At 38.3% G+C, this 72,089-nt stretch overlaps 2 long non-coding RNA genes and 1 pseudogene across 3 annotated transcripts; all 3 read right to left on the reverse strand.

Annotated features, from left to right (window-relative positions):
* Positions 1-21,728: 21,728 nt before the first annotated feature.
* On the reverse strand, positions 21,729-22,569 carry LOC145096864 (transcription factor MYB44 pseudogene; annotated as a pseudogene).
* A 1,664-nt stretch (positions 22,570-24,233) lies between these two features.
* Positions 24,234-25,867, reverse strand: LOC145096865 (uncharacterized). Its single transcript, XR_013704133.1, has 2 exons — positions 25,420-25,867; positions 24,234-24,448 (listed from the first exon to the last, which is right to left on the reverse strand). It is a non-coding gene; the product is annotated as an uncharacterized LOC145096865 (long non-coding RNA).
* A 220-nt stretch (positions 25,868-26,087) lies between these two features.
* LOC145096866 (uncharacterized) lies at positions 26,088-28,530 on the reverse strand. Of its 2 annotated transcripts, XR_013704135.1 has the most exons (6): positions 28,415-28,530; positions 28,093-28,219; positions 27,272-27,353; positions 27,003-27,043; positions 26,825-26,914; positions 26,088-26,225 (listed from the first exon to the last, which is right to left on the reverse strand). It is a non-coding gene; the product is annotated as an uncharacterized LOC145096866 (long non-coding RNA). The 2 variants fall into 2 exon arrangements; XR_013704134.1 differs by having other exon boundaries at positions 28,093-28,456.
* Positions 28,531-72,089: the final 43,559 nt, after the last annotated feature.

Genomic DNA, 72,089 nt, shown 5'->3' on the forward strand with positions numbered 1-72,089 from the left:
CCCCAGAGTAGAAATAAAACAGGTTTGCTATGGTTGTGGTGAGTCAGGGTATTACAAGAGGGATTGCCTGATAACGAGGAACTCAGGCGCAGATGGACGAATTTTGATGATCACCACAGGAGAAACTACCCTGGAGTCCCCAACAACCGGTGGTACGTCTTCAAAATAAGTATTACTTTAAAATTTAATTTATATTTATATAAGATTAAAACATGGGGAAATATTTAAAAGTAATTATAATAACTCACTCATCTGAACATGTCACATCATTTGTAAGAGAACTAAAGATCTGTATAGGTGAGCTATGATGGCTTAGTATGTACATCAGAGTTGTGCATAGCTAAGATTTTGTAGACATAGAGTGAGTGATTCTGCCTTAATTCATGTTCCTTGTTTGGTGTTGGATTTAGGGCAGAGCCACTCAGTCGACCGTCTTATTCATCTTAATTATACATAACTTGTATATGCCAGGCGATCATAGAGGTACCGAGGAGGATCATAATATAGAGTATCTGCGCTAGTTATCAAAACACTGGCACTGTTAGTACTCGCTCATAGAGATATGATTTGTGGCAGTGGTAATATCAAAGAGAAAACAGAAAGCACTAGAACGTTTACATAGAGTACATTGTTGAGCACACTCGGGATACACCATCGTATAACAACTGTTTCTTTCAAATCGGCCTAACTTTTGTTTCTGTAGAGAGTCCGGTGTCAGCATTCGTCATGGATTGGCGTGGTCCTCACAATACTAAATTGATATGTTTCGAAATTTCCTCGTCTTGACTCTCAAATTCACGAAACCCTCGTCATTCGTAACGACAGCCCGACCAATACCTCGGAATCGTCTACCTCGTATTCTAAAAACCCGAAGTACTAATGCGAGGAGTACCTTACCCTCTGAAACCTTGTCGCCGTATACTCAGCATACATTCCCAAACTACCACTCATCCAGCAGATCAAGTTCAAGCATAGAGGCTAAGGACGAATACAGCCCACCTATCACTATTAAGTGTATACGCGAGGGTGGTATATAATTATGATTATGCAGATTTAGTACATGTGTTTCCGCCCTATCTCCTGTTCCTTGTTTGGTTGTGGACCTGGGGCAGAGTCGCGCATCCGACCGTCTTACTAATCTTAATTATATACGACTTGTATACACGAGGTAATGATAGATGAACCAGGTATGAATCCTATCATGAGCATTAGGGCAAAGTTGCCCAGGTCTACGATTGGGTATTCTATCATTCATAGGAGCACGGCCACAGGAGTACTGCTAGGAAAGCTAATTTAGGGACGGAATTCCATCTAATAGGGGGATGATATGACAACCCGAAATTTTTTATCTGGTAAAGCCAATCAATCCAATTAAAGGCCATCCTCATTTATGTTGCCTTTTAGCCTTGTTAAGGGTCATTCTAATGAGTTCTAAGCCTAGTGCACTTAAGGATTGAGTGTTAGGAAGTATTAGCTCAAGATTAGAAGGCTGCACCCGAACAAGAGAACCCAACACTTGAGGTTCATGGCCGCAAACCTAGTTCACTGCCGTGAACTCTCTTTTGGTCGTGATCTCTTCCCCTATATATATAAGATCACTTCACTTTTCTTCATTTCTTTCCCCCTTGGTTGAAAACTCTCTCAAACTCTATCTCAAGTATCATAATTCAAGAACACCATCTTTCACTCCTAAACACCCCTTCCATTTGATAATTCATGGAAGCTTACTAGGATCTTCAAACACTCACAAAAACACCCAGATCTACAGGTGTTCTTCAGGATTTGGTGGCCATGAACTCCCAAGGGATCCCAAATCGTAATTGTTTCAACATGTATCTTGTTATACTTGAAATACTACTAGATCCTAGCCTTGATTCTTCATAATTCATCACCATCTTCATGAGCTTGAGGTGTTCACGACCGTGAACGCTTCATAAGTTCATACATGGTCGTTAACACACCATGTGTTCTATGGCCGTGAACACTTTCCTTTGGCCGTAAACTCCCTTTGATTAATCACATGTGATTTTAACACTTCATTTCAAGTGTTTCCTAGTCCCTAAGGTAGTTTCCTTGCTTGTTAGTTGTTTTAAACACTAATTACATGCCTATATATGCCTTTATATGTCATTTAGGACTCGTTTGTGTCTCGCGAATTCATTCGTGGAATTTCTTATCCTTATGTGAATCTTCATTTGAATCACCCACATAAGGTGAGTTCATACCCCTATAAAAAATGTTTTAAATGATTTTAAATGCTTTTAAAGGGGGGGGGAATACAGGTTGAACACGTTGCTAAGTGTGTAAATGTTATTTGTTATAACCATCACGTTAAAGGATTACTTATGCTTATATAAGTGATCAAAACCATTTCAAAAACTCTTTTTAAGTTATGTTACTTTATTGTTTATGAAACACCGTTTTTAAAAGCATGAGCATAACTCAGTAGATAATCGAGTCTTTTCTGCAAATCAGATACAGTTCAAAACAAACGTACTAGTAAGCTATAATAGGTATAGTTTAGGGGTTAAGAACATACTATAATAAGAAACAGAAAGAACATACTATAAAGAGAAATAGGGGAACATACAATAACAAGAACAGAAGAAACATACGATAACAAGAACAATATAACAATAATGTGAAACCACTACTTCACGGGCTAACAATATACTTGCTAGGTTGCGTTTTGTAACCAAAGTCTCCTGGAGGGAGAGCATGAGTTTGTGTATAGATCCATACGGGATTGACACCCCACACCTTGCTGCTAGCTACAGTGGGAATTGCAAGTCTACGGGTGACAAATGTCACATTAGTTTCGGCGCCATTAGGTCGTCGTGTTAAAGACTAGTCATATCAGTATGGTTACAACCATCTCACATTTTAACCTTAATAAACAAATTGGTTTTAAGGTTGTAAGTGCTTCAGTAATTACTTATACAATATTACCGAATACTTTCATTTTCCCATTACATTCATATAGTGATCTTCTCACATAAAAGGTAATGAAAACTATTTTCTAGTAAAGATAGTCTTAACCTTAGGAAAACATACAAACTTACAAAAGACAAACAATACAGTCGAGTTTTAGTACATTCATTTCGAAAGGGGCCTATAATGCTAGCTTTATGATTCCTTAGTAGATACATCTGGGATATACATTAATCGGATACGACAGATAGTAGGATGTGTGCTTTCTGCTTCATTTCCTGTTCCTTGTTTGGTTGTGGGCTTAGAGCAGATTCACTCAGGCTACTATCTATTCGATCTTACCTATGTGTGTGTGTGTGTATATATATATATATATATATATATATATATATATATATTCCGTATACACCAAGTAATCATAAGGAGTACCAGGTAAAGGTCAAGTCATAACATACAAATTCAATACACCATTTTCTAGGACAAAAACATACTTTTTAGATAGAACATTTAGTAGGCTAAACTAGAAACTTATCGGTAAAAAGGGTTTAATCCATTTTATTAAACCAATATAACTTAAAGGACCTTTAGTGGTTAATTCTATAATACCTTAGTTTACACATCAAGGTTATATATAATTAATATCTGATTGGCAGTTGGAAGTGTGCTTTCCGCCTTACTTCCTGTTCCTTGTTTGGTTGTGGGTTTAGCGTTGGGGTGAAAAGTTCTTCATTCATGACTTTGTAAATGTTTGAATTTTGTAAAACCCACTTGCATGTGGTGCTTTAGCCTTTAGACCCATTTGGTAGTTAGAGTGAGAGAGAGACATGTAAACACCTCTATATAAGGTGGGTTTGTCCACTTGTAGAGGTGTGCTTGAGAGATGTAGAAGTGAGTGTGTAAGTGTGTGTTAATTATGTAGTCTAGATCTAGATCTTTTTTGTAACACCATGTACATTCAATATATCTCTTAAACACCCAAATCACCATGTTCAATTGTGCAAGCTTTAATTCCGCATGTCAAACCATGTTCTTTGTCAATACAATTGGTATCAGAGCGGGTCTTCAAGATCAAGGTGATATTTGAAGAACGATTCTCGGTTTGGCAATTTTTGTCGCAATTTGATCAATTTTGGTGAGTCTCTCTCTATGATCTCTCGTAGTATTTGAATCGTGCGTTGCGTTCTTGATTCATGATCGTTTGACTCGTTGGATCAAATTTTCTTTGAAAAACCCATTTGTTGTGATCCAATATTTTTTTGTTGATCAAGGTTCGATCCAATCTAATATCCGTTCGTTCGATTTTATTTTTAAATTTCAATCATTCTTCTAAATCAAAATTTGATCCAAAATCAAATTAGAATCTTGTGCGTTACTGTTCATATCAGTTTTGTGCCCAAATCAAGTTTTCTAATATCGCTTCGTTAATTGGTACTTAAAAATAGATCAAATTCGAAGGCCCAATTGATTCATGAATGTTTTGAGCCCAATACTCCTAATCTGTTAGTGTTCATTTGTTTGAGCCCAATTATTCATTTAAGTAATCCAATATGTGTGAGTGTATCTGAAAGAAATACTAGTCGCTTAAAAAAATCTTGTTTGTCGGTCTAACTATACATACGCATATATCACTTGTACATTCAACTTATCTGTTGTATGATGGCTCTCGATTCTTCAACCTCGTTATCTTAATTCTTGTGAATCGGTTCATTAACTGAAAATCGTAATAGATTTATTGATGTTGAGTCCTGATCGATTTTCATCATATTATTTGGTTTGTTATTGCGATTCGATTTATGTATCGAATATGTTATCTGTTGAATAGAATCGATTTTCTTTTCATCGAATCGATTTGTTGATTTTGTGTGTTCTTGAATATTATTGTTTTTGGAAATTGATTTTCGATTTGAAGATGTTATGAAATTTACTTGATACATCGATGAAGAACATTCAAGAACAGATGAAGAACACTTGTAATTTTGGTTGAAAATTGGGTCATTTATTTGATTTTGTTGGCTGACTATATTTGGAGTGTTGATAGTCGAAACTGGAGTTGATTATGCCGGAGTTGATTATGCGATGATCGATTAAGTTGTAAAAAGTCAATGAAGGAATGGAATCGAATAGTCAATGATTTTAAAATCCAAGCGTTTGGAGTCGAGTTTCTATTTTGATCAGATGATTGATGACGAACAGGGTCTCACGCACGAAGGATTTCTTGGGTTGATAACGAATTTGTGAATGATGACGAAGGCTTGATTGAAGAAATCGGTTTGGTGTTTTGGATTTGAACGAAGGTGTTACTGGGTTAATACGTGGTCAATAATTGCTTTCGAATGGCAGTACTTGATTTTGTTTTGAACGAAGGCTATTAATGTGTTTGATAATTTTGATTTTGGGAAGAAATCTTTGATATTCGATGGGTTCTTATGATTCAGTAACGGAAATAGTTAGTCGCGATTTGGAAGAATCGATGGAAGCCTTGAGCCAATCGACGAACATATGGAAAAAATTTGGGTTATTGAATCGAAGGGTCTTAGTGTGTTAATTTCGAATGGAAAGAATGGATTTGGGGTCTAAATCGAGTTTGCTGTTGGGGTCGATTTTGGTTGCTTAAAAGCGAAGCCTTGCTGGTCGATAAAAACGAAGTCTTGGTTAGTTGATCGATTCGAAGGGTACATGCTTGGGAAGATCAATAAGAAACGAAGGATCTATTGTAAAAATTGAAGGGTAATAGATGATTAAAAAAATAAAAAACGAAGACTGGGTTTCTGTAGTTTGGGATTTTGATTTGGAGGTTGATTGTGAATGAATACGAAGGGGTGTTTGTGATTTAGATTTGAAGGGGTTTAATGTTGAATATTCGAAGGGTATATTCTGAATTTTCGAAGGGGGTATTTTGGAAATTTATACGAAGACTTTTACTGTTCATTAATGAGTCTTCGTATGCTTCGTGCTTCGAATGAATTGAGCAAATGAGAATGTTTCGAAAACAGCCCCTAAACCTTCGAATTTTTGTCACTTCGAAAATTAAAGCAAGTTTCGAATTTTCGATACTTTTCACCCAACTTTGAAAATTGTTTGAGGCTTCACATTTTTGGAACAACTCTTCTATGTTTGAGCAAAAAGGGCAGAATTTACGAAGATGGTCCCTGAAACTTCGAATTTTTGGCAGTTTGCACCCAAATTCGAAAAAGGACTATTTTTTGCTGAAAATTGAAGAAAGTTCATTTCAGGCCCCTGCAGTTTGTGCAAATTGACGCTTTTTACCCATATTTGAAAAAGGGGGAGAGTTTTGCATATTTTGTTGTTTTGGGCGCACTGGGTCACTGTAGAATTTTGAAATTGACAATTTCTACCCATTTTTGAGAAATTTTGTCAAAGACGATCTGTGAACAACAATAAAAATTGAATATTTTTTGGTTTTCTGGATTGAAGCACAAAGTTTATGCCACATGTTAAGGGGGAGTTTTGACATGAAAAATTCCGAATAGAGCATTTTCTTTTTCCTTTGGAGTTTTATAATCAAATTTCGATTATAAAAAGGGGGAGAAGTTTTATATGGAAATTCGAACTTGAATTTTTCATATTATGCGGATTTGAAGACCGAAGTGATCTTGAAGTTTTGAAGCTACGAGATGATGCAATTGGAAGTTCGGAAGTGATGTATTCGAAATGGGTTTGGTTTTATTGAAGATTTTTGGGGTGTGTTTTTATGTGCAACTTTTGGGTGATTATTTGGAGTTTGGAATACTCTTAATCATTCATTGCTGCTCGGATTGTATGGTCTCACATCCTAGAGCCCAAATTGAAGAGTCATGGAAGAATGTAAGATTGAAGTTCGTTTTGACATGTGTCACCTTTGAGGCTCGAACCGCGTAGTGTTGGATTTTGGAAGATTTGAAGTGGGTCATTCATTCCTAACTTTGAGGGGGAAAATGTTGGGGTGAAAAGTTCTTCATTAATGACGTTGTAAATGTTTGACTTTTGTGAAACCCACTTGCATGTGGTGCTTTAGCCTTTAGACCCATTTGGTAGTTAGAGTGAGAGAGAGACATGTAAACACCTCTATATAAGGTGGGTTTGTCCACTTGTAGAGGTGTGCTTGAGAGATGTAGAAGTGAGTGTGTAAGTGTGTGTTAATTATGTAGTCTAGATCTAGATCTTTTTCGTAACACCATATACATTCAATATATCTCTTAAACACCCAAATCACCATGTTCAATTGTGCAAGCTTTAATTCCGCATGCCAAACCATGTTCTTTGTCACTACATTTAGGGCAGATTCACCCATTTAACTGTCTGTTCAATATTAGATTATATAAAACTTGTATAAACTAAGTGATTATAGAAGGAACTATTGTGGTTACCATTTTTACTAAAGGAAATATATGATTTTCATAAAGAATGTTTTCATCAAATAAAGGAACTATTACAATTAACTCCATAAGTACTAAATGAATACCCCAGGGTTATATACAATGAAGATCTAACAAACAATGGGATGTGTGACTTCCACCTCATCTCCTGTCCTTATTTGGTTGTAGGCTTAGGGCAGATTCACACAACCGATTGTCTGTTTGCTATGGATTATATATAACTTGTATCTATTTAGTACTCATGTAAGGAATTGTAGAGTCATTTTTTCTTATCTTTCATTACATCAGAAGATATAGGATTTTATAAAGGAATATGCGAACTTTTCTAAAAAGAACTTTCAGCTTACTTTACATCACTAAAATACTTATGAACTCACCAGCTTAAATGCTAATCTACACTTTCAAAATAACTTGTGTTATCAGGAAACTAGTAGACAGGTACGCGCACTGGGATTCAGAAGATGAAGTATAGTAGCTTCATGTCTTGTTTTGTTATTTACTTTTGGATTCAATCTTTTGTGAATCACTACTTTGTAAACACTTTAATATTAATACAATGGTTGTTTGTTACCATGATTACTATGATACATGTGTTGTGATACTAAACATGACGCCATCTGCCCTCGAATGTTTCCACCGTTCCGGTTTGGGGGTGTGACAAGATTTGCTCTCATTTGTTCTCAAAATAATACATGTTCTCATTTGAACATACTTATATATATATATATATATATATATATATATATAACACTAAGAATGTAATTCTATGTCTAAGTAAAATGTAATTCTCTTTTTTTTGGTAAATATTAGTTTGTGGCACACATCATAATTGTGAAATTCTAATATTGAAAAAGGGTCGTGTATTCGTTGATTTGGCGGATACGAGTATGTATTTGATTATTCAAAACCCTATGGGTTATTGGAGCGGGGCAAGTTATGTTTTTAATTTTTTTTAAAGGGTTTGAATCAAGGGTGATTTGCTTCAAACCCACCCGTTGACATGCCTAGGTGGAGACGGGTTGTAGATGGTAGGTGGTGGGGTGGATGGGTGAGGATGGTGGTGGTGGGTGGTAGTGATGGGTGGTGGAGAAAGGTGGTGATGGGTGGTGGAGGTGGTGATGGGGGTGGGTCGGTGAGGATGGTGGTGGTTGTGGTAGGTAGGTGGTGGTTGTGGGCAGGTGATGGTTGTAGTGGATGGTAGGGGTGGTGGTGACAGTGGTGGGTCATGGGTGGGGGCGATGGTGTCCGGTGGTAGTGGAGGATGGTGGTAATCAGTGGTGGTAGAGGGTGGTGGGTGGTGAAGGCGGGTGGTGGAGGTAGGTGTTGATGATAGGTGGTGGTGATTGTGGAGGGTGGTGGATTTGGTGGATGGTGGGTGAGGGTGGTGGTGGCGGGTGGTGGTGATGTGTGGTGGTTGTCGATGGTGATGGGTGGTGTTGGATGGTGGCTATGAGTGGTGGTTTTTGTGGGTGGTGGTGATGGGTGGTGGAGGTGGGTGGCAGTGACGGATGGTGGTGGTGGGTGGTGTTGTTTGGGTGGTGAGTGGTGGTAGTTAGTGGGTTTTTTAATTTTTTTACTTATTTTTTTATTTATATTAATATTACTTGATGATTTTAATTTAAAAAATTTGTGTGGTCCAAATTGTTCTCGTAATAAGAAATGCTTTCAATTGAACGCTTATATATATATATATATATATATATATATATATATATATATATATATATATATATATATTAGATGGGTTATAAATGGTGCGAATCGAAATTGATCCATACCCAACCCATTTAATAAAAGGGTAAAAGGGTATGGGTCGTAAATGGGTAATCGAATCGAAAAATAAAATCTAAACCTATAAAATTCTTAAGTGTTTGGAACGAATTAGGGTCAAAACCCGCTCCATTGACATGTCTACACACGAATTTAGAATATTGAGATATTTCCATCGACGAAGTCCACATGACTTAGATTGGATTTCTAAATTATACTCGGAATGAGTTGCCAATAATAGAAACTATATCAAAAATCAATAATTTAAAGTTTTCACGTTCTATTTGGTGTAATTCTATGGTTTCCATGAAACCAGTCTCTCATTGAGATAGATTAGCATTTAAAATGAACTTGGATGCAAATCATAAGTCTTGGGTTCAAAATAGATATAATTTTCAGCAATTAGTGATAATACCACTTAAATTTGCTTACTAAACATTGGTGTATAGCACAATAGGTCTAATTACAGTAACATTTACAGTGATTAACTGACAATTGTTGATCTATTTACCAATTGTTAATTAGGTGGGTTGCACCTGATCCCACGAAATAAACATTCCTTAAGAGGAGTATGTATACCTTCCATTTCGCAACATGTTTTAAAGTCGTGAGGGCGGCAAATTCCATAAGAACTTTGCAGTTCAACGTACTCAGGCAAGAGCAATCCAGGGATAGGTGACTTTCTAGCAAGTTTTCGTGGCGAGAGCCCAAAGAGGACAATATTGTGATACATTCTAGAGGAACAATATATCAATATCTATTTAGTTGAAATCATTATTAGAATGAAGAGTGATTAAATACAAATATGAATACTGTTAGATTATTTTATCTAGAAAGTTAGTAAATGTTGCTATTTGCTTATTTATATGATTGTTTATTTGCTATTTATTTGAATGGCACTTATTCCTTTTTATATGCTTTCTTTATGATTGATTAATAAGACCATACTAATATATAAGCTCACTTTTGTTCCCTATTTGTTTGACACCCTTACTTACCTAAGTTGTGTTGTCATTGATTAGGTCTACTGCCTAATGTTATAATCAATTTTGTTTCATTGGTTTTATAAATTTAAAACTGGATTTGTATTTTTAATGTTTATTTTACAGACTATCCTTACCACATCACTACTCGATGACGCTTCGATCCAAGGTATTTAATTTGTTGGCCATGAAACAATAGTTTTTAACATACTTTTCTCCATCCTCTTCATATTTAGATCTGAAGAGCATAAGTCTTTTGGGACACAATCTTCGTCATTGTTTTCTATAAAACAACGCTTCCCCGTTTTTCTTAAAATTTCCATTTCACTTTCATCTCCAGACCATACTTCTTTTTCACTATAAGAAATCAATATTTTTTTTCATTTTCAGACACTTCCTTGGGTTGCTCCACTTAGTATGATGCATTCTTCACTTTTTAGATTTGTACTCTTAGGCGAAGTGATTCAACCTACAACTATGACACACAATCATTTCATCCCTCACACCAGATCCTGAAGCATTCTGTTTCTTAATAAATGAAATATTTTTGTTTATCGAAGTGGTTTTGGTAGGTATAGAGGGTATTTTCAGGTGGTAGTGATGGCAGTTGGTAGGGATGAGAAGGGTAGTCATTTTGTGAGAAAGATTGGTTATTTAAATGATATTATGTTGATCTAGGGATATTTTGTCTAGTGAACTGTAGGGTTATGGATTGGTGATGTTGTGGGAACTTTTGGATTTGAATAACAAAAGCATATTAATTCTAGAAAAAACAATCTTCATTTTCTTTGGTAGGCAGAAAAAATATCATATGTCTCTCAGTATTGAAAGCTTGAGTGCTTTCAGCTGCAACTACAAGAGGTCCTCTAGTCTTTTGATATTGCTAAAGAACATTAAATTATTGTGCTTGTAACTTCCCGCAGAGTTCAATGAGTTTTATTGTATTCAATTTACCATTGCCATACAAAATTATTTTAACGATAACCCAACCATCACCAAGACCATCTAGAGATTTGAGATTAATTTCATGGTTCTTTTATAGTCTTCACAATAGTGAATTCCTTAATTATGAGGATAAAGTGAGCAGTAGTATTCATCAAACTTTCACCAAGTAGAATATGAAAGGTTTTGAAATCGTTGATAGCATATGTGAGTTTTTTATCTTTAATATTTCCAGTTCCTTCAAATAATGTATGAAGAGTAATTCATACATCATTATGGACTCACAAAGTTTGATGTGATCTAACAAATCAGGTGGAATGCCACACACAAGCTCAGTGAAAACAACATCTTCATTATCAAGTCTCGTAAGATCTTCTAATATTGTGTGCAACTGGCAAATTTAGGACAAACAAGTTATAAAATGTATCCATGTATAAGAAAGACCACATCATAACTTTGTTGCAATAAATCCTTGAAAGCCAAAAGACCTCATTTGTATAAGTAAAAATATATACATCCTTTAAAAGCCATGATTGTAATGAGCCCTTGAAAACCAAAAAGTTAAAGCAAAAATCAAAAATTAAACCTTGCTTTAGAGTTTTCGGTTTTAGGAATCAGAAACCATGGGGTTTCGGTTGTGGTGGACCAAAATCTCCTGCCATGGCCGAGAACCCCACTATACCGAGATCCCTCTAAGATTGAAGACCTTAGTGTTCTCGGTTCGTCTTGGACTGAAATCATGGTGATCTCGATTGGAATTAGGCCGAAATCACATGTGATTTCGGTGGTTTCTAAGGGGATTTCGGATGGAAAGAAAAATGAAAGGGGTTTGACTTTAAGACGTGATAGGTACATCAGTTCCCCATAAGACTTATTACCCAACATGTATCCAAGCATTTATCCACTAGATAACATAGTAAATATCCCATCACCCTTTCGCTCTTTATTAGGGACGAGATCTTCCACAAACCCCCACCATTTCCATATTCACTTCTGTTTACTTCATTTTCTCTCAAAGAACCAAGACCAAATCCTCCAAGTTCAAATTCTCCAAGCTTGTTCTTAGAATTTTGGTAAGCCTTTCTTGATAATCTAGTGTTTTTATACACTTTTATGTTAGTTTCGTCTTATTTACACACATTATTATGTGTTAAAACTATTAGGATAATATCATTTGCAAGGAAGGTCATCAACCCCATTCAAGAGTTTAGGCTTGGAAATTTTTACATCATCTCTTCAAACAACCCACAACCACTCTCAGTGTGAGTTCATACCTTTCGAGTTTTTCATGTTTTTTTTGGGGGGGATACAAGTAAAGTTTAATTTTTACACAAATACTTGCATATTTCATCTCTATGATAAATATAAAACATCATTTGCATGGAATATTGTTACCACTAGTTTGTAGACAATATTTGTGATCTATTAGTAATGAAATGCAAAAACTAACAAAACAAACATAAAATTTTGTTATCTAATCATAAGGAAAGTTATGATTTCGAAACTACAAAGATTTTTGGGACTTTTTACCAACATATATCTTTTCTAACAAAAAGGGTTACAATCTAGATATTTCACCATTTTGTGGGTTACAACCCAAAACATGATGTTTTGACATACATTTTGAAACCAGGCAAGATAACTACTATGTATTTATGTAAATGATTATATAAATAGCTTTAACAAACAAACACGATAAACTATAATTGATATAGTTTGAGAGTCAGAAACACTACACTATCATTTCAGAAAAAACATATAATTATTTAAAGGTATAATTATTTCATTTACAAGAAAAATGGGTTTTCAGTTCACGTAAACCGGTTGATACTCGTTGTGAGACATTTGGCTTCACCGTACCTACCATAGTACACACTAAAGTCATGAATTATAATCAGAGTCTCTTTTAGGGAGAGTGTGACACTTGTGTATAGATCTATACGGGATTAACGAACCCGCACCTCAGTTGTTAGCTACAGTTAGACCGGCCAGTCTAGGGTGACAAATGCCATAACAGTTCTGACACCTGAAGAACGTCATTCAGGCCACTTGCTGCATTAGTATGGTTATAATAACTCACATAGGGTATTAACAAAACATTTCGTTTATGGGTTAACATACATTCTAGTAGTTTTATATAAATATAAAACTTCATAACACCATTTTTTTAGTACAACTTTACTTACATTTTTAGTCTTGGGATTTAAGATTTACAACTCATTTTTAAAGAAAATATCGGATTTTCTGAGAGTATACACTATCATTTTACATGAAACACTTACAAAATCCTTCTCATACAAAACGCTTATAAACTCACCAACTTAATTGTTGACACTTTTCAAAATCACTTATATTCTCAGGAAATTAGTAGACATGTAATCAAAGCGTTTTTTTGGAGGATGAGGCGTCGTCGCATCACGCTATTTATTTTTATCATATGCATTTGATATTATGTAAACAATGTTTTGAGCACAATGTAAACTTATTAATTTTTCAATACAATGGTTGTAATGCTTTCATCTATATTATTCACTTGTTATGATACTGTATATTAATGTCATCCACCCCCAGACGTTTCCGCCGTTTTGGTTTGGGGGTGTCACATATTGGAGGTCAAGTTTGTGGTACTACTTCTCCGCCAAGAATAGCAACATCAGTGTCAATGATAGGATCACCAAATAGATGTCAAAATTTTCTACTCCAGGACAACGATATCGACATAGTTGGCAAAAATTAAGCAATAGAATAATGAGGAGCATTGAGTAGTTGTGATGAAACATGTAAGCCATAACTTTGGAGAATATCTTGTTGAGGGAAAGATGGCGACATCAAATTTGTTGCTGTAGATCGATGTCAATTATTGAGATGTAAATCTCAGATTGTTTTGCATTGCAGGTATAATTAAATGCTTCTCTTTTTGTAGTTGAATTGCAATGTAATCATCGTATGTTTTAGGCGAATTAAATGGCATGCATGAGGGCTTACGCAAGGACAATTACAAGACAACAAGGTTATATGAAGTAAGGGCATCCACAATCCATTGAACTCTATTGTGTTCAACGGATTGCCACATCACTGTCACATCAACATTTTACTTTTTATTCAACTATACACTTTAACATCCAAGTTGAATGGATTTCTATATTTGGTTTGAAATTTAATTGAAAAAGAAACAATTAAATTCATTGAACCACTCACTTATCATACAACCCTCTTATTCAACTCTTCTTAACGTCATCACTCACACTTCATTAAACTTCAATTCCATCTTTGTCCTTTTCCTTTAAATAATAATTTTTTTAAGTAAATATTTTTAAAGTGCCCGTTACTTGGTAATTATTTTTCAAAAACATTTGCTACCTTTTAGTTAGAAAACTCGTGTAAGTATATTCACGTGTTTATATATATATATATATATATATATATATATATATATATATATATATATATATATATATATATAGCGTGTGAAATTGATTATCACCACGTTTATAACATGAGCAAGAGGCACTGGACAGTGGACACTTGACTGACTACTTTCCAAAAGAAAAGAGTGTTGAATATCGGAGCACACCGCCAAGGCCGGTACCCCATGTTTTGTCCCTTTGTTTTTTTTTTTTTTGTTTTATATCTTCAAAAACATATTTTTAGCCAAATTAAAAATACGTATATGATAAAATAAGTTTCAAAATGAAACGAATCGATTATATCGAAATATACAATTATCTTCATATAAAAGTAACGCATGTTGTCAATTTTTCCTATTTAAATTATCAAACTTTTCTCCATGCATACAAAGCTAATGTATTTTTGTTCTATTTAATTTTTTAGATATAAAATCAATAGTTATATTATCATGAAAAAAACATTCATTCAATGGTTGTGTCATCTGTTTTCTATCTTGTTGGTCATGAGTTCGAATCCAAAGAAACCCAATTTTTTTGTTGTTCTAAAAAAATTGTATCAAATGCAATGTTGTCTAGCATATCTTTATCCATATATAAATTAAAGAAAATATTCAACATTTCTTGTGACATCGATATGTTTAAGTAATCTTTTAGTAATTTCAACTTTAAAAAGCTTATCTCCGTTAATGCTACATGATTAATAAGATTCTAATGCAATGAAATTCTAACTTTTATGAACAATGATGATTATATGTATGTTATTAGCTCTTCCCAAAAAATTTAGGCATTAGAATTTCACTCTTTGTTGCAAATATAATTTATCCTTTTTTTCTTAGAAATAGACTACAGTGTATGTAGCAATTTTACAGAGCTCATAAAATTTGTGGGCCTCGTGGAATGATGCTCCCTAGACGGTCCTCCTATTGTTCACCATTTAGACCAGACATGTGATTAGTTTAACATATTATTAGCATTTTCGTCTTTCTCACCACCAAAAGATTCAAGACACTATTTAAAAAATCTCCCTAAATTGATGTAGGGTTAATACCATAAAAGCCATAAATTTTACACTCCAATTCTAAATTAGTCATAAATGAATTTTTTGTGTCTAATTAGCCATTATGTATGTGTTGACTTTTGCCTCAAGCCTTATTAGCTGGCTTCCCCAGTTTCACCCGGTTACCCCTTTACAAATAGGGATTTTACCGTCAGAAATCCATCTTCTACCTCCTACTTCTACCTTCACCGACTTCTTCTTCCACACAATAACTTCTTCATGGCTAGTTCATCTACAGGGTATACAGGTTCAATTACTTCAGGATTTTAAAATGTTAATGTCAATTTCAAAAACAGAAACAACCCCATGGTTTTGTGTCGTTGTGGTGTTGAGGCTAGCTTCTCAATTCCATGGATGGACAAGAATCCTGGAAGAAAATTTAAGGGATGCACTAACTACAAGGTATGTTCTTCACTCTTTGATCCAGTATAAAGTTTTGTTATGGGTCTAATGACAAATTTGTCATAAAAATGTGCAGGATCCTTTCAGGTATTGTATATTTGATACCATATAAAGAAAGAGTATACAAATTGTATATTTGATTGATCAATAACATATACTGCCTGTAGCTGGACCCACCTTTGACTAGTGAAGAAATAGATTACAACTATTGTTTAACTAATTATTAACAACCGAAATAAAATGTGCAGGATCCTTCCAGGTATTGTAAGTTCTTCATGTGGCTGGACCCACCTTTTCCTAGTGAAGATTACAAAAACCTGATGTACCAAATGCATTTAGCTCTAGTTGGTATGGCTGATGGCAATGCTCGGTTGGAACAGGTGAATGTGGATCAAAATAGGAGGTTGATGTTGATGATGAAGCTTATGTTCATCATGGTCATGCTATTTGCAGTGATGTTGGTAACAGAGATTGTATTGCTGGTGAAATTGTAGGAAGTTGGGAAGTTAGGAAGTTAAGTTTAATCTTTTGTGAAGTTGTTGGTTAGGTGAAATTGTATTAGATGCTTATTTTGGCATAGTTCTAATAGCATCTGAAAATGGGTACCCTTGTAATATTTAGTCCTACGGGACAATTACTATGAAAAGCATTAACCATAAATTGACAATGTACTATCCATTACAAACTGACATTGAACTTTGAACTTAATACAAACCACAATCTTTATAAACATAATAGCCAAATACATACATGGAGGGTAACAATTAGAACCAAACTTCCAATTTTACAACAACGTTTACAAGCCGAAAGATGATTTCCCAAAATGACAATGTACTTACTACAATTTACAGTCAAAAGATAACATGTTGTCAACAAATTCGAAGCTTGTTACCAAAAGATGCTTTCATAAAAAAGGGATATTAAAATATTTATGCCCAATTAACCCCCCATCCATAACAACATCAGTCCAATGTAAGTGCTTTCTCAGTTGTTGAACCACCGCCATCTGGATCATGCACTGCTTTTTTCAACTTAATCTTGATAACTCTTTTTGAGGGCTTCCTTTTTCTTACCAATGGATCTTGTGTTACTTGACTGGTCTCTTCATCAACTATACTCTCAACCAACATCTCCTTCCTCTCTTTTGTCATGTGTGAATAAGAAATTAACATATTATCACATAATGTTCAAGAAAATTGTGTTAATAATTAAATTTATAACTACACACCTTATTAAAAGCTTCAACAATTTCCCCATGATCATATCCAGATGCCTGCATATCTCTAATAGTTTCAAAATCTTCATGGTGAAGCTTTTCATGGAAGGTAAGTACAACTTCATCAACACCTGCCAAAGTTTGACTTAAATTACCATGCACAACCCCTATTCTCCCTACATATTTGATCTTACCTCCCCTCCTTGCCATCATCTTCATTCTCTTCAAAGGAGAAATTGACTGATCAACATCTATCATCTTACCTGCTTGTTTTGATGTGCCCTCAGCAACTTTCATCTTTCCCTCACTTGCTTCTTTTGATGTGTTATCAAAAGCTTTCTTCTTTCCCTCACCTACTTTCCTTGGTGTCTTTGCAATGTTCATAGCTGAATTCCCTCCCCCATCTCCCTGTGGTCTACCATTTTTCCTTTTAGGGACAGGGTCGCTTGGACCTTCTCCATTCTTACAAGACAACTTATTATCACCAAGTTCCATATATTTCCCATACCTAACAGTCCTGCTAACCTTTCCCTTTTGAGTTAGGAACTTCGAATCCTGACATTCTGAGGCATGTCTTGTTCTCTTTGTTTTTGTCCTTCCAGACATTCTCCTGAGAATGGGTGGTAAGGGCTTCAAATATTCAGTATAGGGCCACATATTACTTCCCTTAACATGTATGATGTTGTCCCTATATGTCTCTATGAACTTGTCCTTATGGAACCAAAAGGAAATAAAAACAGCTGGATCTCTATGTGTGAAATTGATTGCAGCTTGAGTATGGAACATGGTAACCCTGATATCTCCCATAATCCGCATGAACAAGAATGAGCATCTAAATCCACATTGTAAGCTAAATATCCATGCCTTGTCTCAAATAATGCCCCTACACTTAGTATTACTATCCAGAACCTAAAACTATAAGTAATTAGTAATGTACATGTATAGACTTAAGATGAAAATTAAAATCAAATAACCATGCCTCATATGCTTTCCAAACTCCTTAATCTTCTCTAAGGTGTTTGGGCCATAGTCACCTTTCCATTGAGAAATTGTAGTAGCTTGATGTTAAAACCTATTCATCAAATAAATCCTGATTTCCTCAAGCATTGTTAAAATTGGTTTTTTTCTCATGTGAATGATCATCGAATTAAAACACTCTGATATGCCATTCTCTATAGCCTCACAAGCATATCAATGAGAGAAAAATGCCCTACACCAAGAATGTGGTTTGTTTGACATCAGCCATTCATAGCCACTGGGAGTTATGTGTTTGATTTTCTTCATTGTTGCTATGAAGTCTCCCTCCACAGTACTTTTGGCAGCTTCCCAAAACAGGTTCTTGAGCTCTAACCCAGTGTATTTCTTCCTGAAGTTTGCATAGATGTGTCTGGCACATTGTCTATGTTCAACATATGGAAGTAGTTCTGTAAGAGCTTGTAGTAGACCCTGACATTGAATAAACAAAATTATTATAAATAAATAATAATTAAACAAATTTACAATATAATTTACCTTGTGATGATCAGAAATAACCACAAGACCCCTACCACAATCAAGGTCAAGATCAGCAACTAATAGCTCAATAAACAAAGTCCAATTATCTTTGTTCTATACATCAATCACTGTCCATGCTATTGGATATACATGATTGTCTGCACCTCTTCCAACGACAGTCAAAAGTTCTCCCTTGATCTGACCCTTTAGGAAACAACCATCCAAACCTATCACACGTTTGCAACCCCTATTCCAACCATCCTTAAAAGCCTTTAATCACACATAAAACCTTTTGAAATAGTTCATGCCACCATCATTAGAATCTACTCCCACCTTACAAGTGCTCCCTGGGTTAGACCTGAGGATTTTTGCAGCATAGTCTCATACCTTTGCATAATGTTCTTCTAACTTACCTTCTATCATCTCTCTTGCCTTTGTCCTAGCCCTATGACATTACCTCTTAGATACATTTACTGAAAACATCCTAAGTACATCTTCCTTCATCTCATTTAATGTCATCTTTGGCTTCATAATAATATCCTTCAGGTAATGTTTGGCCAATCAGTTGCAACTAACCAAAGTTCCAAAATTAAAATTTCTAGCATATAGATGTATGTCACATATAGATTTAACATGAAATGTTCGTTCATTATACTTCCAAGAAGCATAAAATCTAAAGGGACAAGGGTCTTTTTTATATATTTTCCCACACCTAGCAATCACTCTATGCTTATCACTCTTCATAAACCACAACTGATATCTATTAGCTACTACATAGTTAGTTAATGCAAACCTAAGTTGAGAAGGGGACTCATAACACTCTCCCACTACAGACTTCACTTGTTTCCAATGGATGTCTGGATCATGAACCCCATACTCTACACCCACTTCACCGTCATTTTGATCATCAACATGATCATGTTCTGGATCCTTAACACCAACTTCCTGATCATCATCTCCCATTCCATCAACAGTCCTCCTTAGCATATTTTCATCACATAATATGTTAAGGAATGGGTCATCAGACAGGTTTGAGGTTGGTTTAAAGGTCTCTGGTGCAAAATCCAGGAAAGAGAAATCTATGAGATCATCATTAGAGTCCTCGTCCCTTACATAAACCTTTTCAGGCCCTTTTACTTTTTTAGTTCCAGATGAAGAAGCCATCTGTTCAAGATGAAAAATTAAACTAGTAAGTGACACTATGGAACTCGATTATGTTAGATAAGAACACACATACATATCAATTTCTTATTGGCAACCCACGTACCTTTCTACTTCAGTGACTTTCAACTTCAAAACAGAAGCTTTTTGCATGTAACAATGGTGTAAGAAACCCTTTTCAAACCCTTCTTCTTCCTAAAACCAACTACATGAAACCATTTTTTGATGCAAGACGTTTTAGTGAAAGGTGATATTTGGTGGTGTATGAACGATCGAGTAGTATAAGAGAGTGGTGACCGGCTGCGTACTTTGACCTGATGTTAACCGGCTGATAAAACGATTTTGAAACGGGGTCACAATTATTTAGGCTAATTAGACACAAAAAAATCCATTTAGGGCTAATTTAGAATCGGGGTGTCAAACTTATGGCTTTAATGGTATTAACCCAATTGATGTATCATTCTGTAACATTTTGAGACAAAATCATTTGTGTGTTGAAATGTTTGTAGTAAGGGCAATAACTAAGCACTTACAAAACAAGGGGTTAAAAACTACATGCAACATATGACAAATATGTTGTTATCCTATGAGTTATCCTTTTAAGATACTTATAATGTTGGAATTTAGAGGAAATATTGTAAGTTGGAAAATTTCCTCTATCCCATATTGGTGGAGGAAGAAACCTTTTGTGAGGTTATAAACCATTTCCCTTGGTAAGCTTTCAAATGCTTTAGTGCTTCACAGGAATGGGCCAAGCCCGCAAGCGAGCACCTAGCCTAGCCTAGATGGATGAAATGATGTGATTTGCATTGGTCGTTGGAAGCGGAGGAAATTTTATTTTTGGCGAGTTTAGGTCAAGTCGATTTGATCGATCCCGTGAAACGGTTGACCAGCGTTGACTTCGTGGATAAGGTGAATGAATATTCTAAAAGACTCAGAAAACGGCTTGCTTGGAGAGCACGTTGTCGCCTTAGGGTTTTTATTGGTCGATCGCTTACAACCGATAGGAGCGAAAGTAAAATCCTTTAAGCACAAAAGTCGATCCAACACTGAGGAGCTTTTATTTTTGGCGAGTTCGCGTCAAGTCGGTTTGGCCAATCTGGTCAAACGGTTGACCAGCATTGACTTCGTGGCTAAGGTTTGGTTCAAGTCGGTTTAACCGATCCGGTCAAACGGTTGACCAGTCACTTTGTGGATAAGGTGACAGAATATTCTAGAAGTCTCATAAAATGGCTTGCTTGGAGAGCATGTTGTCGCCCTACGGTTTCTAGGGATTGGCCGCTTACAACTGATCGGAGTGTAAGTAAAAGAGTCGATCCGTGCAGTTATTCCACGTTCAAAGATTATCCATTGACAAGTCGGTATTAATTTAGTGTCTCGCGTTACTTTCATCTAATAACATGACATTTTTCTTCTATCTTTCTTATAATTAGATCTAATCGAGAAGAATTTATCTGGTTTATGGACGAAACTTGTCTTATATTAAATAATAATTGATTTTTTATTCGCAACTAATCGACATATAATTTTCAATATTATTTGTTGTTTTCCTTACATGTCTAATGGTTATGATATTCAACTTTAATACATTGATGGAGCCAAAAGAGATAGCTTGGTAAATACGAATGTTTGATTTGTGAACTTCTATAATAGTTGTATAAATTAAATGAAAATTACCTTAGTTTATGAATACTTGAGTTTATATAGTTTCACACCTCAACGAAAATTAATAAATGTACATTTCTAACACATCAAAATACAGATGATCCAGTCTATTCTATAACAAACTGGTAACAAATTAAATATATAAATAAAACAATAAAAAAAGGTCAAACAGGGTAAAGTTGATCACATCATAAGTAAATGTTTATACATTTTTAAACTATTTAATTTCAACAATAGTGTCTATATATTCATATTTAACTTTATTACATAAAAAATATATTAAAACAAATACCAACAAATCTATCTAATTCAACACTCAACTTGTTAGTTAACTATTTAACATTATCTATAATTAACATCAAGATGAAAAAATTGCAATTTAATAAACCATCAACATTTAGTTATCTTTAAAAAAAAAAAAAAAAAAAACAATTGTCAATGGAACGCAGAAGTCTCGGGGAACGAAGTTGAAAGATACTCCCTAACCTCCCTGGCGATGACATCTCTCAACACATCCCAAAACTCATTCGGTAATCCCCTCGTCGTTTCACATACACCCATCCCCGGCGGTGCCAGAGACAAAGTAGTCATCGGATCATACTCATCAGCAGCGGCACCACCCACATTCGACGGAGATCCCGATGTAGAAAAACTAGTACTACCACAGTTCAAACTCATCTTAAAATCACCACCGTCAGCATCCACCTCCTGATTCTGAAACCGCCGTCTCTTCAATGTAGAGTTCCAATGGTTCTTCACTGCATTATCTGTCCGACCAGGTAACAATCGAGCAATAGTTGCCCATCTGTTCCCATACTGGGCATGCGCGACCAAAATGGTGTTATCTTCATCGCAAGAAAAGGGTCGATGGTGGACATTGGGGCAAAGCTGATTACACCATCGAAGTCTACAGGACTTAGCTGATCGACCCTTGATGTACTTACTAATACGCGACCAGTTACAGGGCCCGGAACGTTCAACAAGTCGAGTAAGGATCTTGTCTTCTTCACTAGTCCATGGACCCTTGATCGTATGAAGACCGGTAGAGTGCTGGGTTTTGTGAGGCGAATGAGAAGTGTCTGAAGAAGATGAATCGGAGGAGGAGGAGGAGCACAAATTGAAATGTTCCATTATTTGGATATGGGACTTTTATGTGAAGTGGTTTGTGGGTTGATGGTATATTGGCGTGTATATATATATGGATGGACCGGTACATGCACGGATGAACGGTGGGGAGCAAAAGGTAGGTTCTTGGAAATTGGCTTCTAAATTTATATAAAGTATATCAAGGTGCCTTGGAATAATTTTATATCTTATAAGCCACATGTCACAAAAAGTTTATCTTTAAACCGTAGGGTATTTAAATAAAAAAAAGGTTTGAAAAACTAAAAGTAATATTATTTCGGTCTTTTTTTGCTTACAACGGGGTTTTTTGGGGGTTTGTAAACGATTTATTATTATTATTATTATTATAACATATGTTTCTTTTCACTAAGGATAAAGGGTGTTGTGATCTTTTGCCTAAGAAAAAGACTGTTACAAAAAACTTGACTAGGTTCTGATTAGTTTCTAAGTGGTACTCAACCGATTAGAGGGCGCTTAAAGATTAATCTCTGTCTACAGTAAAGGTGTGCAAAAAAAACTGTAGAACTGAGCCGATCCTAGCAATTCAAAACCGAAAAAAAATGAAATCGAAAAAACAGAGTGACCTACAGATCGGTTTCAATTTGGATTTTTAGATAATCACGGACAATCGAACCGAGCCGTTATATATATATATATATATATATATATATATATATATATATATATATATATATATATATATATATATGTGTGTGTGTGTGTGTGTGTGTGTGTTTGTGTGTGTGTGTTAGGTTATAACCCATGTACCACACATGGGATAGGGTAAAACCACTTTGAAATTTAATAGACCTAAAAAATAACATGTTTGCAAACATTTTTTTAGACACTTAGATGTCTTGCCTATAAGTGTACAATAATTGTTAGTTTAAATTAATTTTGCAATGTGTTTAAAAGATATGAAAAACGTTCTTTATGTCTAGTTGTATTCATCTTCAATACCATCTTCCTCTACTTTTAAAGCACTTCCCAATTTTTCAGGTGTTTGTTAGCATCTCATATCCATCAGTTTCCATATTGATCACGATTTGTTGGCATTTCTTATATAATAATAACATTTGTAACATGATAACGATAAGGCTATATAAAAACTTGTTTGTTATGAATTAATTATCATGTCTTTTTAGTTAGTAGCCTATAAAAAATCTCACACAAAATAGGTTCTACGCCACAAAGAGTTAAGATGAACTATATCCTTTAACACATACATAAACATTTGCAACTTCCTAAGACATTTCATGAAATCTCATTTTTATCCAAGAAAGGACATGAAAGGCAAATCTGTCCAACAGTTAATAATTTACCATTTTGTTATTGGAGAGAGAAACACTCGAAGTCTTCATACAACCAAATCTCTCCAAAAGTTAATGTGCTTAATCCACACGAAGTTTCTACTTAGATATGTCATGGATGCTAAATTCACTGTAAAAAAATACTCACCTCAGACAAAATAGTTGTAAACCATTAGCAAACACAGTATTGATATTCTACAGGGTCAAAAACATAGTTTCTCGCATATTCTATCATAAAATAGAACTAAACTTTTTATTTTTATTTATTATTAATTTAGTTTTCAATAGATTTCCATATAAATTATTGTAAAAAAAGCAACATATTTTGAAAAAAAAAAATAAGAACTACTGTTTTTGGTTTTTTAGTTCTATGGTAGAAAGAAGGAATGTACCATGGATCCAAAAAAAATTAAGATTCATACTTCATATAATCAAACAAATACATATCATGTTTTTTATGAAGTCGCATGAAGACACTCTTGCAAACACATAGTCATCATGCACGCTTACATACACTAAGCACATTTTTTTTTCTAAAAATCCAACCAGTTCATTTATGCAGTAACATCTGAGCTTTCGTAATGAGGTATTCTTCACCTATGTTGTAACCTGGATTGCAAAAGTAAAAAAGCATAGCAATAAGCTTCAAAAAGAATTTCTATAAAAGTAAAAAAAAAATGGTGAGTACTTTGAGAGAAAATCAAAATAAGGCAATGTACTTTAAGTGTTTAATGGGTAGAAGTCAAAAGTAGCAATAAAAAGTAACTTTTTTCTCTACATCTACAAAACTAGAAAATGGCCTTTTTGAAGATTTGTTCCATGCTCGTTTCAGATGAAAGAGTTGGACGACATCAAAATGACATTTGAATGCTATAATTGAAAAAAAAAAGTAAAATGTTATAATCGACACCAAAAAGATAGCAGATCTGAGAAATTAAAATGACAGTTATGCCCCTATAATGTTTTGAATAAAAATCATTGGCATCAATAAGCAATTTTCTGAATTAAATATTGATAACAAATTTAATGGTAACTAAACTGAAATCATGCAAAATGGCAAGCAATTTTCTTAATTAAAATTGAAACTTAGATAAATCAAATAACAATCTTTCAACTTGAAAAACAGAAAAAAAAAAAAAAAAAAACACAGCAGATCCGAGAAATTAAAATGACGGTTATGCCCCTGTAATGTTTTGAATAGAAATCATTGGCATCAATAAGCAATTTTCTAAATTAAAACTGAAAGTTGGATAAATCAGATAACAAACTTTTAGATTGATAAACAGAAAAAAAAACAGCAAATTTGAGAAATTAAATGACATTTATGGCCATGTAATGTTTTGAATAAAAATCATTGGCATCAATGAAGTTTTTTTTTTTTTTTTTGGAACGGCAAATCTAATCTACTCCTTACGCTACTCCTAATTCTCCACATATGTTCCGATAAAAATACATAACATTCAATCAGATTAACAATGCTTAAATGAATCCGAATTGAAACAGAAGCACAATTACACCAGCAATAGTTTTATAGCAATGCACTATAAACATCCAAAAGAGGTGAGAAAATCTAAGCATACCTGATCGCATAATGTATGCCAACTTTGCTGTGATTTTTCTTCTGCTCCTGCTGCTCTTCGTTATATGTGTATGAAAGGATGAAGGGAATTGTGAAGTAATCAAAATATTTAACCAAGATATATATTCTAATATGATATGATGTTATTGAAACTTTACATAAATTACGTTAAAAAATGTATCTTTGGGTAATTGAGTATTGTTTATTTACATTCTGTATTAAAAAATCTTACAGGAAATAAGAGTAATTACATTACATAAATAAATCATTATCATTATTCGTTATTGAAGATTGAAGATTACTAAACATTGAAGATTGTTTGTTGACATTCCATTTTTAAAGAACTTGCAGGAAATAAGAAGATAACGTATTTGCTGAGAATAAAGAGTGGAAGGGCAATATGGGGAATTTAGTTAGATGATATGAGCGGGAAAAATCAATTTGGGGGGGGGGGGGGGGGGGGAGGGGGGTGGTTCTATGAGATTGCCACATGGCATAAATGTTCTTATTTATTAGATTAGGGTATATATATATATATATACTTATTTATTAGATTAGGGTATATACATATATATATATATATATATATATATATATATATATATATATATATATATATACACACACACACACACATACACTAGGTTACAACCCGTTGAAACCACAGAGTAAAAAATTTATAAAATTTTATTAAATTAATAAGATTATTTTAAACTTTTGAATTGCCAAAACCTCCTCCTATCATAATTACAAATTAGACATTTCATTGTTGTTCTTGGTGGTGGATATATGGTTGTTATGGAGAACCTACAAAAGAAAACAAATGTAAATTAAATATTTTATGCAATCATATATATGCACATTACAAGGAACATTTTAACTTATTTATATTCTGGTAAATATGTCATTAAAATTAATACTTAACTTCTAATAATTATTCATTTGCACTTCATAAAATAAATCACATACTAATTGCATATTTTTCCATAATATTAACATATGAATGTGGATGGAGCTACAGTGGATAATGTGATCCGTAATCTGCATTTGTCCGTCTTTACTACAAAAAATAACAAACTTTGTATCGAAATACTACAAAAAATAAATCTAAGATCCTAACCATTCTTGTTTCCCTATACAAAAAAGCAAAAAAGATGAGAAGTTCAGAAAATTTCATCATATACCTCTAATTTCCTTATTCATTCATAAGGGATAACTTGGAAAGTTACTCAAGACAATATCATGGAACAACCCCAGGTCAAGACATCTCGTTCACTAATTCAATTTCAAGATAATGACAAATTCACTCTAAACAACTATTTAAACAAACCTAAAACAACCTTATCTATGAGTATGACCAAAATGCCCCTCTTTAGTACCTTTACTACAAATACTACACTTTTCACCTGTTTATCAAATGATAGGCGCCCAATCTCATTTCCTCAAGTATCTCAATCAAGGGGTATCTCTATTCAACAGAACACATAATCATTCATCTGAGTTGCAAAAGACATGGTCAAAGTAAGTACAAATTACATTAGAAAAGGCCAAGGCTACTGGAACTATTTGCAATAAGTAACTGACCCATTCAAGATGGGTTGTCATGAAGTGCCTGACTTGGAAATCTTCAGAATCCAAATCCATACAAACAAAAATGAAATCATTTCATCTACATCTTAAAGATTAGAAATAAAAACCCTACCCGCTATCTTGTTGATAAATAATCAAAGACACACCAAAAATGTTTTAAGCATAATAAAAAAAAAACCAAATTAGATCTTAAAAGTTAAAACAATGGAAGGAGCGAAAAATCACAAATTTTGAATTGATATTTAACAAAAAATGAGCATTACCTTAACTAAAGAGGGACGGATGAAGCGCCAACAGCTCATGTATATACTTTTATATTAGTTCCAGCAATGTCGAATATGTGATCTGCAGATACAAAATATTTATCTAAAAACAAAACCAGGCAGGTGAACTTGCACCACACAATACCACTTTACCCCTGACATATCATGAATCTTGTAATATTCTGAAGGAACGTACACCGATGATATATATATATATATATATATATATATATATATATATATATATATATATATATATATATATATATATATATATATATATATCATGTTGAGAATATAACAAAGGTTGTCTAAGAGTTCTAGTAAAACCTATTCCAAGATGATACAAACTTTTTTCAGAATCAGATCAACCCCATCCCCCACCGCTCCCTCCCTTTTTCTCGGATCTTATTTGTTCTATACTTTATAATCAAATCATAACAAAAACCATATCTTTTTTTAGATCAAATAAATATACGAAAACACCTATATTTTCAATTTTTATAATAAAAGCAAAAACAGGAAGCATGACACAAAGCTTCTTATTATCATCACTATTTTGAAATGGTCAACACACATTAGACCTACACAACAAACAAATTAACAAAACTTATTGGACAACACGTAATACAATTGCATATCACTTTGTTTCAGAACCATTCAAGAAAAAAGAGAAAAAAGAAACCCAATTTCTTGAACTAACTAACAAAAAATGAAAACCCTAGTCCCAAAATTGCTCGGAAGGAGACAATCCTAGTCGCGGTTTTTAGAAGGAGAAATTGAAAAAAAAAAACAAAAAAACAAACAAACGAATATCAAACCTCGTAATCAAAGGAAGGCGAGCTTCATTTGTGGTGATTAGGTCGACACAATGGAATTCGTCGGTTCAAAGGAAGTAGGAGGCTTCCATGTTTAGAATTTTCAAATGAGATGTGAGCGACACATGATCTGATCAAACGACAACAAATAATTATAGAACCATGATTTTTTGGGATTTAATTACTGATTTCATGCTAATGTTATAGGATGTATGGTTGTCAAAATGTATAGGGTCGAAATTGATGAGGAGATACGTATATGAGCGGGAAAATAAAAAGTTGGGGTGTAATAAGAATTGAATTGAACAGAATCGGAAAACCTTACAGATTTAAGCAAAGAATTGAGGACTGCATTCTTTAAATTTGAATCGCTTCAGGGGAATGAGCAAAATATAAGGGATGAAAGGTTTTAAAACTGAAGGGTATATTAGTCAGTTTACATTGATTTTTTTTTAGATGAGAAGAAGCCAGTGTATAAAAGGATTCTTCTACTAGGATATATATATATATATATATATATATATATATATATATATATATATATATATATATATATATATATATATATATATATATATATATATATATATATATATATATATATAACTAGGTTAAAACTCGTGTGCTACACAGATGATAAATTAACATAACTTAGATTTTAAAAATAAAAATTAAATAAATACCAACATAAATTCATTTGTCTAATGTTGAATGCATGATTTAATGAAAACTAAAAAATCAAATAGAAATGTAGTGTACTGTTATTTATGACTATATAAGAAACCTCATCATACCTATCTGTTACCCATGTTTTACTAAAAGTAGTAACACATATCAATATAACTACAAAGAGCTCTTTATTAATAAAGAAGACAAAGAAACTCCTATAAACACCTAGACAAAAAAACATATGGTAAATTAGCATCAAAGCAACCTCTCATATACAAAATAACAATTATGGCATTCATTTCCATCTTAGAGAAAGAACCTATAAAATTAAATTCTAAATTTAATTGATAGAATCATATGCTAGGCCTTGAATGTAGAGAAAAAGAGAACCAGGAATCTATTACTTTGAAAAATCTATCCAACTTTAGCATTGAACTTCTATTATTTTTTTCTTAAATAGGCATCACACTTTATCTCTCCAATTAATGTTTAACTGTTTATGCATACATTTAACTTGTTTATCAATTACATTTCATCATACACACAGTAAAACAAAGGGTGATACAATCACACATTTAGAACTGCGAATAAAAAAATAAAATGACAGTTGGACGTTATAGAAAACATACCAAGTAAAGTATATTTTTAATCCTTGCATTAAACCATTTTCATCTAAATAAAAAAAATATAAAAATAATGAATCTATGTGGTATAGTATATTGATGCCATTGATTTATCCAAAAATTAGTTTATCTTAGTTATTTTACAAATAATCAAACTATATGTTAAAAAGAAGTAACCAATAAAATATTCCAGTTTATGGTACATAACGATATTTATTATTATACATTTTAATATTGATGTAAATTTTATGAGGTGGAAAATTGGTGCCATTGATATTTGAGAAAAATAATATAAAAAGATTAATGTATCTTAAAGAAAATGTTATAGATCTGTTATATAACTTGAGATTTTAAGGAAGCTTTTTGGGCCTCGGATCCCTATGCATTGCATTGCCTTGCTAGTTTTCAAATTCAGAAAAAAAATACTGTAACATCCCAAAATTCAAGCCCAAAAATTTCATTTTTTGATTAGTTGATTCATAAAACATTCATTAGAAAACATTGTATCAACACGTCATCTTAAAACCAAGTAGCATATTTAAAACCCACAACCATGAACAAATGTCATATCAGAGTACAATCCCAGAAAACACCATGCGGAAAATCATATGTGTGTGTGATGCCATGCTACGCTGCCGGCTCCTTCCCCTTGGATGAAGAGGTACCTGAAACCAAAAACTGAAACCGTAAGCACAAAGCTTAGTGAGTTCCCCCATCATACCACATACCATACAATACCATCGGTATCTTTCAACCGGTAATCATCATCGGTATCTTTCAACCAGTAATCGTCATCGGTATCTTTCAACCGGTAATTGGGGACTATTCCACCCCCTACTACTAGCATACAATAGCAAGATAAGCACACATTCAGACATATCCGGGTACTGACCTACCCTTTGGTGCTAAGGACCGCTATCAGGGAACTATCCCTATCATGTAACATATCATACAGATATAACTCATAACCAAACGCATACCAAACCAAGATAAATTATCACGAAGACAATTATCTTCTAAATACTCCTCAATGGTGGGCCGGCATTGTGGACTTAGACCCACCCCTACTGGAAGGTAACTCACCTCGTATCTGCTGAACTGTGCAGGAATCCTCTGACTGCTGCCACTATTGCTCCGGAAATCCACCGGCTAAAATTCCCACAAAACACTTAGTCAGGACCTGACATCTACCATTAGGGTAAAATGACCATTTTACCCCTTGACCAAATCAAAGTCAAAGTCAAAGTCACCTTCCAGTTGACCTGACTCGCCGAGTCCCTATTCTTTCATCAGACCTCATTCCCGTCTCTACTCGTCGAGTTAGGCGATGACTCGACGACTTTTCCTTCTAAATGAACACCATCTGAAACCGCATCCGACTCGCCGAGTAGTATGAACAACTAGTCGAGTTCATCATCAACTGACACACATGTCCTGACTTGACTCGCCGAGTTGTATGAACAACTCGTCGAGTTACTCTTCATCCTATGAACACGTTCTGTCCTCGACTCGCCGAGTTGATGAACAACTCGCCGAGTTCCATGAAGATTGTCTTGGACTCGCTAAGTCCGTTCATGCACTCGCCGAGTACCATGAACTCCCAGAACACTTTGCTTAGTCCAAAACATTGGGTCACTCCCCGGGACTCCTAAAACCCTTCCACACTCAACTGGTCCTTATGACCCTCACTGATATGGGACCAAAACCCTTGGACTCGCCGAGTCCAGGAAATGGACTCGCCGAGTCTATCACATTCCTTACTAAGAACTTCGATTTATGATGTACAACACTTAACCAAATGATAGATCCAGGCCCCTAAACTCGATCTAGCATGTAAAGTTACAAACTTTACGTGCATACATGGGACATTAGAGCTTAAAAGGCTCTAAAATGGTTCTTTTGTTGTATGGGGCCTTCCTTGGTGCAAAAAGCAACCTAGATCTGACTTGTAGCTCATAAAATGACATGATAAAGAAGCCCAAACCCCCAACCATGTTTGCAAACATGGTTGGCCACCAAAAATGGCTTATAAAAGCCCTAAATCACCCCAAAGAGGGATCTAACAAATGAATGAGCAAGGTTCAGACTTTATACCTTCCAAAGACTGCAATGATGAAACAAACTCGAATCCTTCAGTCCTTTCTTGATCCTTCTATGCTCTTCCTTCTTCCTTGAGATCAAAACTCACAAGAATCACTCAAAAAGTCTTGGATCTTCACAAAACGGCTAGGGTTTGCTATGAGGAGTGTTTGGGAGCATAAAGGGGGAAAAGAGGCTGCATAAGGTCGTTTAAATAGGGTGCAAACCCCTGGATTAGGGTTTGTGCCCAAACAGCGGCTACTCGCCGAGTCCGGGACTCGACTCGCCGAGTCTGCAACTTAATCCTCGCGCCTCAACCCGCTTCTACTCGGCGAGTCAGTCTTTTGACTCGCCGAGTCCAAGGCTAAAAATGTCAAAAATACATGAAGATTTAATAACATAATACATACCAAGAACCATGTGCTACAAATCTCCCCCACTTATTTTAGACTTCGCCCTTGAAGTCTGCCGCTCGATCCTGAAACAACTCAGGGTATTGCTCCATCATCTCACTCACTGGCTCCCAAGTCCACTCCGACCCCTTTCCGGTGTTGCCACTGCACCTTCACGAGTTCTACTCTTTTGTTCCTCAGATCCTTCGACTTCCGGTCAAGGATCGCCACAGGCCGACTCGATGTAATTTAGGCTGCCATCAACCTGAATGTCCTCCAAGGGTACCACCGCCATATCATCCACTAGGAACTTCTGCAGCTGAGAGACATGGAAAGTGTTGTGGATCTGACTGAGTTCGGCTGGTAGATCCAACCGGTACGCCACCTTGCCTACCTGGGCTACAACCCTGAAGGGTCCGATATACCTTGGGCCCAACTTGCCCCGCTTCCTGAATCGGATGACGCCCTTACACGGCGACACCTTTAGGAGAACCATATCCTCGACCTGGAATTCCAGGTCTGATCGACGCTTATCGGCGTAACTTTTCTGCCGACTCTGAGCAGTCTGAAGCCTGCTCCGGACCTGCTGAATCTTCTCTGTCGTCGCAAGCACTACTTCGGTGCTCCCCATGACTCTCTGGCCAACCTCGCCCCCACATATCGGGGTCCTACACCTCCTCCCATACAACATCTCGAAGGGAGGACGATCGATACTCGCATGATAGCTGTTATTATACGAGAACTCCGCCAACGGAAGGTAGGTATCCCAACTACCTCCGAAATCTAAAACGCATGCCCGCAGCATATCCTCCAGAGTCTGGATGGTCTGCTCGCTCTGGCCATCCATCTGCGGGTGAAAAGCGGTGCTAAAATGCAGACGAGTACCCAACTCGTCATGAAACCTCTTCCAAAACCTGGAAGTAAACCGCACGTCTCTGTCTGAGATCACCGAGACTAGCACTCTGTGCCACGCCACCACCTCCCTGATATAGATATCGGCCAATTTCTCGGGCGAGATGCTCTCCTGAATCGGAATAAAGTTGGTGCTCTTGGTCAATCGATCCACGATGACCCATATCGAATCCATCCCCCGTACGGTCCTAGGAAGCTTCGTGATAAAATCCATCGTAATATCCTCCTATTGCCACATCGGGGTATCTAACGGCTGCATCTTGCCGTGAGGTCTCTGATGCTCGGCCTTGACCTTCCTGCAGGTCAAGCACCGCTCCACGTACCATGCCACATCCCGCTTCATGCAGGGCCACCAATAGTCCAGACGAAGATCTCTATACATCTTCGTCGCCCCGGGATGAATGGAGAATCGGGATTTGTGCGCCTCCTCCATCAGGACCTGGCGCCCTCCTCCATGATAAGGGACCCACACCCTACGGTGAAGAGTCAATAACCCACGGCTATCATAGTCGAAAGAGGAAACCTGCCCCACAATCCACTCATTCTTCCGATGTTCCTCCTTCATAGCCACCTGTTGAGCCTCCCGGATCCGCTCCAGAAGCGGAGTCATCACTGTCATCCTTAGACAGATATCCTTGACCGGCGCTGCCTTGCGGCTAAGTGCATCGTCCATGACATTGGCCTTCCCTGGATGGTAGAGGATCTCACAATCATAATCCTTCACCACATCTAGCTACCGACGCTGCCTCATATTCAGATTTGGCTGATCCATAAGATACCTCAAACTTTTGTGGTCCGTGTAAATCGTATAATGAACCCCATAGAGGTAATGACGCCAAATCTTGAGGGCGAACACAACAGCCCCCAACTCCAAATCATGCGTTGGGTAGTTTGCCTCGTGAGGCTTCAGCTGCCTTGACGCATAGGCGATGACATTCCCTCTCTGCATCAATACTGCTCCCAAACTTGTGATGGACGCATCAATACCGCTCCAACTCATACAGAATCATTATCGTTGAATCCAATCTGTTTATCTCACAACGGACTACTAAACTTCTAATCACTCGCGGTTCCCACTATAAAACAGGGTCACAAACCCAAATACCCTTGCATATCACTCATACTTGGTCAAGGCTCAACTGATCTCACTTTGAGTGACTTGCAATCAACCAGCTATTTCGTCCGTACTTGCAACCTGAACACAATTTCTAACACTACCCAAGCGTTGAGACTGCCCGAACACTAAACTGCCTGAAGCAGTATTTTGCCTCATGGTTGCTTTCCAAAATCTAACGAGACCAGCTTGGTCTCAATGCGTTCACCAACCATCTAAACTACCGGGTTCTAGCCCAGCTGCGGAGCCAGAGGACTCCCACTTAGTCGCCTCACACGACTTCTGAATGAAAATCCTTCTCTGGAACTAGTTTCCACTAGTTATCATGCCACTATGGCTCTAACAACCTCATGGTCTAACCGATCGGGTCCATGCATCACATCCTGTCATCATCCAATCTGAGACTAAAAGTGATTGCTACCTAACCAATGGTAGCCTTACATCACAAACGCCCTTAAGCAGTCCATTACTTCCCTGATCTCATAACTGTAGTGATGTTCTTACAATCTTATCACTGGCTCAACCAGAGCTAATCCATCTGGGTAAATCCGAAATCCAATCAGTAGATTTCCATATCCTCACTACTGCACCCGAACTGGTGGGTACTACTGTTCCTTCTGCGTTCTAACAACACGTTCATGCCATCTACCAACCTAGTGAATGCTACGACTACAACCGCAGTCTCACGACACTCTATCACTATCTGACCGCTAGTTATGCTACGACTACCCCCGTAGTCTTACAACACTTCCCATGCTAACTAACCACTGGTGAATGCTACGGCTACCCCCGCAGTCTTACAACACCTCCCATACTAACTGATCGCTAGTGAATGCTACGGCTACCCCGTAGTCTTACAACACTTTCCATACTACCTGGTCGTTAGTGAATGCTACGGCTACCCCCACAGTCTTACAACACTTTCCATGCTACCTAATCGCTAGTGAATGCTACGGCTACCCCCGCAGTCTTACAACACTTTCCAAACCGGGTCAAACACGCACTCGACCTAACATACCACTGAACTTGAGTTCTAACCGGAACTCTAACCTGCTTCCCAAAACCTGCTATCACGTGACCTCATTGTATCAGTATCGTACCCATGCTCGTGATCAAAGCGTCACAGTAACCCATGAAATCATCTACACCCTATGGCAGGGTGAGAATCAGTGCCTCGCACAACCGCTGTTTGAGAGCCTCAAAGGCTGCCTATTGTCCAGGCCCCCAGCGAAGGGCCGCCGACTTCTTGGTCAGTCGGGTCAAAGGACCCACAATCTCAGAGAAGTCCCGTAAAAACCTCCGATTATAACCCGCTAGACCCAGGAAACTCCAAATCTCGGTTGGAGACCTCGGAATCTCCCACTGCATCACTGCCTCTATCTTGGCCGGATCAACGAGAATGCAATTCTGGTTGACAAGGTGCCCAAGAGATTGCACCTCGCGCAACCAGAACTCACAGTTGGAGAACTTTATAAAAAGTCTCCCCCCACTTAGATTCGACTAAGTCTTCACATTACATGATAATTGAAGGATTCCCAATCCTCCTTGCTTTCTAATATCCCACTGATGACAACCTGTGCCTGCCCATGCTAGCGTTTAATCACCGATTAAACCTTGAGATCTCCCATCCTCAGAAATCTCGATGAGTACTCTTGAAATCTGATCCCTTCTACTGACATGACCAACCCCACTACCCTGTAGCAGCCTAAACCCTTTGAGTGACAAACTTCCTCGTGTACCTTCTCGTACGCGCTGCACTGACTCAGGCCCTGCTGGCCTTTCACCCGATGATCTGAAGTCATGGGTCTCTTCCCGGGACCCTCTACTATACGCACCTAGCATGCACCTCTCTTTCCAGGGTGCTCCCAAATCGATCCTGTTGGATATAGTGTCTAAGTCCATAACTATATTTGGTATGTACTTGACCCGAACCGGCATGGTCCATTTGGGTTGCACTTCACCCGAACAGTTTATGGATAATATTTGAGAATAGTACAAGTTATGATTTATTAATATATTATAAGTTCAAACATATTAATATAAGATCATATTATTTAATTAGTAGTTATCTATAATTAATCTAGGATTAATTTAGAGATCAAAGATATTACTAATTAAATATGGGCTTCTATATTTATATAGTGTGGGCTAATGCTTATTTGGAATGGGCTAGGCTTGCATGGAAAAGTCCATGGATACTCCATGGAGCTTTAACCCATGGATCTCATGGAAATGAAGAGACATGGGTATTAGGGTTTACATGGATGTAACCCTAATCCACCACACTATATAAAGGAGGTTTTGGTTCTTGAAATGACACTAGTTGACACTTGTTGAGGTGAGGGAAATTTCAAGATAGTAGTGACTATTCTCTCAAAGTTCCAAGTTTGTGGTGATTTGTGATTTCCATTTGAGGCATCCACACTATTGGTGCTAGGCTCTAAAACTCCAAGCAATCAACTACAACTACAAGGTAAGTATTTCTACTAGCTTTATTTGATTCATGTTCCCCATGCCATGCTAGTTAGGATATAAACCTTGGAAAATTAATTAATTGCATGTATCTTAGACAAACATAGATCCAAGGTTTATTAGGGTTGCATGTACACTTAGGAAGTGTTAGAATGCTCAAAACCCATCAGTGGTATCAGAGCCTAGGCTTGTTTGTTTGATACTTGATGCAATATGTTGGAAAAAGTCGAAAAACTTGTTGTTTGCCTGATGAACTCGCCGAGTCCATGGGGGGACTCGCTGAGTTCATGTGTAACTTTAACCTACTCGCCGAGTAGGTTCATGCACTCGGCGAGTAGGAGCCACAGAGTGCAGATTTTTTACTTTAGTTGCTGGAGATGGACTAGAAACATTACCCTAAACTGTTTTGGTACTTGAAAACTTGTTTTAGATGGTGTAATATCTTTGCTAATTCATTTACAACAACTAGTCATCAAAATTACAAAGTTTAAGTGTGATTTTGATTCATGAATGTGTTCATATTCATGTTCTTGATCTTATGATGTTTAGATGATCATAGGAATTATTTTGTAACCTATGTGGTAGATTAATTCTTGATCATAATGTGTTTTAATGGAGTCCATAACTTGTCCTCAAGTTATGGAAAACCAAAAGTCACTTGGATTAAAAACCATTAAAAGAACACAAGAGTTAGAAAAGTGAAGAGTCTTCATTTTATTACTCTATTAAACTCATAAGTTATAAGAAATGAAAAGTTTTGAAAGTTTACAAAACTTGCCCTCAAGTTTTGGAACAAGTAAAGTCAAGTTAAAACTTTAAGTTCCAACCCTTAGAATTTTAAAAGTTAAAATTCAACCCTTATACTTATATTATTATGATTTAATAATTATATATATGTATAAGAACAAAGTCGTCTTACCGCTAGTACGCCTCATTCACGAAGCCGGTCTATAAGGTGGGTATAAGGTTGTTGCCTATAAAATGGCAACTTAATGGGTGTCCACTCTCACCCACCGCTTGCTTGACTGGTGGAGGGTCGTTAGCCGAACGGGTAAGACAAGGACTTATAAGTTCTCATTTAAAGTATGATGAATATTATAAAGTAACTAAATGTTTTAATAAATTCCCAATCTTAGTTACTTTAGGAAAAATGTGAATAAGGTGCTAATCCATGAAATTACACTTTACACTTTGTTTAAGTCGTTGGTGGAGCGTGTGTGGTTAACCGGCACACTAACTTGGACTTAACAAGGTAGGTAAAGGGTGACTTAAGGTTTATTATAGTATCGGTGGAGCGTGTGTGGTTTACCGACACATTGATTGAGTGATAAACTTTAAGGGTACCAAGTGATTTGCATGGTTACTTCACACCTCGTTTTGTGATCCTCGGCATCTTAGTCACAAAACTTGGAGGGCACACTCGAGATTGAAACATGCCTTTGAAAAGTTCATTGAATCTCAAAGAATCTAGGAATTTCTAAGAACCAATCAAAAACCTAATATTTAAATATTTCGGTTTTCGTGGTGGAAATTGGTGAATCGTCATTCACCTACCTTTCGAATATGTTATAGCTTGGATTATGGCATACCTCTTCTAAGTTATATTATATTGTGATTGGATCCTAGCCTTAATATTACATTTGGGTGTTTTATTAAGGACTCTCTTAATATCTAAACTAATCTTGTTCTCTTCTTTCAGATGTCTTCAAACAATGCTGCTTCTGGCTCTAATCCTAATGGCTCCTTTACCCTTATGAGCTTGTGTGGGAAAGTCACCTTTGATGGATCCAACTTCAATGAGTGGATCAGAAACATCAGGATGATTACCCGCTACGAGGACAAATAATATGTCCTTGACAAGGAGCTTAAGGATATCGATGTGACCACTGCAACTCCTCAGGAGATCGCTGACTTCCAGGCACATGAAAGAGATGCTACCAAAGTGGCGTGCATCATGTTGGCCACAATGACAGCAGAACTCCAAAAGTCTTATGAGGACTTCTACCCTTATGAAATGCACCAAGATCTGATGGAAAGATACTATCAAAGTGCACGACAAGAGAGGTAGAAATCATCTGCTCCATGATAACAACCATGATGAAGGACGGGGAATCCGTCACGAGCCACATGCAGAAAATGCAAAGGTATGTGGATCGATTGCTGAAGCTAAATGTGAACTTCCCAGAGGAGCTTGCAATAGATATTATTTTGCACTCCTTACCATCGTGCTATGATCAATTCCGCATGACATATCACATGAATAAGGAAGATGTCACACTCAACAAACTTCAGGGACTTCTCAAGACCGCAGAAACAGGTCTTAGGGGGAAGTCGGTTGTTAACACTCCTACTCCAAACTCTACTCCGGTTTTGGCAATCGGGAAAAGTCGAGGGAAGAAGAGAAAGAGCTCTTCTAAGGGTACCAAGGCTCGGACCCTTGATGGCTCTTCTTCAAGTGGAACCAAGAAAGGTTTCATCACTCCTTCTTCTGACCCAAAAGAGGCTGAATGCTTCTATTGCCATGAAAAGGCACATTGGAAGCGGAACTGCCCAAAGTACCAGCAAGATGTGAAGGATGGGAAAGTTAAACCCAACCATGCAGGTATTTACACTATCTTATCTAATAACTCACCCCATTCTAAATCTTGGGTCCTTGATACTGGTTGTGGTATTCATATTTGTTGTGACTTGCAGGGACTAAGAAGAAGTGAGAATGTGGAGCAATGAAGAATAAACTTGATCATGGGGAATAGGAAAGCTTCACCTGTCACCAAGATTGGAGTTTATACTTTATCGCTAAGTAGTGGGTTTAGTTTAGATTTGAATAAATGTTGTTATTCGCCAGGAATGGCAAGAAATATTATTTCCTTTCATGCATTGTACAAACAAGGGTTTACCTTTTCATTTAATAATGAAGTTGGTTCTATTGATGCTTTCTTTAATAATGTTCTTTATTTTAAAGCATTACCCTGTGATGGTGTGTATGAAGCTGTATCTGTTGTAGATAACTTAGGAAATAATGTTTTGTGTATTGATTCTATTAATAATAATAACTTGGATAAAGCATCATTATGGCATTGTCGTCTTGGACATATAAGCAAGAAACGCATAGGCCAACTCCAAAAGGATGGAGTCTTGGAGTCGCTTAACCTAAAGTCAGATGATAGTTGCGAATCATGCTTACTTGGAAAAATGACAAAGTCACCCTTCACAGGCTCGTGTGAGAGGGGTGAAGGTTTGTTGGACCTTGTACACACGGATGTGTGTGGACCATTCAAACATGCCACAAGGGATGTTAATCGTTATTATTTGACTTTTACTGATGATTACAGTAGATATGGATATGTCTGCTTAATCAAGCATAAGTCAGAGACTTTTGAGAGGTTTAAGGAATTTAAACAGGAAGTCGAGAATCAATTGGGCAGGAACATTAAGATGCTTCGATCCGACCGAGGTGGTGAGTATCTGAGTTCAGAGTTCCTTGACTATCTTAGGGAATGTGGGATTGTCTCACAATTGACACCTCCCAGGACACCACAGTTGAATGGTGTAGCTGAGAGGCATAATCGAACGTTGTTGGATATGGTTCGTTCCATGATGAGTCGAGCTACGCTACCAATCTCATTCTGGGGGTATGCCTTAAAGACTGCCGTCCATATTCTTAATCTAGTCCCTACAAAGAAAGTTGCCAAAACTCCTCACGAGATGTGGGCTGGTAAAGTACCTAAACTAGACCACATAAAGATTTGGGGTTGCGAGGCTTTCGTGAGATGCGAGACTCATGATAAGCTCGAACCTTGAAGCGAGAGGTGTATTTTCATCGGCTACCCATAGAAATCCTTTGGTTACCTCTTCTACAGACCTAGTGATAATGTGGTATTTGTAGCAAGAAGAGGAGTCTTTCGAGAGAGAGAATTTATAAGCCAAGGAAACAGTGGGAGGCAAATTGATCTTGAAGAAATTCAAGAGTCAAGTGGTGAAGGAACTTCGAACGCTAGCCCTCAACTTGAGGAGGAAACTCCTGTTGAGCCAGTTGACGAGCCTGTACCTCTGAGGCGTTCCACGAGAGTTAGGAATGCACCTGAGCATTACTATGGTTTCCATATTACTGCGGAAGGTGAGACACTTATTAGTGATGAGACACTAGTAGGTCTGGATGAACCTAACAGCTACACGGAAGCCATGGCAGGCGCTGAGGCTGCTAAATGGAAAGAGGCTATGGATAGCGAGATACAATCCATGTATGACAATCAAGTTTGGAACTTGGTTGAGAATGTACCAGGTCGTAAGACTGTAGGGTGCAAATGGATCTTCAAGAAGAAGACCGACATGGATGGTAATGTACACACTTATAAGGCACGACTGGTTGCAAAAGGTTATTCTCAAACTCCGGGAGTTGATTATGATGAAACCTTTTCACCAGTGGCCAAGATAAAGTCTATTAGGGTTCTGTTAGCCATTGCTGCATTTCATGACTATGAAATATGGCAAATGGATGTCAAAACCGTTTTCCTTAATGGAAAATTGGTTGAGGATGTTTACATGGTTCAGCTAGAGGGTTTTTTCAGTACAGAGTACCCCAATAGAGTGTGTAAACTCGAGAAATCCATTTATGGATTGAAACAGGCACCTTGCAGGTGGAATCTTTGCTTTGATGAGAAAGTCAAGGAATTTGGCTTTTCAAGGAGTGAAGATGAATCTTGCGTCTATATCAAGGCTAGTGGGAGCATAGTCAGTTTTTTGGTACTGTATGTGGATGACATACTACTCATAGGAAATGACATCCCAACCCTGCAGGAAGTAAAGTCCTGGCTTGGGAAGTGTTTTGCTATGAAGGACCTTGGTGAAGCTGCCTATATCCTAGGGATAAGGATTTTGAGAAACAGGAGTAAAAAACTAATTGGACTTAGTCAAAGCACCTATGTAGACAAAGTGTTGAAAAGATTCAACATGCATAACTCCAAGAAAGGTGAGTTACCCATTCAGAGTAATGCCAGATTAAGTAAGACACAAAGCCCTAGTACTGAGGCTGAGATAGCAGAAATGAGTCGACTACCTTATGCTTCAGCTGTAGGATCGATCATGTATGCTATGACGTGTACTCAACCTGATGTAGCCTTTGCCCTAAGCATGGTTAGCAGGTATCAGGGGAACCCTGGCAAGGAACACTAGACTGCGGTAAAGAATATCCTCAAGTACCTGTGAAGGACTAAGGACTGGGTCCTTACCTTCGGCGGGAGTGATGACTTGAGAGTTGTAGGGTATAGTGATGCTAGCTTCCAGACTGATAGGGATAATTTCCGCTCTCAGTCGGGCTGGGTCTTTACCTTAAACGGAGGAGCGATTACTTGGAAAAGTTCCGAGCAGGAGACAGCGGCTGATTCCACTTGTGAATCAGAGTATATAGCAGCAAGCGAGGCAGCAAAGGAAGCGATATGGCTAAAGAACTTCATCAGAGACCTTGGAGTTGTACCAGCTATAAAAGAGCCGATGGAGATTTTCTGTGACAGCAATAGTGCGGTTGCCTTAGCCAAGGAACCAAGAGATCATGGGAGATCCAGACACATTGACAGAAAATATCACTTCATCAGACATCGAATAGAAGAAGGAATCCTCGTGGCGAAGAGGGTATCATCGGATGAGAACCCAGCAGATCCCCTCACGAAGGGACTGAGTAGGGTTAAGCATCTCCAACATGCTCGGAGCATAGGGCTGAAGGATGATATAAGTTTCAGTAGTTAGATAAATTATGAAATTTGTAAAGTGTAATTGACATTAGATGATGAATAAAAGGTGTTTTATTTATGAGTAAACTATTGCTATCTCTTGTCGATCGTTTACTTTATTTCCTTTTGCATGTTTTGACTTCCAGAATAATTATGTTTGGTATATCATATTATTCAAACCTCCACAGTCGGTCATATGTCGGAAGTAGGTATGAATCAAGACTGTCATGATTGGTTGCAGAGGTCTAAGGTGTTGGACATGGCTACAACAATCATGAGTGCTCATAAGTTCTGAGCATTGGACTCAACCCACGCTCACTGGAATCACTTCGTGGAACTTTATCTCGAGTGATCGTGAGACGGTAATATCATATAAGTCTTCAAACCTAGAGATATGATTTGTTACTTACAAGTTGGTTATGCATTGACTGTACGAAAACGCATTGGTAACTTGATGTTATAAAACGTGCTTTTGTGTGTAATTCAATGAGTGGTAGAACAAACATATGAGTCGAAGTTTATCTGTTCCTTCTTGGATTAGAAGCTGATATCTGGGCCCCTCGATGATTTTGTTTTGACCTATGTACCGGGCCCGGTCAGAACTAAATTGACGTGTTCAATTAAGTTCTATGTCAAACAAATCGGAAATCGGGAAACAAATGTTGGACAATAAGCAAGACTATGTTCCATGTATTTGTCCGGCTGATATCTAGAACAGAGGATTATATGATCACTTATCTTAAATGGCGCGTTCTAGTTCAACAGAGTTTAAAGAGCTACGATTGCTGATCGGTTCCTGAAGTCATACTTGCAACTATAGTTATTAGACTTATCCAAGTGGGAGACTGTTGGATATAGTGTCTAAGTCCATAACTATATTTGGTATGTACTTGACCCGACCCGGCATGGTCCATTTGGGTTGCACTTCACCCGAACAGTTTATGGATAATATTTGAGAATAGTACAAGTTATGATTTATTAATATATTATAAGTTCTAACATATTAATATAAGATCATATTATTTAATTAGTAGTGATCTATAATTAATCTAGGATTAATTTAGAGATCAAAGATATTACTAATTAAATATGGACTTCTATATTTATATAGTGTGGGCTAATGCTTATTTGGAATGGGATAGGCTTGCACGGAAAAGTCCATGGATACTCCATGGAGCTTTAACCCATGGATCTCATGGAAATGAAGAGACATGGGTATTAGGGTTTACATGGATGTAACCCTAATCCACCACACTATATAAAGGAGGTTTTGGTTCTTGAAATGACACTAATTGACACTTGTTGAGGTGAGGGCAATTTCAAGATAGTAGTGACTATTCTCTCAAAGTTCCAAGTTTGTGGTGATTTGTGATTTCCATTTGAGGTATCCACACTATTGGTGCTAGGCTCTAAAACTCCAAGCAATCAACTACAACTACAAGGTAAGTATTTCTACTAGCTTTATTTGATTGATGTTCCCCATGCCATGCTAGTTAGGATATAAACCTTGGAAAATTAATTATTTGCATGTATCTTAGACAAACATAGATCCAAGGTTTATTAGGGTTGCATGTACACTTAGGAAGTGTTAGAATGCTCAAAACCCATCAGATCCCGCATCTGCAGCTCTTGGAAATCATATCCTTCAGGGTCTGACACCCTGTCACGCTCACTAGCTCGCTTGCCAATGGCTAAGCTGCAACAACTGGAACATCCTCTGTCCCCACACCGGGTCACAAACTTCCCCTGAAGCTTCTCAGCTCCTCCAAGACTCTCACTGATTCGAGTATGGATCATGTGCTTTCAATAGTACGGGCCCAATACTACCTTCCACACCTATCCATACTTTCCTCAGCAATCTTCCCGAATCCTCCAAGTCACTTCCTCAACTGGTACACCCAAGTATCACTGAACCTCACTCCTAACGCACTGAGCATATCCTAGGCTTTCCTAGGTTCCCGTACTCACCCAGTCTTCAACTGCTAAAGAACTTCCCACTAATGTCAACTAGCTACCTCATGAATATAGCCATTCGCGACTTAGCATATTCACTTAGTAACTAGCTCACATTACTAAGAATTCCTCAAAGCACCAAGCAAGCAGCATTCAGACAATGGAAAATCTAACCAACATATTCCAATCAGATTAGTCTATCCTCTTGTCAGGGATCTATACTAGCATGCGATTCTAAGGCTCACATAATCAGGCATAACCTAAACAGGCTATCCTAACACTAACTGATCAGTACTATCATGCAGCTCAGCAAGCACATACAACAGGCATATAAGGCATCTTCATAGATCCTTAGCCCTAATCTAGCATACAGTTGTCATAATCATAATGCAACATGTATGGGTATCTTGGGGAAAACTTACTCGAGCTCGGCTGATTGCACGCATCACACACCTTGTTCTTTTCAAAGTTCTTTTCTCCGTCCAAATTCTTTTCAAATTCTTTTTATAAAATGATTTTCTTTTGACAATTTTCATACCAAGCCCTCAGTTTGAGTCCAGACACACCCGAGAGTGTGTTTGAATCCCTTAAACCAAGGCTCCGATACCAACTTGTAACATCCAAAAATTCAAGGCCAAAAATTTCGTTTTTAATTAGGTTATTACATAAAACCCAAGTGTCAATAATCAAAGCATTTTATCATAAAACCATATCAGAGTGTAATCCCAAAGATCTCATGTGCGGAAAACATAGTGTGATGCGCTGCGATCGAGCCGACTCCTTTCCTTTGAAAACAAAGCTCCTGAAACCAAAACTTTAAACCGTAAGCACAAAGCTTAGTGAGTTCCCCCATCATACCATATACCACATAATACCATCGGTATCTGCCATCGGTATCTTTCAACCGGTAACCGGGGACTATTTCACCCCTACCCCCATCACATAATAATATATCATAAACATACTGATCTCATACTAACATCATAACATATTGATCACATACTAACGTCATAACATAATGATCACATACCAACATATCATAAACAAACAGATAAGCATTGCATGGGTTCTGTATACCCCTTTGGTATCTTTCAACCGGTAACTGCCATCGATATCTTTCAACCGGTAACTACCATTGATATTTTTCAACCAGTAACCGACATTGGTATCTTTCAACTGGTAACTGTCATCGGTATCTTTCAACCGGTATCCACCATCGGTATCTTTCAACCGGTAATCGGGGACTATTTCATCCCCTATCAACAAGTCATAAACATATTGGTTCCATGATAACATAACATAAACATACTGAATCACATAATGTCATATCATAACCATACTGGTCACTTAATAACATATCATACATGGGTTTTGTCTACCTCTTCGGTATCTTTCAACCGGTAACTGCCTTCGGTATCTTTCAACCGGTAACTAGGGACTATTTCACCCCTACCACTCTCACATAATAACACATCATGATCATACTGCTAGGCATGCATGGGTACTATCTACCCCTTCGGTATCTTTCAACCAGTAACTATGGGCTATATCACCCCTACCACTACTATCACATATGTCATAGCATCGTAGCACATAAAGCATATCAGATAACAACACACCAAATAATTATCACAAAGACAATTATCTAACAAATAACTCCTACTAGTGGGTCGGCATTGTGGCCGTAGACCCACTCCTACTGGAAGGTAACTCACCTCGCACTGCTGAAGTCCCGAAGACTCAACCCCATACTGCTGACGTCCCGTAGACTCAACCCCAGCTGCTGGATGACAGATTCCCGGTCTGTCAATATCAAAACATTACCCAATTAATAATTGGGTTCCACTTCATAACCATAAGTACATGCTTTGGGTAATTACTACATTACCCCTATCTTGGCTTATTTAAGCCCAAAGCCCAATCCAAAGGCCCAAAAGTCCAACTATGGCTCAAAGCCCAACATATGGCCCAATTTTCCAAATTGGGCCCAAACCTTTACATGGTCTCATTTTAAGGCCCAACATCATATAATCATTAAGGCCAAAACTTTGGCCCATCTATGATCCAATTTTCCAAATTGGGCCCAAACTCCTTACATGGGCCTTACCCTAGGCCCATTAAATATTCTAGTCCAATTGCTTGACATTGGATGGCCCATTAATAACGCAATCATCAAGGCCCAACAATAAACCCAAGTGAAATTTAGGGTTTCACATAAAATGATGATTAGGGTTAAGTGTTTCTCACTTAACCCATTAAGGACTTAATCCATTAAGTCCATCATTCTTCTAAATAAGTCATATGGTGTGATTGGGCTTAATCACACAATTCCATTATTCCAATGGCCCACAAGTGGGTCTCAATAAGTCCAAGCCCATGAATCCAATATTAGGGTTTTCTAAACCCTAATTAGGGTTTCCAACCCATCTTAGCCCAATAGGCCCATTAGTTAAGTCCTTGGATCCATTAGGGTCCATTAAGCCCATTAGACACATGTTTGGGCTTTTATGCCCATTAAGCCTCATTGGGCCTATTAGGGTTTGTTAGTCCCTTTGTCCAAACATCCAAACAAGTCACAATCCAACAAGGCACACCGCCACCTGACACGGCGGCCGGTGGCGGTAGCCACCACCCTAAGGTGGTGGTTTTCAACTTCTTTCCATTATTCCAACTCCGGTTACAATATTACAATAAAAATACCAACTGGAAACACAAACACACACTAACACATAACTACACATGGTGGTACACAGTGGTGGTGGTGACTGTTCTCGGTTTTCCGGCCAACACACAACACACACTATAACCGAAAACATGCACACACACGTGTTTTGCTTGCAAGGCGAGACCAACACCCACCTGTGCTTCGTTCTTCAATCATCCAACCACCCTTCTGATGGCGCACGGCGGCGATATCAACCTATTTCCATAACAGCCACCACCTCCTGGTGGTGGCGGCGGTTCTTTTGGTTCCCAGCTAAGAAGTATACTCCCACATAAACAAGCCCGAAGATCGGCGGCGGTAACACACGACTAATGGTCGTAGCACCGGAGAAATAAAGAAGAAGGTAGAAGAAGAACATGGCGACAATGGATGGCGAACATTGATCTTCAATGGAACAGCAGTCGTATCCTCATCGGACTGTGATGGCGGCGGCAGGTCATGGCAGAGGGTGGCGACGGCGACGACGAGCCACGACGACAGCATCCGCGGCAGGAGGAGGAAGCGCCTTCTCACGTCTCCATCTTCAACAACCACTGCGCAAGGCAACAACAACCTCGGTGGCTCGTCTTGTCTCGGTGGTTGCTTGTTAATCGGTGATGGGACGGTAGTGGCGCCGGTGGTGGAAGTAAATGGGTGGTTCGACGGCTGGAAGGGGGAGGCATAAGGGTGGCGGCTGTAAGAGTGTTTAGGGTTAGGGTTTAGTGAGGGCAATGCAACAGTTAAATACCGTGTCTCATCAAACTTCCCTCCATAATGGCAGGAATGGCCCCTCTCCATAACATTTTCTTTCAAAATGAATCCAATATTTACCCTTTGAACCCCAACATTATAAATCCATTACAACTCATGTCCAATATTTACCAAACAGCCCCTTAGCCCCAAAATCTCTTTCAAAAAAAGTCCCAACAATTATCCAATAGCCCCTGCCTTCATAATTATTTACAAATAGGGTCCAGAACTTACACTTTTAACCCACAACTTCTAAGATTATGACAATTAGCCCTTCGAAACCATCCTTTGATATACAATTATTTATTTTAGGGCTACTATACATTCATTAATTAATTTATTTATTTAATAAATAAACAGAGTGTTACATGTTCCCACGCAATGGAATGGGAACCAAGTCTACCAAGTAGTGCTCCTCAAATAACCTCAGGACACAATCTCGAAATACCGTCGATGCCCGCACTAAACGGTCGTTTGCAATCTCTACTTCCAGATGGCAATCTAACATGCCCGAAGACTCGGAAAATCTCTCGCTAATAGCAAGAGACACAAATGATCGGGTAGCGCCCAAGTCAAACAACACCAGAACTGGGATACCGTTCACATAGAACGATCCTAAACAGAGCACATATCAATAACACAATCACAACAAAAGAAGATCAGAGGGAAATAATCATACCCGTCACCACATCGGGTGCAGCGCGTGCCTCCTCGGCTGTCAGCTGAAATGCTCGGCTCCGCACCACTGGAACCTCTGCCTTGAGCTTCCGGCCATCTGTAACCCGCGTCGTTGCTGAGACCGGCGCTGCCGCTGGCACTGCTGCTGACGCTGCTGTCAATCTCGGTCAATTGGCCCTTTTGTGGCCCCAATGATTGCAATAGAAGCAAATCAGGTCTGTCATCTGTACCGCAGGGGTGGGGGCAGTACAATCCCTGCCAAAATGCCCCACCTTGCCACACTTATAGCTCCCTCGTGTGACCGACCGCATTTCCCACAACGGTCCCGTCCAGCCTGGCCTTTCGGCCTACCATCAGATCCCTTAGGCTTCTTCCCCGAAGCCCTAGCCGTCAGCCCCTCCACAGCCTTCCTCTTCTGGACGTGCTCCAGATCAATCTCCCACTCCCTAGCCCTGGCAATCATGGAATCTAAGGTAGGGCAAGCTGAAAAACTAACATGCTCCCGAATGTCAGCTCTTAGCATGTCATGGTAGCGGGTCCTCCTCATGTCCTCATCACCCGCATACTGGGGCACCAACAATGCCCTCTCCCGGAACTTGGCGGTGATCTCCGCCACAGTCTCCATAGTCTGCCTCATATCCAAAAACTCCCTGGCCAGCCGCTGAAGCTCCACAGCTGGCGCAAACTCCGCCCTGAATTTGGTCACAAAATCCGACCAAGTCATAGCCTCAACAGCCGAGGCTCCCAATGAGTCGCCAACAGACTCCCACTAATCCCTATCCCTGTCTCGCAAGCATCCTACTGCATACCTCACCTTCGACCCCTCTGGGCAGAAGCTCGTCAGCTATGCAGACTCAATTTCTGCGATCCATCTCCTAGCAGCAATGGGGTCTTTTACCCCATGGAAATCCGACGCACCACTCCCACGAAAGTCCTTAAAGGACAGTGTGCGCGTACCCATCTGGCTAGACGCCATATCACTCCTAAATGATCGAAGACGATCCTCCATCATCTCAACAATCCCCTCCTTGATCAACCCGAAGATGATAGGGGTCGACTCAAGGATGCCTCTCGTGATTTCAGATGCGATGAACTCGCGTAGCTTGTCATTAACCTGCTCGGATCCCGAACCTGAGCCCGATCCTGATCCTGATCCAGAACCTCCTGCTCCAAGTCGTGTGGTGACCATACTGAAAACACATGCATAAACGTCAGGATCAAACATATACTCGAGAGATCTAACACACTCCCCAAGGTTCCCGATTTCATCTAGGCCCTCCTTGATTCGAGTATGGGTCCTCTACTTTCAGTAGTACGGGCCCATACTACCTTCCACATCTACTCGTGCTTTCCTCAAGGATTGCTTCCACTTCACCAGATCCCTTTACCGATACCCCTTTCCACTAGCCTCATCCTAGGCTTCCCTAGGGTACTCTCCGACCTACTCTCTGCCATCAGCTGCGCAGGAGTCCCTACCATTTCCCCCTAACTAGCTTGTAGGTACTGTTGATGGGTTTTGGCCATAAGAACATCCTATGTGCTCATACAAACCCTAATGCTTGGATCTAGGTTTCTCTATTGTACATGCAATTTATCCAAGACTATAAACCCTAGATCTAGCATATGATAATCAATATAACATATAATTAGGGTTTAGATCATACCTTGATTGTTATGTAGCAATAACAATCACAAATCCTCCTTGTAATGACTTTAGAAAGCTTAGAGTCACAAGTGTCACTCCTCTAATGGTTCACAAACACCAAGAGCAAGAGGATGAAGAAGAGAAGAGAAGGAGGCTCTCAAAAACGTGTGGAAACCCTAGATTATTAGTTCACCACGTTTTTGGAGCATAAGGGTTCTATATATAGTGAGACTATTAGGGTTATCTAACAAGGAAACCCTAATTTGGATGCTTAAGCCCTAAGCAACCCATGGACTCCTTTCCTTAAAGGCCTTGGATGATTTCCAATGGGTTTCCTCATAGAATTCGTCCAACCTTATAAGGCAATCCATAGCCCAATTGCAATTATCTTATAATTACAATTCCAGTCCCTTAAGTTTAATTAATCTCTTTTAGTCACAAACTTAATTCTTATTAATTATTGACTAATATTAATTAAATAATATGATTTCTCCTTTAATATATTATTCCCATAATATATTAATAAATCATATTTATCCTTTCTCTCCATAATTCATCCTATCAAGTTGCTTTGGTGAAGGCAACCCAAAAGGACGATGCACCATCGGGTCAAGTACATACCAAAATAGTTATGGACTTACACACTAATCCAACAGTCTCCCACTTGGATAAGTCTAATAACTATTATGTGTATGACTTCAGATCCTGATCTGCAATCATAGCTTTCCAAAGCCGCTGTCAACTCTGATCCTATCAGATACGCATGTCCTTTAGATAAGGGATCATATATTCCTCCATTCTAGATATCATATAAGACATGATTTCAAATCATTCTTTCTGTACTATTTCTCTACTTCCGATTTATGACGACTGACTAATTGAACAAATCAAATTAGCCCTAGCCCGTCCGAGCATTTATGTTTGTCATCACTAAATCATCGAGGGGCCCAAAGATATCGCTTTTATCCTACTTTGAATAAAAGGAACGGATAAACTTTGATTCAATGCTCGCTTGCACTCACTCACCGAATTACACACAACAATATGTTTTATGACACCAAGTTACTGGTGCGTTTACATATTATCAATGTGCAACCGATTTGCAAGATACAACTCACACATCTCGGTTTCAAGAATATAATATGTTATCGTCTCACCAATCACTTGTGATACAATGCATGGAGTGATCCAAGTGAGCGTGGGTTTAAACCAATTCTCAAATCATATTGATAAGCACTCATGAACGTTGCAGCAAACATTTGCTTATGTCTAATGCTCTTTAGACAATCCACACACCAATTCATGACAGTCTTTACTCATACCTACTTCCAACATATGAACGACTGTGGCCCGTTCGAATAATTTGACTGTTCTAAACCAATTAAATTATTCAGGAAGTCAAAACATGCAAAGTGAAACACAAGAATAATACTAATCCCATATGGCCTCAAACCTTTGAGTATAATTGTGCTCTTATCATGCGCACAATGTTTACTTATGGTTCTTACTTTGTGAAATAGATCAAATGAACACATTTCCAATCATACTCATTTCACAACTCCAAATCCTTTTTCATAAGTGAAAGAATATCAAATTCTTGCCACTTATGGAATATGTTAGAATCTAACATTTTATGCAATGATCCTTTTCGTAATGTCATAGCACAAAAAGTCACAAAGACTATTGCGAATGATATTACAAAGTCCTCTATCGGAGATTGTTACAATACAATTCCTTAGATATGATGTCTCTCACTCAAAGCACATTCCTTTGAACATCCTTTTGCATAAAAGTTTCTAATCTAGACATAGATTTTCAATATTCAATTCTCAATATGGACATGTTTCCATATTTTCCATATGACAACTCATTCTTAATAGAATCTTATCTATTCATAATAATGTCGATATGGTCCATTCAATACTATACTTCCAACTACTCATAAGTGACCAATCCTCGACAAACTTTGGATTGTCCTTTGATAGTTGTTTAATTATCTTAGTCAAAACCGATTCTTGTCCTTTTTCCCTCTAAATGCGCTAGACATTTGGAAAATTTTTAGAATGGTCAAATATTATAGAATTTGCAATCGATCCTATACCCGAAGCGTATGGACATGATGCACAATGTCTTACATGAAGATTTAATACTTTATCAATCTTCTGCCATAATATTTTACGTGCTACGTTCTCATAATTCGAAATATGAAGAGGAATGCCGTAATCATAATCGAAATTTAAGAATGCACTATGTATCCTTTGACTAAATTTATTAAAATTTCTCAATCTAAGCTTTAGATTTTGAAACGAAGTACAATATTCTCTCCCTTAATTATAGCAAAACAACTTTACATCCTTACTACTTTGCAAAGTATAACTCTTGTTTTCTATAATTAATATTGCTAACTTGCAATACTAGCCTTAATAATCATACAATCATAACATTTATGCTCCCACTATCATGATGAGTATTATAAACATAACACTTATGCTCCCACTAGCTTTGACATGTATTCAGAAAACAACTTAACTTACAGAAAAACAATACCTATTGAATTTCTTAAGTTCATGTTTCTAATACTTAATGCTTTGATAATCCTTTATCAAGGCTTCTTAATCTCATACACCTTTATCCAAGATAGCTCATATGTGTCTTAAACAATTAAGACTAATTGCCAAATCTCACAATTCGAATCATGGAGAGGGATACCGTAACCATAATCAAATTTGAGAATGCAATTTTACAATTGCTATCTTCTTAAAATCTCTCTTAGTGAAAGCATTTTCTCACAGTCATTTTCATGAAGGAAAAAAATCTTATGACACTTAGATTTTAATGGTGTATGTGTTCCTATCCACGTGAATTTGTCAAAACCAAGGTTTATGACAAATTCAAACTCATATGGACCGAACTTTCTTAATCTTGATTTCTTGCCTTATGGTAGCACAACTGTCCACCATGTCTTCCAAGTAGTTAAGCAGCTCACCTTTTCCTATCAATGTACTTTTCATTGATCAAGGTGCCTGCCTTTTATGCGTTCAAATGAGAACTCATAGAACTCATATGCATAATTAACTTAATTGGAATGGCATAGAAACAAAATAGTGTCAACACGATAGGTTGTAAACCTCAACTTGTGTGCTAGTGATGATCGATAAGGTTTATTTTGATTTGTTCTTGAAACCTTTCAAGACCATTAAGACTCCCACTGACTCCTTGACATATAAGATTTTCTTGTCAATAAACATTTCTTGACAAACAAATATTCAAGAGTTAGTGTAGTTTTTATCAAAACACTTCATAAATTGGTCCTAGTTGGTCTTTGTCTTATCCAAGACATCACAACTTTCCACATTTGATGAATGTTATAAACCTTCTTAATACTTGTCACTCATTGTCACAATCTTAACTCTAAGACTTGTTTTGGAACGAAGTATGATTGACTTCTTGATTTAACCATTTCTTCAATTCTTGATTCCTCTTCTTAGACATACAATTTTACTAAGACTTACTTAGAGTATCAATTGAGATATGGTTCTTAATCATTAAGACCTATCATAAAGCATAAAAAGTACTCTCCCTTCTTCTTAGAATGGAGAAACTTTTATCTTTCTGCCTACTTGATTCTTCTTGTTCGTTCTGCTATTGATTTAAATATTTTCAATCAATTCAGAATTACACTTAATCTTATAAGTATAATCATATTTACTAAACCTTTAGTAAATCATGACGAATATCTTGGTTACTCTTATGGTGGACTTGATCAACACGCAACTTTGTGTACTTGATCTCCTAGTCCTTCACTTGACACTTTGTCAATGAATTAGTCTAATTTCCAAATATGAAATTTCTCATTCATCGTGCAACCAAGTTGCATGATTCCAAGTTTCTGTCCAATTGAAACTTGGGCGATGAGAAACTCTCCTTATTTGGTAAATTTTTGACATTTCCATAATTAAGAATCAAATCCATTATTGCTAATAATAGAAACATTCAAACATCAATTTTCCATACACGCCATTGCAAGGATAAATAAGTAATATAAAGTCAAAATTTATTTTATTGCGGAAAAATTTTGTCCTTACAATGCAATTCATTGAAAAACTATGCTAATACATATTTCTTAGCAATCTCATTCTAACTCTAAGTAGTAGCTCAAGAATCTAATCTTCAAGTAATGCGATCAAAATCCATTTCTTCACGGTTAGATTCTGCTCACTTCTTCCCTTAAGCTTCCTCTCCTTTCTTCGATCCTACAAAACATCAACTGTAATCTTATCACATTATGTATTAAGAATCTAGAATAGGAGCTTAAAAGAGTTAGTCAACGGATTTTACCTAAAGCAGAGCCATACGTTTTGACTCTCCCATCTCTTAGATCTCTTAGGTAAATAGGGCAGCTTCGTCTCCAATGCCCCTTCTCTTGGCAATAAAAGCAAATTGACTCTTTTGGAACAGGACATGGAACTACTTCAGACATTGCCTTTCTCTTATGATCAAACTTTTCGATCATAGCATGTCTTTCGTTTCCATTGTCTATATCCATAGAGGTCTTGAAGGCAGATTCACCAATCAACTTTGCTTTTCTATTGCGCCAAACCATTGCTGATTCAGCAGCAATAAGCGTATAGGTGAGATCTATAAGGGTCACGTCGCAGTTCATCATATAGTACTCTCTTACGAACTACATATACGAGTTAGGAAGTGACTGAAGAACCCAATCAACAGCCATCTCCTCACAGAAAACGGATCCCAACATTCTTAACCTATCAATGTGTGACTTCGTCCCTAGAACGTGTGTACACACCGACTTTCCCTCTTCATGTTTACTTGCCAAAAGGGCTTGAGTGAGCTTGAACTTTTCAAGCCTTCGAACTTGTGGGTAAGGGAGAATAATTGGAGGAGGTGGAGGAAGTGAAGCATGATTTCTTGTTCCTCGATCGAATCGTGGAATATCATCTTCATGTGGAAAGCTTGTTCCACGGGATTTGAGAAGAGCATAGTTGTCGTACTTTGACATCTACAAAACGGGAGAAAACAAATTCAAGTTAGTTGATTGATTGAGTCCTTAGTAAATCACCCAAATGAGATACTAAGGCTAGGACCCAACACAATATGCTACAACCTAGAAAAGGGATGTCGTAATCTAGTTGCAAAATATTTGAAGGTAAGTGAATGACGATTCACTAATTTCCACCACGAAAAACGAAAAAGAATTTGAAGTTTTAAATTTATGGAAACTCCTAGATCCTTTGAGATTCATTGAACATTTCAATGGCATGTTTAAATCTCGATATGCCCCTCTTGTTTGTGACTGGGATGCCGAGGATCACAAAGCGGGTGTGAATAACCATGCAAACTTACATGGTGCCCTCACATGTTACAGTCACCTATTCGATGTGCCGATAAACCACACACGCTCCACCGAACTATAAGAAACATTGAGTCACCCTTTGCTACCTTTGCTTAGAACCATTTAGTGTGCCGGTAAACCACACACGCTCCACTAACGTCTTCGCAAGGGCACAAAGTGTAATTTCATGGAATTGCATCAATTCACTTTTGCCTAAGTAAATAAGATTGGGAATTTGTAAAACATTTAGTTACTTTTGTACTTCATTATACTTATAATGGAAGGTTTTGTCCTATCCTACCCGTTCGGCTAACGACCCTCCACTCGTCAAGAGTGCGGTGGGTAAGAGTGGATACCCATTCAATCGCCATTTTATAGGCAATTTCCTTAAACACCCCTTATAGACCAGCTTCGTGAATGAGGCCTACTAACAGTAATACTGACTTTTACTCATACATATATATATAATGTTATACTTTTAATGTTATATATAGTATAGGGTGTATTTTACACTTTTAAAATACTAGGTGGTCAAATTTAACGATTATACTTTTAATTCAATTAAATATAAACCAAAACTTTTATGGATTTATTAAACCTCTTTTAATTACACACCTTAATTAATTAATAAAACCGTAAGGGTGTGATATGAACTTTTCAAAACACTACTAGGTTTTTAGAATTTAACATTCCTAGATTAAACTTTTAATCAAAATTTAAATTCCAAAACTTGAGGACAAGTTTTGAAACATTTCAAAAACTTAGGGTTTAGAATTTAAATATACATCAAAATTAAAATTTTAATCAAAATTTAAATTCCAAAACTTGAGGGCAAGTTTTGAAACCTTTTCAACATTAGGGTTTCAACTATTTAAATTTCAAAACTAAACTTTTGAGTTTAAATTTAAACTATAAAACCTAAAGGGGAAAATTGAAACTTTTCATAACACAAGGATCAAATAACAAATAATATAAATTAAACAATTAATTTCATCATTATCTATATTTGACCTAATTTCAATTTCTTGCTAAATAAGTTACCCAATTAATACAAATAATCAACTTTAATCATATAAGGAAGTTATTATCTAATCAATTGGTAATTATCTTTTTTTTAATCAAGGATATACTCATAAAATTGATTAAAATCGGATTTTATTGATCTAAAACAGATAAGGCAATTATCCATGAGAAAAACAGCAAGAAATCCCGAAATCCCCTCTTTCTGACGCTTGAACTCGCCGAGTACCCATACTCGCCAAGTAGGGGCCTACTCGCCGAGTCCACAATGGGACTCGCCGAGTTCATCAAGCAGTTTCACAAAAAACGAATTTTTTCAACTTGAACAAACATACAAAGCATCAATACAATAGAAACCAATCAAGGCTCTGATACCACTGATGGGTTTTGGTCATAAGAACATCCTATGTGCTCATACAAACCCTAATGCTTAGATCTAGGTTTCTCTATTGTACATGCAATTTATCCTAGACTATAAACCCTAGATCTAGCATATGATAATCAATATAACATATAATTAGGGTTTAGATCATACCTTGATTGTTATGTAGCAATAACAATCATAAATCCTCCTTGTAATGACTTTAGAAAGCTTAGAGTCACAAGTGTCACTCCTCTAATGGTTCACAAACACCAAGAGCAAGAGGATGAAGAAGAGAAGAGAAGGAGGCTCTCAAAATGTCACACCCCCGAACCAGGCGGCGGAAACGTTCGGGGGCTGTCGTGACTCAATTGAATACCATAACATTGAATATATATGAAACGTAACAACATTCGTCACCATGCATTAATATAGTACAACCAGTAGAGTCTACATGAAGTACATTGTTTAAACATTACATTCCCAAAAATAAATTGTTCGATTCGTACATAAACTGCAAGCCATCACTGAATATGATTTCCTTTGATTCACTGGTTCCCTGAGAATACAAGTATTTTGAAAAACGTCAACATGTGAAATGTTGGTGAGTTCATAAGCGGTATTTGAAGAAAAACAATGTTTCGTATCGTTTGAAAACCACCAGAAAATCCGATATTTTCTGAAAAGAAAAGCTTTTGAAAACGTTTGTGAAGATCCATAGGTATGCTTGTTTGTTTCTATACTTGTAAAAATTGTTCATTGAAGTTGTATGCATTTCAAATCTGTATGTATTGAAAACCCTAGGAAAACCTGATGTTTTCCTAATTCCTTGAATTCCATGAAGTCACATTGAAACCATTGCATAGCGCGTAGTGTCAGTCCCAGGCGACGTTGGATTATTTTTTAGCATGATTATTTGCTACAAACACGCATTACACAAACGACCAGTTTATAGCTATACTAACAATCCCGTAGGTGTCGCCCGTATTAATCACGTTATCCAATCGCCCTGACTATGTGTAGTCCCACATCCGAAGAGAAAGAGGGCATGAAGACCTCGATGACTCCATTAACCGGTTGGGGATAAAAAAAATGTACGAGGGGTCCCAAACCCGCCTCGCATGAAATGTAGACTTTACTAGCAATACTAAAGGACCCTTGGGGACCAGTAGTATACAAGCCATTGAAAGTCCTTTTACGTTGTGTCAGATCGGTAAAACCCAACACTTCGTAAGATAGAGGTCTTCGGGCCTTAAGATCAGGTCATTGGGCTAGCTAGGCCCAACAAACAAGATTTTACACTTTTGTGGCCCAAAGATGGTGCGTAGACATCTGTGCACACTCGCATGTATATTGAATTCCCAAACGTTACTTGTATGAATCGTAGTGTCGTAGTAGTTTCGGATTTTTATTGGTTCGAGACCGAACCAATTCATTTAACAACGACTTTTGGTATTGTAATGTATTGTATTTCGTTGATAGTCGCGGTGCCCTCATTTGATCAAATTGCGTGTATTGAATTAGCCTTGGAAGTTTCTGTTTTCAGCCCCTCGTTGTTTGTAAAATTTACTTTTTCAACCCTTTTAATTAAATATTTTTCCGGTTTGGTCCTTAAATCAATTTTCTTGACATTTTAACACCAAAAATTATTGAAATTAATATTTTTCAGCATATTTTTCAATGAAAACAGTTTTAGTCCCTGAAATTGCAGTTTTCTCGGTAATAGCCCTTCTTTTTCGCAACTTTGACAATTTTGGCCCAAATTGAAATTTTTTTGCAACTTTGGTCCTTTTTAAATTTAAAAAGCATTTTAAACCTTTGAAAAGGACTTGGAACACTTATAGTCCACTGTTTTACAGAAAAACACAGTTTTGGGCCTCCAAAACAGAAAATCTCGCATAATGGGCCTCATTGGGCCGAAAATGTCATTTTTATCCCATTAAGCTTGAAATTTATGTTTTTAATCCTTTAATTGAGTATATTTCCAGAAATTGTTTTGTTGAAATTGTTTTGACACACCTTATCCATCAGAATTCGTGATATGTCAATTTGGGCCCTTAATTTAGTATATTTTCACATCTTAGGTCCAAAAATTGTGTTTTTAGCCCAAAGAAATTGTTACTAAGCCATTTAGCTATTTTTCTAGAAACACTTTGTATGTAGAAATATATTTGATGCTAAAATCATTTAACATAAGGTATATCTCGGTTTTGAGGAGTTTTATGGCTAGATCCAACATTATAACACACAAAAGCACACATATAAGCATGGAAATCATACAAGGCATACAAAACACATATAGATCTACACTTTCACTTGTATTCCCCCCCCCACAAAACTCATAAAAACAGAAAATAGGGGGTATGAAGCTCACCTTGTTTGAAGCTTTCGGTTTTTGAAGAAAAGATGGAAGAAAATGAAGTGATTTTTCGGCCTAACACCTTTCCTTGGTAGGTCTCGAGTTTGGTGACTTCTAAGGTGTATGATCACAAGTTGGAATAGATTTCGAAGAGGTTTTTGATGGAATGAAATAGCTAGATCATGTATATAAGTAAATACTTACCTAAGATGATGATTAGCTTGGAAGATCCTCTTGAAAGCTTCTTAGAATCTCGAAATTTTGGAGAGGAAAGGAGAGAGTTTCTTGAGTGTTCTTGAGAGAGTTTGTGAGATGTGTGTGTGTTTGAGATGTGGCCGAGAGTGAGAGAGAGGAGAGAAGACAAGTGATCTTTGAAGTGATATGTGCTTGGAAGTATGAGTTCCATGCATAGATACCCTTTGGTTAATAATGAGGTGGCATGAATTAAGTCAAATCTTCCATTTCCTCTTGGGCTTGGGCATTGGGCCGAGAATTTGGAAGGGAAAAGGAAAAATTTGGGCCCTTGCCCCTAAGCCCAATATTAGAGTTAATCTTGGGTATGTTTTAAGTCTAAAGGAATGTGGTAGGATTTTTATATTTTTATTGGACTAGTTTAGGTTATTCATGTATCAAGGCTTTTAATTCATTTCATTCTAGGCCCCACATGGCCCAAAATGTTGAAATAAATTAGTGTGGGTCCAATTAGAGCCCAAATTAGGGTTCTAAGCCCATGATAGTCTAATTGGAAGCTTATTGGTCCATTTGGATCCAATAAGGAAGTCCTAGTCCAAAGTGGACTTAAACAAGGGCTTCTAGGGTCTCCAATTGTTTGATGACTATTTGTAGTACTTGTATGATGTATTTGATTGAAGTTTTTGAAGTCATAATCATAGGTGTTACACATGTTCTTAAGTTTTTGATTCACATTAGCTTGAGTGTATAGATTACATGACACAAAATTTTCAGTTGTGACATCATCCCCCCGTTAGAGGGAATTTCGTCCCGAAATTCTGTTTGAAAGCTAGATTTGAGAATGCTAGAATAGGTGAGGGTACTTTTGCTTCATTTAATCTTCGCGTTCCCACGTGAATTCTGGCCCACGCTTTGCGTTCCACTGTACCTTCACGATCGGGATGCGACTCTGCTTAGTACGCTTCACCTCCCTGTCCATGATTTCGATTGGTTCTTCGACGAACAGGAGATTCTCATTGATTTCGATTTCGTCCAGAGGAATGACAAGGGTTTCATCTGATAGGCACTTCTTCAGATTAGAGACATGAAACACGGGGTGTAAACCGTTTAGCTCCGCGGGTAGTTGTAGTCTGTATGCTACTACTGGACCTATTCGGGCGACGATTTCGAAAGGTCCAATGTATCGTGGGTTCAACTTTCCCCGTTTTCCGAAACGTATAACCCCTTTCCAGGGTGAGACTTTCAATAGTACTCGATCACCGACCTGGAATTCTAAGGGCTTTCGCCGTTTATCGACGTAGCTCTTTTGTCGGTCACGCGATGCTTGTAATCGAGCTTTGATCTGAACGATCTTTTCTGTGGTTTCGCGAATGATCTCCGGTCCTGTTAGTTCCCTGTCCGACGTATGCGTTCTTGCTAGCTGGGTGTCACCTACTTCAGCCCAACATAACGGTGATCTACATTTACGCCCGTATAGTGCTTCGAAAGGAGCCACCTTGATGCTCGAATGGTAACTATTGTTATATGAGAACTCGATCAACGGTAGGTGGGTATCCCAAGACTTTCCAAAGTCTATCACACATGCACGAAGCATGTCTTCAAGCGTTTGAATGGTTCGTTCACTTTGACCGTCCGTTTGTGGGTGATATGCGGTGCTCATATCGAGATGAGTTCCCATTGCCTTGTGGAGTGATTGCCAAAAGCGCGATGTGAACCTACTGTCCCTATCCGAGATGATAGATTTTGGCACTCCATGGAGTCTTACGATTTCTCGTAGGTACAAACGCGTCAGTCTCTCCATCTTGTAGGATTCTTTGATTGGCAGGAAATGGGCAGATTTCGTCAGTCGGTCGATTATTACCCATATGGTGTCCAGTCCGTCCGACGTCTTGGGCAGCTTGGTCACGAAATCCATAGAAATCCCCTCCCATTTCCACTCAGGGATTGCCGGTTGCTGTAACAATCCGGAAGGTTTCTGGTACTCCACCTTTACTTTGGCGCACGTAAGGCACTTACTAACATAGGTCGCGATTTCCGCCTTCATGTTAGGCCACCAATAGTGTTGTTTAATGTCCAAATACATCTTGTCCGAACCGGGATGAATGGAGTATCGTGTTTTGTGGGCTTCCTTCATAACGGCCTCCCTAAATCCTCCAATTCTTGGAACCCAAATGCGGTTCATGAAGTAGTATACCCCATTCTCTCTTGCTTCTAGGTTCTTTTCCATCCCGCGCAATGCCTCGCTAGTTCTATTTTCCGCTTTCATAGCCTCTGACTGGACTGATGCAATTTGAGTGGCCAGATGAGATTGAATGGTTATCGAGTGTGTTTTCGTACGGCGATTAGAGTACTCCTTCCGACTTAATGCATCAGCTACCACGTTGGCCTTGCCTGGATGGTACTTGATCTCGCATTCATAGTCGTTTAGCAATTCCACCCATCTTCGTTGTCTCATGTTCAGCTCCTTCTGATTCAAGATGTGCTGGAGGCTCTTGTGGTCCGTGAAGATGGTGCACTTTGTACCGTACAGGTAGTGCCTCCAAATTTTTAGAGCGAAGACCACGGCTCCCAGTTCTAGGTCATGGGTAGTGTAATTTACTTTGTGCGTCTTCAGTTGGCGGGACGCATATGCTATCACTCTTCCACGTTGCATGAGAACGCAACCTAAGCCCTGATTCGACGCGTCACAGTAGACTACAAAATCTTCCGTTCCTTCAGGTAGAGATAGTACAGGAGCGCTACAGAGAGCTTGCTTCAAGGTTCGAAACGCAATCTCTTGTCGATCTGTCCACTTGAATGGCACGCCCTTTTGCGTAAGCAAGGTAAGAGGCTTGGCAATCTTAGAGAAGTTTTGGATGAATCTCCTATAGTAGCCTGCTAGGCCTAAGAACTGACGAATTTCTGTGGGCGTAGTCGGAGTTGCCCATCCTTCCACAGCTTTGACCTTAGAGGGATCCATATGAATTCTGTCTTGGCTAAATACGTGGCCTAGGAAATTCACACTCCGGAGCCAGAACTCACACTTGGAGAGTTTGGCGTAAAGCTTTTCCGATCGCAGAGTCTTTAGGACTTGTCGGAGATGTTGGCCATGCTCCTCTTTGCTTCGAGAATAGACGAGGATGTCATCGATAAACACAATGACGAAGTTGTCAAGGAACGGTCGACAGATTCGATTCATTAGGTCCATAAATGCGGCAGGTGCATTTGTTAGAACGAAGGGCATTACGACGAATTCATAATGTCCGTAGCGGGTTCGGAAAGCGGTTTTAGGAATATCCTCTTCTCGGACTTTGAGTTGGTGGTATCCGGACCGTAGATCTATTTTAGAAAAATAACTAGCTCCTTGGAGCTGGTCGAATAGATCATCGATTCGTGGGAGTGGGTAGCGGTTTTTAACAGTGAGTTTATTTAACTCTCTGTAATCGATGCACATTCTGAAAGATACGTCCTTCTTTTTGACAAAGAGCATTGGAGCTCCCCATGGCGAGTAGCTAGGTCGGATAAATCCCTTGTCCAGAAGCTCACTAAGTTGGCTGGACAGTTCCTGCATTTCAGCAGGAGCCAACCGATATGGTGATTTTGCGAGAGGAGTTGCTCCTGGAACGAGGTCGATTCGGAACTCAACCTGTCTCTCTGGGGGCACTCCTGGAAGATCTTCAGGAAACACGTCCGAAAATTCACACGCTACCAGAATATCTTGGATGTTAGTTTCTTCTTTGGTCTTGTCCACTATGTGAGCCAAGAACGCCAAATTGTTCTTTCGCAGATGTTTTTGTGCCTTGATGCACGAGATAAGACGAAGATTCGTGCTAGGTTTGTCTCCGTAAATTACTAGGGTTTCGTGATTTGGGAGGCGAAGGCGAATGGCCTTCTCGTGGCACATAATCTCAGCATGGTGGGGGCTTAACCAATCCATGCCGATAATCACATCGAAACTCCTAATTGATACTGGCATTAGGTCTATTCGAAAAACGTGTTGGTTAAGGGTTAGGGTACATCTGATGTAGATCTCCCCAGTGGATTCGGTTTTCCCATTGGCCATTTCCACCGTATAGGTTTCATTTAGCTTCTGGGGTTGTTGTTTTAATAAATGTTTAAACTTCTCGCTCACGAAACTTCGCTCCGCTCCGGTATCAAATAAGATGCATGCATGAGTGTGGTTTAGGAGGAACGTACCGGTCACAACTGCGGGGTCCTGAACTGCATCGCTCTGACCCATAGTCAGCATTCTTCCTGCTCCTCTGTTTCCTGAGTTGTTGTTAGGGCAATCTCGGCGGAAATGCCCCGTCCTTCCACACCCGAAGCAGGTGTGGCTAGGCCCTGCATTGTTGCCGCCGGCATTGGTGTTGTTGTTATTGCGGTGGTCATTGTTGTTGTTGTGGTTGTTTCCCTGACTTTGGTTCTAGGGAGGGTATGTCCTGCAGAACCTTGCAGTGTGTCCCCTTCGGTTGCAACTGGTGCAATGGAATTCCTTGCATTCGCCAAGATGGTGGAAACCGCACTTATTGCATTTGGGAAGATTACCGGAATAGGGTCTTGAAGCATTTGAAGCAGCTGAGGCTGGAGCATGTGGTGTGGCTGGAACCGGTGCGGTGACAGCGTTAAATGCCACTGTTTGCTGCTTTTTAGAGGCCTCGGGGCCCTGAAGCCCCTTTCTCTTGTTGTTCCTCCCTTTCTTGCCATCACCCTCATTTTTCTTCTCAGTCTCCACTGGCTTCTCGCCCTTCTTGTTGTTATGATCATATAACCTCTTTGCCAATCTCTTCGCACTGTCAAACGTTTCAGGGTTCGCAGCTATCACATTCCCTTGAATGGGAGGTGTCAGTCCCCAGATGAATCGTTCAATCTTCTTTCCTTCTGATGTGATCATACCCGGGCACAACAGAGATAGTTCGCTAAATCTCGATATGTAGGCATCGATGTTCGCATTCTGCACAGTGAGGTTCCATAGCTCCTGCTCCATCTTTTGTATTTCGCCTCGGGGGTAGTACTCAGCCATTAACATTTCTTTCATTTCTGCCCATGGGATAGAGTTGGCGACAGGGAGCGTCATAGCTTCCACGTGTCCGTTCCACCAACTGAGTGCTTGGTCCTCAGAAGTACAAGCCGCGAACTTCACCTTCATCTGCTCGGGGCAATCGCATATCTCGAATACCGACTCTACCTTCTCGATCCATTGCTTCAGAGTGATCACCCCTCCAGTGCCGTTGAAAGTCCGTGGTTTAGCGTTTGTGAAGTCCTTGTAGGTGCACGTTTTAGTGGGTCCTTGATTCGTCCCGTTGTTCGAACTTCCGGACCCTTGCCCGTTGCCTCCTCCGTTGTTCCCTCGGTGAAGTTGTGCCATAGCTGCTGTGACCGTAGCAGACACGGCTGCCTGGAAAGCAGTGGTGTCGACCTCGGGCAGGGTTGGTTTGGGATTTCCGCGAGTAGCTCGGCGAGGCATCTTTCTGTCATGAAACAGAAAGATGTTGAGTGTACGTGGTTTCTGTGAGGTTGTGATCCTACTAACTAGGTGTATGGTACGAACCTAAACATTACTACCATCGGGCATACAATCATAACGTCTCAACACATAACAACTGGTAATATCATAGCAAAACACACAAAAGTTCATTAATATTATCCGCATTTAATATAAGAAAATTTGCTCGTAAGAGCATACATAAGTGACACTAATCCGACAGCATAACGGCTCCATGAGTAGTGTAGTCACTTAAACATAGAGCCGAAGTACATAACATAGTTCCTAATGACCTACTATGATAAGTCTATCCCAAACCGCGATGAGCTGCGTCTGGAGGTGGTGCCGAAGATGTGGATGCTCCCTGAAGACGAGCCACTAGGCGTTCTGCGTCCTGAAGTCGAGACTCCCACCTTACCTGCCTCATGTGAAACTCCCGGAGGACGTCACGCGTCTCCTGCTCCGCACGCTCGACCCTAGTCCACAACTGACGTACTTGATCAGCAGTGCCCTGAGCAAGGTCGCCGGTGTCCCGTAATCGTCTCACCATGACCGGTAGGGCTCGGTCGGCCGGTCCTCCGTCCCTCAGGTCAAAGAACTCACGTGACATGCCAAACGGGGGTCGCTGTCCCTGATGTCTGCTCCATCTCCAAAGATCAATGCCCCAAGGAGGGGTAGGTCCAGTGGGACCCACACGATAAGCAGGCACCCTGATCGGGTAAGGGGGGTTGATGACCTCGGACTCTGCGTCCGAATCACCCCCTTCGCTGTCATCGAGCTCCTCTTCGAAATGCTCTTCGTCTTCTTCGAGTTCGGCAGGCTCGCCCTCGACTTCTGCCCCCGGTTCCCCGTCAGATTCCTCTTCGGGGTCTTCCTCAGGTTCCTCTTCAGGCTCTTCCTCAGGCTCCTCCTCTTCTAGCCACCCGTTGTTTCCTTGATTAGGGAAGTAGGGGTCTCCAGGGTGATGAAAACCAGCCATGCTATCTGCGCGAGTATGTAAATATGCTAACATTATTCCTAGGTGCTATGACTATGGTATAGACTAAGCGAACATTCTCTTTTTGGTGATAAGGGTATAGTTTTAGGTTCCCTAGCCATCCCGATCTCATCAAGACGTGTGTTAGTTTTACTTTGGAGAGAATGTAGTTGATCAGGCTACATTCACTCCTTGGTATCACTAAGAACAGTCCCGAATTAACCGAGATACCAGCATTATTGTGTTTGATTCGGCGTTAGGTCCTTATTCCTAATGCAAGCAAGTGTGTTTTATTTACTTGTTTTGTTCAGAGTTATGTTAGTCCCTCTTTTTGGTTTATAGTTGCATATCAATGTGTGGCTCGACATGCTAGTTCACTATAAACAAAGCTCTGATACCAACCTGTCACACCCCCGAACCAGGCGGCGGAAACGTTCGGGGGCTGTCGTGACTCAATTGAATACCATAACATTGAATATATATGAAACGTAACAACATTCGTCACCATGCATTAATATAGTACAACCAGTAGAGTTTACATGAAGTACATTGTTTAAACATTACATTCCCAAAAATAAATTGTTCGATTCGTACATAAACTGCAAGCCATCACTGAATACGATTTCCTTTGATTCACTGGTTCCCTGAGAATACAAGTATTTTGAAAAATGTCAACATGTGAAATGTTGGTGAGTTCATAAGCGGTATTTGAAGAAAAACAATGTTTCGTATCGTTTGAAAACCATCAGAAAATCCGATATTTTCTGAAAAGAAAAGCTTTTGAAAACGTTTGTGAAGATCCATAGGTATGCTTGTTTGTTTCTATACTTGTAAAAATTGTTCATTGAAGTTGTATGCATTTCAAATCTGTATGTATTGAAAACCCTAGGAAAACCTGATGTTTTCCTAATTCCTTGAATTCCATGAAGTCACATTGAAACCATTGCATAGCGCGTAGTGTCAGTCCCAGGCGACGTTGGATTATTTTTTAGCATGATTATTTGCTACAAACACGCATTACACAAACGACCAGTTTATAGCTATACTAACGATCCCGTAGGCGTCGTCCGTATTAATCACGTTATCCAATCGCCCTGACTATGTGTAGTCCCACATCCGAAGAGAAAGAGGGCACGGAGACCTCGATGACTCCATTAACCGGTTGGGGATAAAAAAAATGTACGAGGGGTCCCAAACCCGCCTCGCATGAAATGTAGACTTTACTAGCAATACCAAAGGACCCTTGGGGACCAGTAGTATACAAGCCATTGAAAGTCCTTTTACGTTGTGTCAGATCGGTAAAACCCAACACTTCGTAAGATAGAGGTCTTCGGGCCTTAAGATCAGGTCATTGGGCTAGCTAGGCCCAACAAACAAGATTTTACACTTTTGGGGCCCAAAGATGGTCCGTATTAATCACGTTATCCAATCGCCCTGACTATGTGTAGTCCCACATCCGAAGACAAAAGAGGGCACGAAGACCTCGATGACTCCATTAACCGGTTGGGGATAAAAAAATGTACGAGGGGTCCCAGACCCGCCTCGCATGAAATGTAGACTTTACTAGCAATACCAAAGGACCCTTGGGGACCAGTAGTATACAAGCCATTGAAAGTCCTTTTACGTTGTGTCAGATCGGTAAAACCCAACACTTCGTAAGATAGAGGTCTTCGGGCCTTAAGATCAGGTCATTGGGCTAGCTAGGCCCAACAAACAAGATTTTACACTTTTGGGGCCCAAAGATGGTGCGTAGACGTCTGTGCACACTCGCATGTATATTGAATTCCCAAACGTTACTTGTATGAATCGTAGTGTCGTAGTGTCGTCGTGTTAGTAGTTTCGGATTTTTATTGGTTCGAGACCGAACCAATTCGTTTAACAACGACTTTTGGTATTGTAATGTATTGTATTTCGTCGATAGTCGCGGTGCCCTCATTTGATCAAATTGCGTGTATTGAATTAGTCTTGGAAGTTTCTGTTTTCAGCCCCTCGTTGTTTGTAAAATTTACTTTTTCAACCCTTTTAATTAAATATTTTTCCGGTTTGGTCCTTAAATCAATTTTCTTGACATTTTAACACCAAAAATTATTGAAATTAATATTTTTCAGCATATTTTTCAATGAAAACAGTTTTAGTCCCCGAAATTGCAGTTTTCTCGGTAATAGCCCTTCTTTTTCGCAACTTTGACAATTTTGGCCCAAATTGAAATTTTTTTGCAACTTTGGTCCTTTTTAAATTTAAAAAGCATTTTAAACCTTTGAAAAGGACTTGGAACACTTATAGTCCACTGTTTTAAAGAAAAACACAGTTTTGGCCCTCCAAAACAGAAAATCTCGCATAATGGGCCTCATTGGGCCGAAAATGTCATTTTTATCCCATTAAGCTTGAAATTTATGTTTTTAATCCTTTAATTGAGTATATTTCCAGAAATTGTTTTGTTGAAACTGTTTTGACACACCTTATCCATCAGAATTCGTGATATGTCAATTTGGGCCCTTAATTTAGTATATTTTCACATCTTAGGTCCAAAAATTGTGTTTTTAGCCCAAAGAAATTGTTACTAAGCCATTTAGCTATTTTCCTAGAAAAACTTTGTATGTAGAAATATATTTGATGCTAAATCATTTAACATAAGGTATATCTCGGTTTTGAGGAGTTTTATGGCTAGATCCAACATTATAACACACAAAAGCACACATATAAGCATGGAAATCATACAAGGCATACAAAACACATATAGATCTACACTTTCACTTGTATTCCCCCCCCCCCAAAACTCATAAAAACAGAAAATAGGGGGTATGAAGCTCACCTTGTTTGAAGCTTTCGGTTTTTGAAGAAAAGATGGAAGAAAATGAAGTGATTTTTCGGCCTTAACACCTTTCCTTGGTAGGTCTCGAGTTTGGTGACTTCTAAGGTGTATGATCACAAGTTGGAATAGATTTAGAAGAGGTTTTTGATGGAATGAAATAGCTAGATCATGTATATAAGTAAATACTTACCTAAGATGATGATTAGCTTAGAAGATCCTCTTGAAAGCTTCTTAGAATCTCGAAATTTTGGAGAGGAAAGGAGAGAGTTTCTTGAGTGTTCTTGAGAGAGTTTGTGAGATGTGTGTGTGTTTGAGATGTGGCCGAGAGTGAGAGAGAGGAGAGAAGACAAGTGATCTTTGAAGTGATATGTGCTTGGAAGTATGAGTTCCATGCATAGATACCCTTTGGTTAATAATGAGGTGGCATGCATTAAGTCAACTCTTCCATTTCCTCTTGGGCTTGGGCATTGGGCCGAGAATTTGGAAGGGAAAAGGAAAAATTTGGGCCTTTGCCCCTAAGCCCAATACTAGAGTTAATCTTGGGTATGTTTTAAGTCTAAAGGAATGTGGTAGGATTTTTATATTTTTATTGGACTAGTTTAGGTTATTCATGTATCAAGGCTTTTAATTCATTTCATTCTAGGCCCCACATGGCCCAAAATGTTGAAATAAATTAGTGTGGGTCCAATTAGAGCCCAAATTAGGGTTCTAAGCCCATGATAGTCTAATTGGAAGCTTATTGGTCCATTTGGATCCAATAAGGAAGTCCTAGTCCAAAGTGGACTTAAACAAGGGCTTCTAGGGTCTCCAATTGTTTGATGACTATTTGTAGTACTTGTATGATGTATTTGATTGAAGTTTTTGAAGTCATAATCATAGGTGTTACACATGTTCTTAAGTTTTTGATTCACATTAGCTTGAGTGTATAGATTACATGACACAAAATTTTCAGTTGTGACACAAAAACGTGTGGAAACCCTAGATTATTAGTTCACCACGGTTTTGGAGCATAAGGGTTCTATATATAGTGAGGCTATTAGGGTTATCTAACAAGGAAACCCTAATTTGGATGCTTAAGCCCTAAGCAACCCATGGAATCCTTTCCTTAAAGGCCTTGGACGATTTCCAATGGGTTTCCCCATAGAATTCGTCCAACCTTATAAGGTAATCCATAGCCCAATTGCAATTATCTTATAATTACAATTCTAGTCCCTTAAGTTTAATTAATCTCTTTTAGTCACAAACTTAATTCTTATTAATTCTTGACTAATATTAATTAAACAATATCATTTCTCCTTTAATATATTATTCCCATAATATATTAATAAATCATATTTATCCTTTCTCTCCATTATTCATCCTATCAAGTTGCTTTGGTGAAGGCAACCCAAAAGGACCATGCACCATCGGGTCAAGTACATACCAAAATAGTTATGGACTTAGACACTAATCCAACAACTGTTACATATCCACTCCTTAGTTAGTTGGAAACAGCCAGAACCCCTATAGCACAAAGCAAGCAGCATTCGTGCATCAAGTAACCAAATCAGGCATAACCTATATAGGCCATCCTACTGCTGACGAAACAGCTCTAGCATATAGCTCATACAATAGGCGTATAAGGCATCCTCCTAGATCGTTAGCCCTAACTAGCATGCGATTATCAGAATCATATATCAGGCACACAAGGCATCTTCCTAGATCCTTAGTCCTGTTCTAGCATGCAATTCTGAATCAAGCCATATAGCATAACATAACATGTATGGGTATGTTGGGGAAAACTGACTTGAGCCCGGCCGGTCGCATGTATCACACACCTTGTCTTTCGTAAAATCCTTTCGCTTAGATTTTTAGAAAACATTTTATTGTAAAAATCTTTTAGCCCCTCAGTTTGAGTCCAGACATCCCCGAGGGCGTGTCCGAATCCCTCAAACCAGGGCTTTGCTACCAACTTGTAACATCCCAAAATTCAAGCCCAAAAATTTCATTTTTTGATTAGTTGATTCATAAAACATTCATTAGAAAACATTGTATCAACACGTCATCTCAAAACCAAGTAGCATATTTGAAACCCACAACCATGAACAAATGTCATATCAGAGTACAATCCCAGAAAATACCATGCGTAAAATCATATGTGTGTGTGTGTGTGTGTGTGATGTCAAGCTATGCCGCCGGCTCCTTCCTCTTAGATGAAGAGGCACCTGAAACCAGAAACTGATACTGTAAGCACAAAACTTAGTGAGTTCCCCCATCATACCACATACCATACAATACCATCGGTATCTTTCAACCGGTAATCATCATCGGTATCTTTCAACCGGTAATCGTCATGGGTATCTCTCAATCGGTAACTGGGGACTATTCCACCCCCTACTACTAGCATACAATAGCAAGATAAGCACACATTCAGACATATCCGGGTACTAACCTACCCTTTGGTCCTAAGGACCGATATCAAGGAACTATCCCTATCATGTAACATATCATACAGATATAACTCATAACCAAACGCATACCAAACCAAAATAAATTATCACGAAGACAATTATCATCTAAATACTCCTCAATGGTGGGCCGACATTGTGGCCTTAGACCCACCCCTACTGGAAGGTAACTCAGCTCGTATCTACTGAACTGTGCAGGAATCCTCTGACTGCTGCCACTGTTGCTCCGGAAATCCACCGGCTAAAATTCCCACAAAACACTTAGTCAGAACCTGACATCTACCATTAGGATAAAATGACCATTTTACCCCTTGACCAAATCAAAGTCAAAGTCATAGTCAACTTCCAGTTGACCTGACTCGCCGAGTTGAATCGTCAACTCGCCGAGTTGAATCGTCAACTCGCCGAGTCCCTATTATTTCATCAGACCTCATTCCCGTCTCTACTCGTCGAGTTAGGCGATGACTCGACGAGTTTTCCTTCTAAATGAATACCGTCTGAAACCGCATCTGACTCGCCGAGTTGTATGAACAACTCGTTGAGTTCATCATCAACTGATACACATGTCCTGACTTGACTCGCCGAGTTGTATGAACAAATTGTCGAGTTACTCTTCATCCTATGAACACATTCTATCCTCGACTCGTCGAGTTGATGAACAACTCGCCGAGTTCCATGAAGATTGTCTTGGAGTCACCGAGTCCGTTTATGCACTCGCCGAGTACCATGAACTCCTAGAACACTTTGCTTAGTCCAAAACATTGGGTCACTCCCCGTGACTCCTAAAACCCTTCCACACTCAACTGGTCCTTATGACCCTCACTGATATGGGACCAAAACCATTGGACTTGCCGAGTCTAGGAAATGGACTCGCCGAGTCTATCACATTCCTTACTAAGAACTTCGATTTCTGATGTACAACACTTAACCAAATGATAGATCCAAGCCCCTAAACTCGATCTAGCACGTAAAGTTAAAAACTTTACGTGCATGCATGGGACATTAGAGCTTAAAAGGCTCTAAAATGGTTCTTTTGTTGTATGGGGCCTTCCTTGGTGCAAAAAGCGACCTAGATCTGACTTGTAGCTCATAAAATGACATGATAAAGAAGCCCAAACCCCCAACCATGTTTGCAAACATGATTGGCCACCAAAAATGGCTTATAAAAGCCCTAAATCACCCCAAAGAGGGATCTAACAAATGAATGAGCAATGTTCAGACTTTATACCTTCCAAAGACTACAATGATGAACCAAACTCGAATCCTTCAGTCCCTTTTTGATCCTTCTATGCTCTTCCTTCT

This window comes from Lactuca serriola, chromosome 4, assembly GCF_051521515.1.
Source record: "Lactuca serriola cultivar US96UC23 chromosome 4, Lser_US96UC23_V15, whole genome shotgun sequence".
NCBI lineage: Eukaryota > Viridiplantae > Streptophyta > Magnoliopsida > Asterales > Asteraceae > Lactuca > Lactuca serriola.